This window comes from Arachis hypogaea, chromosome 16 (genome assembly GCF_003086295.3).
Source record: "Arachis hypogaea cultivar Tifrunner chromosome 16, arahy.Tifrunner.gnm2.J5K5, whole genome shotgun sequence".
NCBI classification, from domain to species: domain Eukaryota; kingdom Viridiplantae; phylum Streptophyta; class Magnoliopsida; order Fabales; family Fabaceae; genus Arachis; species Arachis hypogaea.
In genome coordinates, this window is record NC_092051.1 from 98,106,238 (window position 1) to 98,177,503 (window position 71,266).

General features: G+C 35.7%; 4 protein-coding genes and 1 long non-coding RNA gene across 13 annotated transcripts; 4 read left to right on the forward strand and 1 right to left on the reverse strand.

Moving 5' to 3' along the window:
• The first annotated feature begins 13,338 nt into the window (after positions 1-13,338).
• On the forward strand, positions 13,339-16,277 carry LOC112754521 (cytochrome b-c1 complex subunit 9, mitochondrial). Its single transcript, XM_025802187.2, has 4 exons — positions 13,339-13,441; positions 13,576-13,743; positions 14,065-14,112; positions 15,939-16,277. Exons 2-4 carry the CDS (start codon positions 13,624-13,626, stop codon positions 15,987-15,989), a joined length of 219 nt encoding a protein of 72 aa, XP_025657972.1. The 5' UTR covers positions 13,339-13,441; positions 13,576-13,623; the 3' UTR covers positions 15,990-16,277.
• Positions 16,278-18,036: 1,759 nt separating this feature from the next.
• Positions 18,037-21,088, reverse strand: LOC112754522 (iron-sulfur assembly protein IscA-like 2, mitochondrial). 4 transcript variants are annotated; one of them, XM_025802190.3, is made up of 4 exons: positions 20,755-21,088; positions 19,945-20,075; positions 19,740-19,848; positions 18,037-18,352 (listed from the first exon to the last, which is right to left on the reverse strand). In XM_025802190.3, exons 1-4 carry the CDS (start codon positions 20,932-20,934, stop codon positions 18,287-18,289), a joined length of 486 nt encoding a protein of 161 aa, XP_025657975.1. In that variant the 5' UTR covers positions 20,935-21,088; the 3' UTR covers positions 18,037-18,286. The 4 variants fall into 4 exon arrangements, with proteins under 4 accessions (XP_025657975.1, XP_025657976.1, XP_025657973.1 ...); XM_025802191.3 differs by having other exon boundaries at positions 19,987-20,075; positions 20,755-21,045; XM_025802188.3 differs by lacking the exon at positions 18,037-18,352 and adding an exon at positions 19,242-19,643 and having other exon boundaries at positions 20,755-21,052.
• A 110-nt stretch (positions 21,089-21,198) lies between these two features.
• Positions 21,199-24,190, forward strand: LOC112754524 (glucosamine 6-phosphate N-acetyltransferase). 3 transcript variants are annotated; one of them, XM_025802192.2, is made up of 2 exons: positions 21,199-21,495; positions 23,500-24,190. In XM_025802192.2, exon 2 carries the CDS (start codon positions 23,500-23,502, stop codon positions 23,959-23,961), a length of 462 nt encoding a protein of 153 aa, XP_025657977.1. In that variant the 5' UTR covers positions 21,199-21,495; the 3' UTR covers positions 23,962-24,190. The 3 variants fall into 3 exon arrangements, with proteins under 3 accessions (XP_025657977.1, XP_072076970.1, XP_025657981.1); XM_072220869.1 differs by lacking the exon at positions 21,199-21,495 and adding an exon at positions 23,079-23,197; XM_025802196.3 differs by lacking the exon at positions 21,199-21,495 and adding an exon at positions 23,222-23,385.
• An 11,429-nt stretch (positions 24,191-35,619) lies between these two features.
• LOC112754525 (heme-binding-like protein At3g10130, chloroplastic) lies at positions 35,620-44,237 on the forward strand. Of its 4 annotated transcripts, none has more exons than XM_025802198.3 (8): positions 35,620-36,229; positions 36,338-36,424; positions 36,545-36,615; positions 37,096-37,197; positions 37,323-37,427; positions 37,836-37,971; positions 43,769-43,878; positions 43,988-44,237. In XM_025802198.3, the coding sequence occupies exons 1-8, from the start codon at positions 36,022-36,024 to the stop codon at positions 44,060-44,062; spliced, it is 894 nt and encodes a 297-aa protein (XP_025657983.1). In that variant the 5' UTR covers positions 35,620-36,021; the 3' UTR covers positions 44,063-44,237. The 4 variants fall into 4 exon arrangements, with proteins under 4 accessions (XP_025657983.1, XP_072076972.1, XP_025657982.1 ...); XM_025802197.2 differs by having other exon boundaries at positions 35,861-36,235; XM_072220871.1 differs by lacking the exons at positions 43,769-43,878; positions 43,988-44,237 and adding an exon at positions 38,059-38,305.
• A 4,297-nt stretch (positions 44,238-48,534) lies between these two features.
• On the forward strand, positions 48,535-50,551 carry LOC112758661 (uncharacterized). The gene is made up of 2 exons (XR_011873645.1): positions 48,535-48,876; positions 50,176-50,551. It is a non-coding gene; the product is annotated as an uncharacterized lncRNA (long non-coding RNA).
• Positions 50,552-71,266: the final 20,715 nt, after the last annotated feature.

Genomic DNA, 71,266 nt, shown 5'->3' on the forward strand with positions numbered 1-71,266 from the left:
CACCTAAAAATTTGTTCGTTATTTCCAATTTTATGAATCCTGCTTGATTTCCTTTGAATTGAGTTCCTTTCTTGCAAGCAAGTTGACCTTCCTTTCTAGTGCATTCTGGATATCCTTATTAGGGTACAATTTTAAGATTACATATGGAATTTTTAATTTAAACCTTTTGAAAAGAAGTTTAGGATTCTTTTAAAAGAAATTTCAAAAGCTAGTCTTTCTCTTACTTGACTATATTTACAATCATTGTTCTTGAAGCCCTTATAAAATTGTTTTTGATTCGATATAACTTTCTTTATATGAAATTTTGAAAAATTGTTTAAAAACTAATTACTCCTAATACCTCGCTAGTTCTTTTACTGGTTTATGAAAATATACTTATTTTAAAATATATGTATGCAACTTGATTTTCTAACAACTATATTACAATTTTTATGAATATTTTTTCTTGATTATGTATTTAGATACTCTTCAAAGGAAGATTTTGTCTCTTTCTAGTTGATTTTCGTTTAATAAACTTTACCTGATCTATTTTTAATTTGAATTTGGTTTAGCATAACACATTAATTAAGCATTCTTTGCTCTTTTAAAAATGTTGGGTTCATATCTTCCCTTTCAAGAACGGACCAATTCCTTTTTGAGCCTTTCACTTTTATGGATGTCATATTTGACTCTGTATTTAATTACTCTCTTACTTTTGTGAACGTCACTGTTAGTCTTAATTTTCCTTCTCTTATGAATCTCACATTCATCCGAGTCAGCTTGAATTTGTTTCTATCTAATGCACCGTTTACCCTCTTAACTGTCTTTCTTTAGTCAAAGGTTCTTTCTTGAGAATTTTCTATTGATTGAATTGTCTTTCCTTGCGCGTTTTTATTCCTTTGGATCAATTGAAAACTTGTTTGATATTCCAAGCCTAGTGAATTTTGTTTAAATTCCCTTGATTTAAAGATCCTTTCTCATATGGGCTGAATTCTTTTTAAGTGCACCTTAATCTCTTGGATATTCTTGTGAAGGTGGTAATTTCAAGTATACTTTTGGAGTCTTGTTTTGAACTATTTTAAAGAAGTTTTGAATTCTTTTTGAAGAAGTTTCAAACTAAATTTTTCTTGCTTGATTGTAACTGAAAACCATTTATTAAATCTTCATAAGGTTGTTTTGACTTAGCGTACACTTCTTTATGTAAAATTCTAAAAACCTTATCGTGCATACGCGGAACCCTGCTTTCGCCGAAAATGTGTTTACAGAAATTTTTACCTCAAATTTTCTTTTCTAGAGTTTAAATTTTCTTCTATCTTCGTTGTAACCCATATTCCCGTTTGGCTTAAATGAGGACCAAAATAACTTTAAAATTTTTTGAGAAAATTGCCTTTGGCCCTTAGCCTTATTGAAATTCATTTCCGAACTTCACATATTCTATCTATAACTTGGAAAATTGTTTTAAAGTAATACAACTTAATTCTCTTCCAAGTTTTATTGTATGCAACTCAAAAAGTTTTTTGTTCTTCATAAACAACGCATTCAAAAAGTATTTTTAATCCTACTATTGAGTCCTGTGAGCTTTATCTTTTGTTTTAGGCATTTTTTTTCTGTAAACCTTATATTCCCTTACTCGACTTGATTTTATTTCAAACTAATGCACTACTTTTCTTTTTATTATTCCTATCAGATTTCATTAATTCGAGAGTCATTCTTGAGATTGCCGAACTAATCTTCTTTTTGGCACTCTTCATTCCTTATGCATACCTGCTTATTTATGATCTCAACAATTCTTTCAAGCTCTTGCGGATTTTGTCCTTGTTGCTTGTCTTTTTCCAAGGTGTTATATCCTTCAAATAAACTCGGAGATAGCTTTAGAGTCACGTATGACCTTTAGGCGTAATAAGCAAAGCGTTAGTTTCTTTAGAATGCAGTTCGTAAACGTGAAAAGGGAAAGCGGTAAGTATGCAACGTTATGAGGAGTGTGGTAGTTTTGTTCCTCGTAAAAGTTTGCAAATGATTATGCCTGTGGCGGTTAAGAGGTTGTGAAGTGACTGATAGAATTGGAAAGTTGAAATTTTGAAGTTGGTACGAAATCTATGTGCAAACGTTATCCTGTTTGTTCACGTCAACCTGTTTTTAAACTTTTGCCACCTAGTTACCCCCTTTGTTTTTTTAAACACCTAACTTGAACACTTACACCCTCTTGTGCTCCAAGTTTTAGTAAAATAATAACTCCCTGTAACATTTTTATTTTGGACCATCTCTTGACTTTTGCTTTAGACCATGCTTTTCCCTTACATCTAAGTTTTACGAGTCATCCAATATTTGGAAAATTATATTTATATATGTGGCAAGACTTCTACTTTTCTAAAGTATACAAAAGTAAAGTATTCAAAACTATTTTAGTATTTTGTGTATTAAGTTAATTTTCGAGAACGAAAATTTTTATAAGTGGGGTAGGATAGATGTAAGACCCAAGATTTTTGAAAATGCCTATTTTGAATCAATCTCAAATTATATATTTATTTATGGATTTAATTTCAGAAATTATTTTTTTATTGAAAATAATTAAAGACAATTAATTGGACTTGAAATAAATTAAGGTTTTTATCCAAACTCTATACCTATAGATTATTTTCCTATTTATGATTTAAAGTTCTGGAAATTTAAAAATAATGAGGTTTGGCTATTTAAATTATAATTTTGTCTAATTTTATAATTATTTTCTATATTTAAATTATAAAATTGGTAGTTATGAAATAATAAAAATTTTATATGATTTGATTTTAAATAATTTAATTTATATCATTTGATACTTTAAGTTAAAGATAAAGAGAAATTAATTATATTATCATGAATTTTCAATTAGAGTAATTTATTGAAAATCAATTAGAATTTTTATACTACAAATAATATTTTAAATTAACTTTAAATGTTAAATTAGTTTTCCAAATATTAGTACTTTATGCTCCAATTTTATTAAAATTACCAAATTATTTCTATATCTAATTTTTATCAAAATCATAAATCCCCAAAATATCACTCTAATCCTAATCTCTCCTTTTCCCTTTAGCCGCCACACCCCTTTCAACTTTCCCTTCCTTCCTCAAACATAAACCCGGGACATAGCAGCAGAAAAAAAAAAAAGAAAACGTTGAGGGAGAGAGAGAGAAACAAAGTTAAGGAAGAGAGGGGAGGGGGACGGCCAGCGCTGGTGGCCCGGGCTGCTCGCCGCCATCGCTGTTAGCACCTACGCGGAGGAGGGAGCCAGAGAAAAAAAACACAATGCTGTTCTGCCGTTCCTCGCCGCGGATGAAGCTCGCCGCCGCTGCACCACGCCTCACAAACCACTACTGTGTCGCACCTGTAGTCGTCTTCGCGGGTTCTGGTCATCATCGTCGTCTCTGCCATGAAGCCCGTCGCCGCCGTCTTTCTCCCCATGAAGTCAGCGCCGCCATCGTCATCATCATGGATTGCTGCTGCGCGTGACGCCGCCGCCGCCGTCTCGGAGTCTGTCACCGTTAAGCAGAGCGACAGGCAGAGAGAGGATCCCCAGGTGAGAAAGAGAGAGAAACCAGGGAGGACCGAGACCTGTCCAGCCGCCGTGCCCAGTCGCCGCTCATGTCGTCGGCACCGTCTTCGTCTGAACCGTCGCCAGATCCACCGCTGCTGAAGCTTCTGGCTACGCCTCTACGTCGCCGGAGCTCCACGCCACCGCTACCGCCGCCGAAAACTGTCTCTGAAGCCTGTTTGCTTGGTAAACTCTAAACCTTGCTTCAGCTTCTTTGTCTATTAAGTCGATTTTAACCGTTAGAGTGGTTGCTAAGGTTGTCTGTGTCAGGATATATGGTCACCGCGAGTTTCTCTGCCGCCGTCCAAGCTGCCACCAGAAGGATCCCCCACAGCCTCCTCTGTTCTTGTCTTCGAATCAGAACTGCCCTTTTCCAATTTCAATCTTAATTCTGTTATTTCTGAATATGTAACTCCTTTATCCTTGCTCTGCTGCCATTTTATTCCTCTGCTATAATCTTTTAATTATGACCGCGTATGTCTCTGTTTTAGTTCTGCTAAGGTATGTTTGAAAAATTAAAATTGGTGCTGCTGCCACCGTTTCGGTCACATTGGAATCACTGCTGCTACCATAAAACAAAAAAGGAAGGGAGTTACTATGTTTAACCTATGTGAATTCAGCTAGTTGATGTAGGGACGTCTTTCTTAAACTTGTTTTTCTTTCCAAAGTTGTTATAAATCGATATTAATGCGTGAAATACATTTATGTGATTTCGTAAGTCTTATGAATTGGATTGAGTTATTTTGGATGAACGAGGTTATTAGTTTGATTGACAAATTGATCGATTGAGAAAGTTGGGTGTTTTGATTAGTTAAATAATATTGTTAAAGTGGTTTTTCTTGAATTATCGGAGAAGATTTATTATTGGCATTTAGTTTAACTTTAGAAATGGTTTGATTTTAGAAAAGATTTAATATTGAAATTTGATTTGATGTCAGAATCCGATTTTAAAACAAATTTGGAAAGGATTTGATATTTGAAAACGGTTCGTTTACTGAAAATAATTTACTATTTTGAAAATGGTTCGAACAGGGTTTGAGGAATGGTTTGGTTTGAAATTGTTTGAGAAAACCGAGAGTTCTTAATCATTGACTGGATTCTGGATTTTATAGTTTCCTTGGATTGAGTATGGTTGTTGTGAAAATGGTTATTAGAAATGATTTGAATGATTAACAGGCACTTGGTTTGGTTTGGTTGGGACCCGGAAAGGGTGGCAGAGTCCGAGTTTTGGAGGAGATGCTACCAAAATTTTATAAAATTGGAAGTTTCATTTGAAGTAATTATTTAAAAAAGGGTTGTTTTTTTAAACTTTATATGTTTTAAGATTGATTTATAATGAACGGAATGGAAAGAAAGATGATGAGGATTTTCTTTGAAATATAGTTTTTGAATGAATTTGGAAATGAGATTTGGATTGAAGAATGATTATGATGTTGAGAATGTTGAGAATGTTGAGATATGAACTTTGAATTATTCACATGGCTTATGAATTTGAAATATCTGAGATACGAGGTTCCCTAGATTAAGTGCCGTGGCTTGCCACCACGTGTACCAGGTTGAAAACTCGATACTCTGTTGACCCTACGACGTAAGTGTGACCGGGCACTATATAAATTCCCGAGAATGTTACCCCCATTGAGCAATATTGATTATTTGAGAAAAAACTATGCATAGACTCTTGGGGATGCACGTCGGGGGACAGTCTAAGGACAATTCATACTTTTCGGGTTGGCTGGATAACTGACAGATGAGCCTCATCAGCCATAGGACAGGCATGCATCATATGCATTTGTATGCTTTGCTTGGGTTTGAACTTGTTTTGGTTTGCCTAATTGCTAAACTGTTCTTAACTGTTACTTGAACTACTTGCTGTAACTGCTTCCTACTTATGCTTTCCTTGTCTGTCTTGCCTGTGTTTGTCCTGGCGTGTTACATTTGAGAATGGACTTTGGTGCTGAATTAATGATTGTGTTGTTTGATTGCGTGGTTGGTTTCTGATTGAGATTTGCTTATGAGAAAAGAAAGACTTTGGATTTCTTTAAATACTAAACGTTGGTTCTTTGAAAAGGTTTTGAACGATTAGCTATTAGATTTTAAAAGGATTCATAAGGCAATGATAATCACTGAATTTGAAAACAGTTCTCTTATTGAATATCTTCTTATGACAACTTTGAAACTCTGTGGTGAGACCGTGTGGTTAGGTTCTCACCCCCTATAGCTTTACCTTTTCAGGAACCGGATGAAGAAGCATTAAGAAGAGTTATACTGCGTTTGGTTTATATGTTGTTGTATTAATTAGTTTTTTTTCTTCTCTCGTCTTTGTTATTACAAGTTTGTAAGAGGGATAGGAATTGTATGTTTTATATGTATATTATATTATGAGTTATTATGTAAGGAGTCTTGTATATGAATCTATGCCTGCTTATATTTTTCTTAAAATAAAGTATTTATTTCCGATTTTCAAAGAAATCAGCGATACAGTATCGAGTCACCGACTCCTATTCTAGTATTTAGTATGTAATGTAGTCGTAATACTTCTTACTATCAGAGTAGCACAGCCGGAAGCGTGACTTCTGATAGTGAGGGTGTTACATTTGTATCATGAATATGAACCAAATTCTCTCTAACACAAAGCCAACACGTTAGCCACAGAGAGAACAAAAATTAAAAATAAAAGATAAAAAAAATGCTCACGCTATATCATTATCAGCAGCAAAGATGTACATAGCCATATTGACCAAATCCTCACTCAACCTCATATCTTGTGGTGGTTTGAATGAACAGTTAAGATTCTGCACAAACATAAAGGTTATCCACAATATACGTATTTGAATACTATGCCAATAAATTATTTTTAACTAAATCAAATACCTTTGTGATAGAAGTGTTCTTGAAAGCCATTTTTTTTGTTTTGCAGAGGTCGTTAACCATGCTTTATCTATGGTGAAAGTTAAAGGCCCTTTGCGTACTCTAATTTCCGCCATCTTGCTTGATAGTTGACCTTTGTGCTCAATTTTTGGCATTTTAGCTGGTCGTGCAAACACCATGTTTTGGATAGATGGTGGATTATTGACACTTGCCAATTTGTCCTTTTGCCTTACAAACGTACTCGGAAGTTCTTGCACAATTCTATTAGTTTTTCTATTTCTTTGAATACCGAACCTTGACTTTGGCTTCGATTTTTCTTCTCCATCCAGGCATGTTTGTGTCCCTTTGTAGAACGATGGTGGCAGATTGTGTAAAATCTCAACGTCCTTATTCTCGTCGGATAAATCCGTAAACACATAATGTTCGGACTTTATTTGCAAGGGGCAAGAGTTTTTTTTTTTGTTACATCATCACATGATTTATTCTTCATCTCATATAGGTTCGTATTGTCGAATTTTTCATGCTTCTCATCATTTTTACATTGAAGGGCGTTTAATTTATCAAGTGAGTTCTTCGCCATCTACATTGCCTTCTCCATCTCATCAACTCTCTTGGATAAAGACTACATTATAAAAAAGAAAATTTGCATTGGTATATATAATTAACATTGTAATTTATCATGAGTTAGATATATTACCTCTATTGCATGTAGTATTTGTTTCAACGGAGAATTTTCATTAATTTCCATCGAAGAAGATCCAATGTGATCGTCTACTACTTTTTCTTCTATTGCTCTACTAGATTGTAATTTTAGTTTTAGTAAAAATAGTTAATAGTGTTCTATGCTTGAGTGTTTATATATAGGAATTAGATTATGTTTCACACAACTAATTCTCTTTTAATAATTTAAATATGATAACCAATAATTGGTCATTTAACTTTAAATTAAAAATAAAAATATATCCAAAATTTAACAAGTTTCCACAGCATAAATTACTATCCCTTTATCTTGTATTAAAATAATAATAAATTTGATATTATATTTTAAATATTATCTTTTTAAAAAATATAAAATTAGATTATTTTATATAATCTTATTATTCTTAACTTCTTATCTTCTTATTCTAATTAGATAATTTTTTTAAAAAAAAGATAGAAATAAAATATCTTAAAATTTGTATTATTTTTATCTTATCTTATCTTTTATAACCGAATTTGCTATATATTCATCTTAAAGGGGTTATATGGTACCGTACAAGACAAAATACTATCTGAGTGAGTAGTAGAAGATTATTCCAATGAAAAATATGTAGGTCAAGAGTATGTTTAACGATATAACAAAAAGGATAGAAAACTTAGAATCGGTCATTGATGTTCTACACCAAAAAATTGATGTGATCATGGCACAACAGAAAACTTCCACAAATAGTAGTTCGATATTGGATCCTACTGTAGTTATGCATTCTTCGGAAAGTACAAAAACTAGTGATCTTACTAGTATCATGCCAATTCAATCCAAAAAGTTATTCCACTCAGATATTACTCGTGAAGCTACAACTCCACCTAATGGACAACCACATGTTAGAGTAGGAGCTGTACTGCCAAAGGTAACCTTATTTTTTTTGTCTTCTTTCTTTTACTTTTTTTTCTTTATTTTTTAGTGTAAGCTTGAAACTATTTTTTTAACTGCAGTGGTGGACACTTATTGCATTTGAACCTACTCCTTCGATGATGTTAACCGATTCTCAAGCTACTGTTGCAACCTATATTTTTTCGGATACATTAGATCCGTACGTGTGATTTATGATTATGTTTAATATGTAATGGTTTAAAAATTCTATGATTCTCCCAACTAACCATTTTATGACTTTGGCAGTTCTGAAGAGTTGGTAATCTTAGATGAAAAAGGTTATAGAAGTACATTTAGATGTCTTGTGCCGGAGAGATGTGTCGAATCACGAGTAAGTATAGAGATCAATGCACATTATACAATTTCTTGTAATTATATTTTTAAGCCTCTATTTACCTATAAACATGTTTTACATATAATTTTAACATATTGTAGGTTATAAACCTGGTGGCACTTATGATGACACGTGTATTTCGACGTAGGAATGAAGATCCAATTTGCTGGTTCATGCCTGAACATTTTGCAGTAAAGTTATCCCTATAATATTTTTAAATTATTAGTTAATATTTTTGTCTAATAGTTTAAGTGGATATACTAATTTATAAGGAAGTTCTTTTTTCTAGACTAAACCATGCTATGTACTCACACGAGTAAAGTGTATAATTAAATTATCAATTCAAAAATAGTTGTTAAATTGAAGGCATATTTTCATTTAATAATTTTTTTTGTATGCAGCGATATGCTTTAAGCGACAAATAAACACCAGCTGAGGTTATCTTTGATTTCCTTGGAACATATATGTCACTGAAAATTAGCCACGTCGTTAGGGTACAAGTGACTAATTTGTTTTCCATTAATATGCTGTTATATTTTTTCAGTGTTTATAATGGTTTAAGGTTTATTGCAGGTTTTTATCCCTATCTGTGAGGAACTACATTGGTATTTGGTTATTGTTGACTTTACAAGTCGTCGTCTAATCATATTGGATTGAATGTCTTGTGTCGGAAAACATCAACAACACAAAAGGACGCAATTAAAGTGGTAATTATTTGTTCTAAATCAGTACTTAATCTTCTGGAATCACTTAACAATTTAAATAACCATTTGTTGTAACTAGTACTCTTAGTCAATTTAAATCATTTACAATTCACTCTTCTTGTTTATTTTTTTGTCATGAATTCACTCTTGTACAGGCAACTTATTTAGAAGCGATGTTAGATGATCATATTTTTTATGATGATAAGTCTAAAGTTGTAGATTGCTCCACTTTTTGGCCTATGACACCTTTTGGCCTACCACTCAAAAAAATAGATCTTTAGTCTAATATTAATTTTTTTTAAATATCATAACTCGTTCAATAGATTATATCTTATATGTATATAATAACTATTTGTTGAATACTTTTTATCATAGGAATGATAGCGGAGTTTGGGTGACCGGTTGGATGAGAGAATGTACTTTACAAGATGACTTCAATATTCATGTCATATTTATAAGAAAGTATTTTTAAAATAATTTTTTCAACACACTTCTAATTAGAATTATATTGTTGGTGCTCTAAGCAGATTAACGACTCCACACGAATGAGACTTGCCGTGGATATGGTTTTAGAGGAGTACAACGATTTATGTCTTGTAATACAAGAAAATACTTGGCAATATAGGACCAAGTGGAAGCAGAGCATGAAGACATCTGGGAATGAGGAATTATCTTTTTAGATATTTTTAATATTTTTTTTTGAAAGACAAATTACTAAGCTATGTTTCATTTGTTTTTACACTAATTTATCCTTCGATATATTACAATTCTATATTACTAATTTCCTTTACTTTATCGATTAATATAAATTATTCATAACCTATATATTCCCGTAAATAACGATGAAACCAGTCACATGACCCAGGAGACTTCGGTTTTGAATATTATGGTAGCCTTATGTATTGGAATTATTATTATGGTCCATAAAATATAGGTCAGTGGTAACTCCGCACAATTAATTCTTTACCAATATAAATATAGATGCCTAAAAGATAGTTCATTTTGAAACATCTGCCAAATGCAACATATGAATTTGACGCATCTAGAAAAAATATTATCTTTCATTCAATCAATATAACAATCTACGAAGTTACAATGTCAAAGACATGATGACATCACAATAATAATTTGGTGTAAAGGCTATTAAATGTTACATCTTTTTCCTTTTTCATTTGTGTCGTGTGTGTGTGTGTGTGTGTGTGTGTGTGTGTTGTGTGAGGGGGAAGGGGACAATGAAGGAAGGAAAGGAACCATGATGGGGATGGAACTCTGAAATCAGTTCAAGCACACATGGCAGATAAAGTAAAATGGTAAAAATCCTAACAAGTCACTGGATATTGCCAACTTTCAACTAATTCTAAATCCTTACCATGACTATCCGTATAATCTACTCACCAAATCCTAACAAGTCACTGGATATTGCCAACTCGCCACTCCAATTCACTTCTCTGTACAATATCAACACACGCTCAATATTCAACCTAGTGCATTGTGTTGTCAGAATCCAGAACTACTTAAAACTCTGAAAAATTCAACGTATGAACAAAAAATCATCTACAGTAACAAAAGAGTGTAGAGCACAAGAACAACTAATTCAAAGAAGATACCTTGCAGTACCAGGAAGTAAAAGATCAACTTCTTTGTCCCCAATGGAGTATGCCCTCAACGTATTTCCTCTAATGTGGGGTCTAGGTGCAGTGTTCATAGAGCCCGGTTCATGGGCAACCAACAGCAACCCTTTAGGAAGAATCAACTCATCCCCTTCCTTGACTGAATCTAGTGTACGTAAAGCAGGCCCAAATTCTCTCAATAAAAGACAAAAGAATTTTTCAAAAAGAAAAAGCAGGAAAAAGAACTTTGTAGCGAATTTGTAAAACAACTCAAAACAGAAATCATGAGTTTATGTTTCATCAGATCTGTCAAAGTCTCACTTTGTTTAAGGATATGACTGAGATAGCCTTTATAAACGTTCGAGGGATCCTGCCCAATGAGCTTAGGCTCACCTAATTCTTAAGAGCGATATTTACATGCTATAAAATATATCAAAAAACTGTAGATGTAAAAGATGTTATAGGTTCATTAGAAATATGACCAGCAAAACTTTTTTCCACTAGATGGAGTTATATATGTTCACTAGATATGCGACCAACAAAACACTTTTTCCCCCTGGATATGGTTGGCTATATAGATTAAATGAAACATTTGTCCTATCTGTAGAAAAATTTAATCAATAATTTCTAAAAGAAACTTCTTATGTCACATTTTAGAAAATTGGCATTAGAAATAAAAAGTGTATTTAATAATTACCTTCTCCAGAAGATAAGCTATCCTGTTGCTATAAAGATCCAGGATATTCCGCTAAGGCCCTTAGATTCTCTGGAGCTCTGAAATGTAATCCTAGCAAAAAGCTATAATCAATTATGTGTTGAGACTCTAAGAAAGTGCAGTCTAGAGAAATTTGAGAAAGCTATAATCAATTATGTGCAGAACATATTCCCCATGACCACAAAACGCACCTAATTGAGAAAATAAAGAAATTTCTATAGCTTTGCCATTTAACAAACAAGGAAGAAAAAAGAGCTAGAGAAAGATATTTGGTGTACCTTTTTCCCATCCCTTAGTTTTATTCGATGTACCCCAAAAAAATTTTGTAATAAGAGTATTCTCATGATACCCTACATGGTAATAGTATTTAGGAAGCATATTGAGATAAACCTACAAGAAGAGAACCAAAAGTACATTATCATGGACATTTAAATTCGCAAATCAATTCATTATTGATTGCCATAGAGATAATAACATAAATGTATCATCTACTTCTCTCTCTTTAACATAAAAGGAACTTCTGATGTTGGACTTCATGAACCTTGCCTTAAAAATTGTCAACAGATTAGTGCATCTTTCAAGAAAATAGCGGCCCACCTAAATAGGAACTTATGCAATCAATTATTTCTCCCTAAAAATGCATGTTTATTAAAATCATAAAATAAATGTATTTCTCCTGAAAATCACCATTCAATTGGGGTCCTAGTTAGCCACTTGGCATTAGATTTCATGTAGTTTGTCCCTCAAATTTGTCACACTCTATTATATCACTCTGCAGTCTATGTGCTATCAATATGATTAGTACACAGGGAAGTGCTGAAATAATCTGAAAGGGTAAGTCATGAGGATGTATAATGGGAAGTGTTGGACAAATTCATTCCACAATATATTGAAAAGATATCCTGAAGTTATGGTATCTATTAAATTCCAGGGATAGCCTAAAATACTACAAATTTTAAGGACATCCTATCAGACTAGCCACAAAAAAATTTAAATAAATAAAATACCAAAAACAGCAATAAAGATTCAGCAGTCGATCATCCATATTTTAAACAAGAGCTAATTGGAAAAGGTTGCAAAAGTAAGGAGACAGGAAAACAGATTATCAGCAAAGCATTTGCTATGCAGCCGAAAAACTGGAGAACATACAGAGTTAGAATTGCTGTCATCCTTGAGAATGTCTATCAGCATTCTTGCGCGGCGGGGGCAGCGTCTTGTGCGGCGGGGCAGCGTCTTGCACGGCGGCGGCAGTCGCAGGTTGCGGCGTATTGCGGCGACAAGAATATGCTAGTGAGATGTGCAGCAGAGGAAGAGGAAGAGAGAAATGCAGGAATTGAAATTGTATGAAAATCCTATTGGGCCTTTTCTTCTCTGAATGCTTCTAATGTGAGAATGAAAAGAAGCAGGGCGCGGCGGCGGCGGAGGCGTGTTGCGGCGACGGCGGAGGCGTACGAAATTTGCAGCAGAGGAAGAGGATGAGAATGGCAGGGATTGAAGTTGGATGAAAACCCTAGCTGCTTCTCTTTTCTGAATGCCTCTGTATCTGAAATAAAAAAGAAAGGGGAGGACATAGTTAGGGTTTTTCAATCCGCACTCTATTTCGAAAGGAAATTACTTCAATCTCGTTGATGCTCTCCAAAAACTCTAATTTCTCGTACTCAAAAAAAGAGAAAGGAAAAAACGTTAAAAACCAATAATTTGAGGGGTTAAAATCTAATTAGTAAATTTTTCAAAAAAAAAAAAACAGAGTATATTTTGTAATTATTTTTATGAAGGTTAATCATACTCCTACAAAAATGTGAGAGTAAAGAATCTATGGCCTTAATTTTAACAAGTAAAAAATATTTAAAATAATTTATTATCGTATCTTATGCACTATGATACTAAACATTGTAAATAATTAAAATTTTAATAAATCTTATACAATTATTGAATTTTATCCTATCATATTAACCAAACCATCCCTGTGTCACTGAGTTGACTAGGGTTTGTGAGTACTCCAACACTCCAACACCAAACCTGGCAATAAGGTACTTTACCCCTATTATTATTATTATTATTATTATTAAATCAAATCAAAAGTTGTCTTCAAAACATTCACTCACCTCCCTTGGTTCTTGGATCTTCGCTTTTTCCTTTCCATCGCTATTGCTGAACGAGGCAGAGAAGCAGAGAGAAAATCGTAACCCTAATCCGATTTCAAACAAGAGCAATGGAATCTGCGTCTCGAAGAAGTGGAGGAGGCATCTTTGAAGCCCTTTACAAGGTCCTCATGCGCCGCAATTCTGTCTATGTCACCTTCGTCATCGCCGGCGCTTTCGTTGGTGAACGGGTATCTCTTTCATTTCCTTCGCTTCAGTTGCAGTATCCGATGCTTTATAGTAATTGTTGAAATCCAGCTTTGTAGGAGGGTGAATTTTATCTTGCGGTTAAGGGAATCCATCTTTCAATTGCCACTTTATATAATTTATTGTTGTGATAATTCAGTTCTTTTTTTTTTGTTTTTTTTTTTCTTCTGAATGAATTTATGACTTTTATTGTGCAAGTTTATTCACATTTGAAGCTCCGATTTTTGTTTTTGGTTTCTTCCATGTTTATTTAAGATCTGTTTCTTCGGTTGGAATTGCTGAGTGATTCTGTTATTGGGTTGCAGGCTGTGGATTATGGAGTTCACAAGCTCTGGGAGCACAATAATATTGGGGTAATATGCCTGCCTCATGTTATGTCTTGTGGTTTATCTGTTGATTTTACTTGGATGCCTTGTCATGTGCTGCTTGCTTATTTGTGACGATGATATATTGGATCTACGATGAAACTTGGACGGGGTATTTTTTTTGTAGGTCATGTTTACATATCTTGTTAATAGTTTTGGCTTTATTAAGATAACAAGTTCTTTGTATGGTATATCCGTTAAAATGGATTAAGCTTATGCAACATCTACTGTCTATTCTATACCAATGCTCTACACAGTGGAATAAAACTTGATTGTCCTTGTACTATGGTTATTAAGTTATTAGTATCTCCTGATTCTGCAAATACACTTCATAGGCCAGTAATTCATAAATACTAATTGGAATTAGCTAGTATTGCTTCAAAGTTTTTTGGGAAAATATTAAATGCCTTTAAGTTGATTCTGCAGCATCTAAACAGACAAGGAGCATCAAAACTGGTAGGATGTTTTAGGGTGTGTTTGGCTTGCGTTTTTACCTCCTGTTTTCTTTTTTTTTCCTTCACAAAATTCTGAAAACAGAAATAACTGAAAATTACAATAGAAAATGGAAACACAAACCAAACAGACAGATTTCCTTTATTATGAAGTCTGGAAGCATAAGGAGACTACGCATTTGTTGGCTTAATTCGTCAGTTTTTTGCTGTGTTTCCTATCAGTACAAAGATATTGCCATTGAATTCTAAATTATATAATTGGTCTGTTTTTGTGTGAAACAGAACTTATTAATTGTTCTTTGTTGCTTTTGTGGTTCTTCAATTCTCTTGTCTTACTAATATCTTGGCATATTTATCATTTGGGATTTGAGTTATCTACCTTCCAGTTTCCTACTTTATTATCCTACTTTATCATGTCACCTGATGGCGTTTGCACATTGCCATTGAATTCAATTTATACAAATATTGATTAATTGTGTACAGTTTTACTGTCACTTTTGCAATTGATTCATCATGTTGTTTGGAGATGATGCAATCTTGACACGTGTATCTTGCATTGAACAGTATCAAATTGTATTATGTAAGTTTTGTTAATAACTTTATCCATATGTATTGCTTAGTGTATTGGTAGGCATTAGCCATCGCCTCAAACATGTGCTCAATCATGCCCCATATACACTCCTCACCTAATCTCTTTCTCTATATCTGTGGCGGCCCTTTGGCCTTACATTTTCTTTGTCTTGAGAACACAGAAACTCATCATTTGCTATGTCTTTCGCACATGATTGACCTTGCTATCATAATTTACCTCTTTCTTAAAAGAGGATAAATAAAATGGTCACATAATCCATTATTATATTTTTAGGCAGACCATTTTTTCATAATTAATGATCAACTAAGGTTCTTTTGTAAACGGAGTAACTTTTATTTTCAAGATGATCAAATACCGAGTAGAAATGCCATTGTTGATGAGTCAAAAGTGGCTATCATAAAATTTTGCCTTGGTTTACGTGCTGTTGATGGGGCTTGTTAGTTGAGAGGGAAGAAGGAGAATGAAATGAATGAGGGAGATCATTGTGTAGTGCACTTATTGCGGGCTAACTATTTGGGTTGCATGTTTGGAGCATGTGCCCATTTCGTATTTTCATTTGTTTTCCTTTATTCTATGTTTTCACAGAAGTTTAGCGGTAGTATGTATGTGAGCGATAATTATGGAAAATTTGTTCCATCAATTCCATCCATGCCAGTGAATATCTAATTATCAAGCATTGTTTAAGAGTTGTGGTTTTCATGATAGAGTGATGGCTACTTTTACTGTCAAACTTTTTCAGTATTTTTAACCAATTATATTTTCTTATGCAGAAACGATATGAAGATATTTCTGTGCTAGGGCAAAGGCAATCCGAAGAGTGAATTGTTGGACCATCTTTTAGCTATTTTGAGGTTTATTATTCATGGAATTTGAATTGAACATCATGAGCTGGAAGTAGCTTCTTTTTTTGCTAATAAGTATCTAATAGTCTTGTGCTTTGCTAAAACTGCTCACTGGAAATATAGAACATTGAACCAGTTCAAAGCTATGTATTTTTTTTTTTTCTACAATTTGGAAAGAAAACATTGTGTTATTGAAATCTTTGGCTTCAGTGTTGAGTTATCTTAATTTTTGAAGATTTAGGAATAAGAAAGTACTTTCTGTCTAAATATGTCAGTATGTCACCCTTTCCTTACTTTTCATTGCACTCAAATATTTATTACAAAAAAAAAAAAAAAAACCCCTCTTTTAGGGGAAGCTTGAATGTTCGGGATTTACCATTTGACAATTGGGTTTGCTAATCATACTGAATGCATTGTGTGTGTGTATATATATATATATAATATGGTTAATATATATATATATATAATATGGTTACTACATTATCCAATCATTATATAACGAATATCAGTTATTACTATATAATATCAATTAAATACGTTTAATTTGATATACCAATGGTTTAAGTTTAGTTAAAAATTGTTTTTTTTTATGCATATGTAAATGTAATTAAAGGACTAATGGAAAAGCAAAGATATAGAGAACACCTAACTTGTACTTTGTTGTCATTTGTCATATCTTCACAAGTTTCTTTGCCTATATTAAGTCAATTACAGCTTTAACATCATCATCACTACCAACACAACAACAATTAATCACAGTAATTGAAGAAAAAGAGAGAGAAAAGAGAAGGAAAAAAAAAGAGGGGGGGGGGGGGGGACCTAAAAGATTTGTGATTCTAAGACATATAGGAAAAACAGGGCGACGGAGAGGGGAGGAGTTGCTTCTCTCATCATCACCTTTTGCTCAGCTTTCTAATTTAGTTCTGTCCCAACTCTATTGTTGTCGTGTTCTATACCGCTATTGGAGCTTCAATCCCACCTCTGCTCAACGTTGTTGTTGTTCTTCCACGGTCTTTCATCTGTCATGATGAGAGTATGAGACAGACACGGAGAGAGTCCATGGAAGTCAAACGGAATATGTATATTTAGGAGTTATTGTCATTTATATATTTTGAGATTTTTTTTGTTAAAATAGTAATGTATTAAGAGTTAAAATGACTATTCAATCTTTATGAACTAAATCCTCATGATGGTATCTGAGATTCACAACTTATACTATTCTAGTCTCTCAAATTCAAAATTAACTATACTAATTAACGAAATCTAATTCAAACACCATATTAGTCTTTGGACTATTTCCAGCGTTTAAGTAAACGAATAAAATGTGGAGTTAGCTCTAATTTACTATGCTAGACACAATATTAAATGATGTTTGTTTGTTTTAACAGTTAACACTTAAATAAGATAAAAACGAGGTTGTTTTGGAAAATAAAATAAAATAAAACCATTGCACATTATATAAAGTTATAAACTCTTCTAGGGTGATAAGTCAACGTTAGTCCAGCACTTCCTAGTTCCTTCTTTGACTCAATGCTAAAAAAAGTCCAAAAATAATATAATGCGAACTAAAAGACTAGTTTGGGAATTTAGTCATTTTTACGATAACCGAAGAAAGAAATACACGCTGAAACATTCTCTCTCCCCCACCCCTCGGGTCTTTTTTTTTTTTTTTTACTTTTGGCCCAAACCATTTTTTGTTCCTGGTTTTAGAGATGAAATTGCTTTGCTGTAAATACTGGACTCCATAGTTGTTTATTAGAAGATATATCTTACATGTCTTTAGTAGCATTCTGTAAATGTAACGATTTAATAAATCTAATTTCGAGCCCTCCGAAATGAGATTGGTAATTTGGCAGAGTAGAAGTTCATATTCGTATTCACTGCAAATAAATTTACTAAAATACGATTGCTCAGTTATCTCCTGCATCATATCACTCTACGAAACTATACATGTTGCACGGCATTTTGCATAGCATCTCAAGTGTTGAATTTATTAATTTTTGGATGAAAACTTCAGTCATCAAGATTTTGGAATGAAAAATCTATACAAGCCAATAAGCCTCATTAACAAATCCACATTGTTGACAGGCTAAGAAAATGCCTTATTACTAATACAGTTCCATGTTACATTGATATAATTATACAAACAATAAATTTAATCTATAGTTCGACCAATCGATATTTGAGGTACAAAAGTAATGATTCATAGTGTAATATAATTTGCGAGAAATTGAGTATCTTAGCAGTTATGAAGATTCGGAAGCAATCATCAGGAATTACTGTTTCACCATGAATGAAGCTTTACAACTACAACCACCAACGGCACTGGGGTTCTCAGTCACCTGCAAATGAAACCAGACATTGATATTTTTTCTAAAGAAAAAAGTCATCAATGATCTTTATCCAAAATTAAAAAAAAAAAAAATGGAGGGGTTGTGATATCATAAGTCGATGACTCAAGTATCCTGAATTCATCATAGAAGAAGGTGATGGAAAACAAATACAGATGTAAATCACACAATTCAAATCCCGTGGATGAAACAAAGGAGTGTTTGCAGTGTTATTTATGACTAAAAAAGGTACCATGAAAAAGCCTATGGAAAGATTTTGCCACGCATCTACCAAGAGCAACAATGTTCTGTGGGGAAAAAGACCAAATATGTCTATACAGAGACTGAACGTGAATATTGGTCATTAATAGAACCAACAAAATAAAAAAGCTTAATATTGTATTTGTATAGATGATCATTTTACATTGGAAGTGTCAACACACTGGACAATCGGGTGATGAACAAATACATTAGAAAAGTTAGTATAGCACCTATTGTGCAGAAGAAGGTGAATTATCACCATGAGTTATTTAGGAATCAATGGATTAAGGTTGTAGAAGTTCTAACAGGGAGATTATCTTATACGGAGGACAGTTCAATAGCTAAAGATAAAAACTCAGAAAACTTTATGTGAAAAAATTGAAAAAGATTTGGATGTAAGTGGTCTAATTGCAAACATGATTAAATTCTAATCCACTTGGTGTAACCCCACACACAGAACTTATCTTCAAAGAAAAAAATAATACCATGAAACTTATAAGATAAACCATGTTTGGGACATTTTGCTGCAGTTTACAGACAAATTTCGTCTCAAGACTTGAATTGCCATATGAACATTATAACAAAGTTCCATTTGTAATAAGAAAGCAACTGGTACTGGGATTAAAAGTAGAATAGAAAATTAACGAGGAAAACTCTTACTATATAAAAATACTGCTTAGGACATTCTAGAGTAGATACTGGAAATTGGAAGGAACTGATAATAGAGAAATGCAGAAATAAAGTTGAAATTTAGTGCTGCTAGACAAGCTATCCTCCCAGCCCTAAGCCCCAATTCTTTCCTAAATTCCACTCTCCCCCCTTTACTACACTCATCCTTCCCTTCATTCATTTTATCTCCATGACAAGGTTTACGCTTAATTGGTAATTGCAGCATCATTTTTCACTCTCCATTGTCCTGCTAATAAACTATCATGCTCATTTCCGACCCCAGATGCTTAGCCACTGGCCCAATTCCTTTGAAGTTCGAACCCTTCTCTATTCTTTTATAACTCCTCTTATACATGTGGGTTAAAGGCCCATCCTAATTCGTGTGGAGGGCGAAAAAGGAATGTAAGTGAAGATATAATTTTGAATAATACAACAGTTTATACATGGCTTTCAAGTGTGCTTGACTTACCACAAAGGCTGAACGGATTAGCTCCTCAACGTAATCAACAGTTGCACCTTTGACAAAATCGTATGAGATATTGTCAACAACCAGTTTAATCCCTTCTTTCTCAAAAACTCTGTAAATACAGCAAGAAAGCCAGTTGTAAAAGAACCCAAGACAAAATAGCTACATATCTCAGAGGTGAAACTTGTGACTGGTGAAAAGGTAATACTTGTCATCTAAGTTGATTCTGTCATCCAGATTAAAAACGTACTGAAATCCAGAACATCCACCGGTTTCTACACTCAGACGAAGCAGTTTTCCATCAGATGATGACTCAGTTGCTTCTAGTTCTTTCATTCTCTGTTCCATATTCAAAAGTTGCAGAAAGGGGTTATTATTCACTACTTTAATCATATATTGCTCCTGACGACATCCAATGTAAGCAAAAGCAAAGAGGAACCAAATAGAATGAACAATTAATGAACTGAAGAAAGAACACTCAATGCAACATAATGGGCCACTCTAGCAAGATTTTGGGATGCAAAAAATGCAAACTTTTAGAAAAAGCGAGAATTTGTGAACAGCATCAAAATTTTTAGAAAAGAGAAGGAGCCTCCCCCTAATTTGGAGCAGTAGCAGTGCTTCAGTTTATTCCAAAGGGGATAAATTTAGAAGTTGAGTTAGTTATTATGGTAGTTGATACATGAAATTGCAGAACAATCCAGAATTCCTGATTACACTAACTAACCAATAAATAGGAAACACATAGCAAGGTAAAATTGAAACAAAGTCGCATTTTCAACATACTAAGATGTGATTATGCACATCAATTGCATAGATAAGAGCGCTGGTAGAATCATTGTTTTTCTTTATATGTTGAGAGAAATATAGCTGAATTCCTAACTTTATTTATCTATTTGAAAAATAAAAGGAAAGGAGGAATTATTAGTAAGAAGCTGGAAATGTTAGAAAGTAACGAGAGAGAGAGAGAGAGAGAGAGAGAGAGAGAGAGAGAGAGAGAGAGAGAGAGAGAGAATACTCGGACGCAGCTTTCGGTCATGTGAACGGGCTCAGGAGAAGAAGAGGAAGTCGGAGTTGAACGGTGAAGAATAGAAGCCGAAGAAGAAGAAGAAGCAGGAACGGAGTTGATGAACCTCTCGTTCTGTCGGAATCGCGCTGCCAGGTACGGTGCCAGCCGCCGAATCAGTGGTGTCGACATCGCTCTCTGTATCTCTCTCTATAAAACCATCGGTGAAGATATCTCCGCTCGCTCGCTCGCTCTCTCTCTCTCTCCCTCTAATTCTGCAGTTGCGTTTTTGAAACACAGAACAGAACATTGCCCTTTAGGTCCCCACCCCCCACTCAACCAATTCACGATCCAGATTCAGCCACGTCAACTAATGTATAATCCAACTGTCTGTAACTCTTCCACCCTTCCATCCATTTTCAATTAAAAAAGAAAAAAAAAAAAAAAAAAACCTAAAATCAGAGACACGATGCATCAAACCTCCCTCAGACCTCAACTCAATGCCTCATTCTTCTTCTTCCTCAACCCTCAATCCTCTGCCCTCACCCTCTTCTCCACTGTCTCGCGCTCACTGCCCGGACTCATCTCCTCCCAGCCACGCGCGATTCGCCAGCGTCACCTCCTCCTTGCTGCTTCGCCGGTTCGTCCTCGCCCATCTCCACCAGTCCTCCTCCATCCGCGAATCGCCGGCGTGACCAGAAGCTCCAGGCTCCTCCTCCTCTGCAGTCTGCTTCGCGCCTCCATTGCTCCTCGGTGAGCTTCTTTATTTTAATTTTTCAATCTTCAATTTTTGATAGATTAACGAGAAATGCTCAAGGCAATCAGAATTTATTATTTTTTGCTCACTTTTAGCCATCAACTCAATTCTTTTTAGTTTAGTAATACAGCAATATAGTTACCCACACATTGATGGCTAACTAACCGATGGCCAAACACCATAAATTTTGATGGTCTTCTAGCATTTCTCTGGATTAATTATCAATTTTTTTTTTCTTTGCATTTCATTGTTCACCCGAATCACCCCTATCTCTTCTCGTTTGCTATTTCTCTTGTTTTGATGGCTGTTTCTTTTTTTACTTAGTGTTGAATTCCCGAAGAAAGAAAATTTTAAATACCTGTGGTCCTTAGAACTTGCAACCAGTAATGCAGATTCTATCTAATCCTTTTCAATATGTTTCGACTCCGCCCCTCCGCTCTCTCAATTATGAACCCTACGTTGGTTAGGGGTTGTCATGTTAGACACAGTTAAGTAAATTTTAGTGAATCATGCGAGTTAGGGAGTAAAGTATTCCATTTCTGTAATTGTTATGACATAAGAATAATTTTAACTTTTTTAGTTGTGGCTGAATTAACATAATGTAAAGTGCTTTGGGAAAAAAAATTTCATTTTAATTATGAACAATTATTTACTAGATTTTGAAGGCAATTGATTATTAAAACATGTTTGATACTTTCAGAATCATCACAATTTTTATCATACTGATTTCGAAACTCGTGTTCAAATATAAAGAAGGCTCTATAGAAATAAAAAGAATAAAAAAAACAAGAATTATATAATGTGTAGTCTTTCCCATTATACATATATATGACCAGTAAAGTCTTTCCCATGATCGTCAGTTACAAAAGTGTAGGAAGTCAGAAGCATACTAATTTAAGCAAGGTAATTGTATATTTGTGGGTTGTTCTTATTACTCTCTAGATACTCCCTATCTATCAGGCTTTCTACTATTTTCTTTATGTTTGTGGGTTTCATTGGGAATTTGAGTTGTTTCAAAAAAAAGATTGTAATCAGATACGAGTTAAATTTGTTATTCTATTGGACTTTGATATTCATATACGTGTGTATATTCATATACTCATATACTTCGCTATTCTATTGGACTTTGTTATTCTATTAGTTATTCATTTAATGTCCTTTATTTTTGGCAGCCTAGCTACATACTCTTTCTCAAATATATAACCTTATAATTCAGGTTTCAATCTTGACCTTCAAACTATTAATGATGATGAGGAGTTGGAAAGTGACCAAAACTAATGTATTGAAGGCTCATTTATATCTGATGTGATTTATTTATGATTTGTTGTAATGTTGCTACCTTTTTACTATTGTGTTAAATTTGTTTAGTGACTAAACATTAGGTTTTTTTTTTTTTTTTAATGTTATTTGACGTTGTATAAATCTTTGTTTTTAGTTTAGTTTATGTTTGGGTGTGATCATGATTATATAAATTTTGAAATTTCATTTTGTTTGCTGGAGTTTAACGATAATAAGGGCGGATTAGGATTCAGTTTTCTATTACCTGCAGGTAAGGGCGGGGCAGTTTCTATACAAGTTAAAAAAGGGCAGGGCAGGGTTGGGTAGGGCAAAAAGCCACCCCATTGCCACCCCTAGTTCTGTCTCTAGATCTTTTTTTTTCCTTCAGTCTAACAGCAGGATGCGAGATAAGATCAAATAGTAAGGAAGAACCTCAAAATCTCCGAATCTTGTTTTCCCACTCCTTTTTGCTACATTTTCTGTTGAGGCTTTAATCTGTTTTTTCGTCATGAATTGTCATCCACCACCCTCTCAATTTCATACGATTCGAGTTAGCATGATGATGAAGATGCTATTGATCTGTTATTTTGTTTCCTCTCGAGGTGTAGGTAGTGTTGTGTTTCTTGAGAAACGTACTCCTTCTAGTCCTTTATCAATGTTAATTTACACAATTTGGGAAATTCTATTGATATCTTTGCTTCTTGTTTGTATGATGTTTCCAGATGGAAACTAGTGAGGAACAAAAGTATGGAGTGCGAAGACTGGAGATGTCTGACAAGGGCAAAGGTTTCATAGAGCTACTGCAACAACTTAGTGTTTGTGATTCTGTCTCTGACAAGGAGTTTGAGGATAGATTCCGAGAGCTCAGTTCCCTCGGAGACGACCATGTTATCTGCGTCATTGAAGACCATGTTTCCAAGAAGATTATCGCGACGGGGAGCGTGTTCATCGAGAAGAAGTTTCTGAGAAACTGTGGCAAGGTTGGTCACATTGAGGACGTTGTTGTGGATTCCAGCACTCGTGGGAAGCAACTGGGAAAGAAGATAATCAACTTCCTAACGGATCATGCTCGTTCAATGGGCTGCTACAAGGTCATTCTTGATTGCAGCATTGAAAACAAACTCTTCTATGAGAAGTGTGGCTTCAAGCAGAAAGAAATTCAGATGGTTAGGTATTTCGTTTGAGTCGGTAGCTTTTCTAACTATTCAGATAATTATGAGTATGTTTTGTTAACGTGTTGTAACTTAGTACATGACCTTTGTTCCCTTCATTCTTTTTACCTTCTCAGTTCAATTGTGTTTTTAAGATTCCTTTGTTCAATAGAAATTGCACCTTCAAACATCTGTTCAGAAACACAAGCATATCAGCATATGCACATGTTTTAAATTACATTACCAAGACATTCCTTGCCTATATCACTTGATACATTTGTTGTAAACAATTCAAGGTGTTCTATACAAAATGAAGTTATTGAACTTCTAACAAATGAAATTCTAGTAGTTTATAATTATACAACTAATACATAATCTCTGCACTTTTTTTGTTTTTTCTATATATATATATAAAATGTTGAAAACAAATTTGCCTGAGATGACCCCGATCAAGGAGCTTGCTGAATCCGGCTAGAAAGAGAATCACAGCGTATACCTCAAACAATATATCCCCAGTAAAGAAATTACGAAGGCCAAGTAAAGAAGCCAATAACTAAAATTTATCTGAAAATATCACCATTTAAAGTAGGTGATGTCTGTGGTGGGTAAACCAGTTATAACTATGTAATTAAAGTAATTAAAGCAAAGTATGGTAAATAAGTAGTAACTAGTAAGTACTTAAAGCAAAGGTTTGGGTTTTATGTAACAGGGTAAATCCCATCAAATTCCATACGATAGTTACTTATATTAGGAAACATAATCTTATAATATATTCAAATAAGCTAAGAGGAAGCGAGTAGAATCCAAACCATCTTTAGAGTGGACATAGCAGATTAACTTCATTCAAGCTCCAGCTGACTTCACACGAAGGATGACAATCATTAATCATCTGTAGTTTTTTTATGTTGAGCTCTCAGTCATCTCATGAGCCATCCCAATTTCTTCCTTAACCTTCCTCTCCCTAAACATCCCCTTAATCAAAGTGATGGAAGTAACACTAGATTTGGCTCACACCTCATCTTTCTTATCTCCTTGAACATCTCCAATGCCAACCCAAACTTCAAATTCCTACAATAATCACTGATCAAAATGTTACAAGTTACTCTGTAACCATGTTTTCAACTCTAATTCAAACTTTCAATTAATGCTCTTCATTGCCTTAGCTGATTTTCAGATTGAGATTCTCTTCCTAAACGTGTTAGGTGACTGCTGCACCCAATTTTCATTTTGATATTTCTACGAGCTATGATGAAGTATATCCTCTCACTCATCGATCCAGCCCTCATTAACAATCAGGTAATTTTTTGTTATATTTGATATGTAAATGCTATATAGAACCATTATAGTAGCATCATTCTAGAATTACATGCAATAACCCGTTCTTTTTTTTTTTGGATCTTACGGCGACATAAACTATTTTTTTTTCGGTGAAAAACACAAACTATTTTTTCCCCTTCCAGTTGTAGGCAAGTTTTGACCATTGGCTTTCGTTGATTTCAGTTTTTTTTTTTTTTTTTTGGTTATGAACTGGAATAATAATGGTTCTGTTACGGTGGGTAACCGGAGATTAGTGGGCCGGATGACGTTGGTTGACCCAAACGTGTGAGGGAGGTGGCCAGCTGGTGCACCTGAAACTCGATGTTCCTTCGTTCGACTTGTGCGTCTGGAAGAATGGGGGGTGGTACCTGCAATGACACTCCAATGCCTAAGTTAGCAAGAGTGTGAGCAAGTTGAGAAAGTATTGGGACTTAGTGATACCTGAGGGATGTCAGGGTATTTATAGTGGTGAACCAATAACCACCGCTGAAGTAGTGCCACCTTTTTAGGTGGATAACCGTTCCCATATCTTAGGGAGGTTAAGATATGGCTCTATGAAGTGGTTAGAGAGTTTCTAGGAGCGGTTACTCATTCGAATGAGTGTTATCTGCCAGCTAACCCTCGTATCCGACTTCTTTGGAGTAGGTCGTGTTCAGTACCGACTTCTGGGGATGAAGGCCGGTACTGGGGAGGGCCAACCCCTTTGGGTTGGGCTTCTTTGCTTGGATCCTGGGTCCTATTTATTGGGCCAGGGTATGAACAGTGCCCCTACTCGAGCCCAATTTATTTTTAAGAGTTGGGTTCGAGTATTCAACTCGGGGTCGTAGCCGATTTGTGAGAGGACCGACGTGATGGTTTGAGAACCGACGTGATTTTTCGTGACCTTTTGGTTCTGACAGTTACGTCTAATCAAGCGTCGTGTCCGTTAGGGGTGTGCGTAGGGATTTAATAGCCTTGGTAACGGTGCATCCTCATTAATGATTGCCCCGATTTTACCGTTATGCCCCTAACGTTCTTATAAATATTTTCCCTCTCTTTCGTTGTTTCGTTTCTGCGATCTTTCAAATTTTCCTTGCCTTCGTTCGTGCTGCGTTCTTGCGTCCTCAAAGGCTTTTTGCTTCCAACCCTTATTTCCGGATAAAGGTTAGTTCTTTAATATGCCTTTGTAGATAAATTTGATTTGTAGACTTTAGTTTCGCATCCTCCTCCCTTTAGAGACCGTGTTGGTGACATTTCTTTTCCCCTTGTAGGTTTGTTACCCCCCTTTTTTATAAAAAGAAATGGCTTCTGTAGATGCTCTCTCTCACTGGGTTGATGTCACGGTCTTAGGGGAGGAGCCCTCTGTCGATTCTGAGTTCATTACCAACCTTCGCACTCATCACAGAATTTGTACTTCTGAGGATGACGAACCAAAATACGAATTGGTAGTCCCGGGTCCTGAAGACCGGGTTTGTTTTGGAAGAGTCGATGAGGCGGCCCCTCATTTTTTCTTTATGTATGAGTGCATGATCACCCGTTTGGGTGTTTTTCTTCCTTTTTCGAATTTTGAGATATCTGTTTTGCGTCACTGTCGAGTCGCTCCCACCCAGCTTCACCCCAACTCTTGGGGTTTTTTGAAAATTTATCAATTTGTCAGCCAGGCTTTAGAGTTCCCGACTTCTTTAAAGATTTTCTTCCATCTTTTCCATATGACAAAACCCTTCAGTGGGCTAAACAATAAACAACAGTGGGTGTCGTTCCGAGCCATACAAGGTCGGAGACTTTTTACCCTTTTTGACGAGTCCTTTCATGACTTCAAGAACTACTTTTTCAAAGTGCAAGCTGTAGAGGGTCACCACCCCTTTTTCCTGGATGATCATTCTTCTCCCCGATTTCCTTTATATTGGCTGGAGGCCTCCCCTTGCGAGAAATATGGTCTGGATGATTTAACTGAGGTAGAAGCAGCCATTGTGGGGTTCCTCCGAGAAGCGTGGGGGAGGGCCCCATACTTGGATACTAAAAAATTTCTCCAGGGGTCGCCGTCCTTTGTCCAGTCACAATTAGGTAGCTTTTTGCGTTTCTTGCTTGTTTCCGACTTTCAATTTCTTTTACCGACTTTGTCTGATTTTGGCTACCAATTTGTTTTTTGTAGAGATGGCAAAGAAAAACGCTCAAGAGTCTTACCAGAGGGTTCAGGAAGCCAAGGCAAAGTCTCGAGCCAGGTCTGGAGGTGTTAGGATGGTTGTCTCTCCTCCTCCTCCTCCTCGGAACGTTGGGACTCCTTCTCAGCCTATTGTAATTTCTTCCTCTGCTTCCTCTCTGCCACCCCCTTCCGTCCGACCTACTCCCGAACCAGAGCCAAAGAAGCGCAAGACCTTAGAGTCTGGCGCTTCTGGTGAGGTGGACGCTCTTGCGTTCGTCCGAAAGAACATCTATCCTCATGCTCGTATGAGTATGGATGATGTTTCTGTTCGGCACTACCTCACTACTGTGGTTGAGGAGAGTCTCAAGACGGCGGGGGTTTGTGGCAAACTCTTGGATATATTTGAGAAGACTCCCATCAGCTCTTTAGGGACGACCTCGAAGGTCGAGGAGCTGGAGGGTAGGCTTCGTATATATCAGGAGCATGAGAAGGAGTTGGAGGGGAAAGTCGCCAAACTGGAGGGGGAGAGGAACAGCCTCCGAGAGAAGGGGCAGAAGTTGCAAGCCCAATGCAACATGGAGGTGGAGTTGAGGAAGGCAGCGCAAGCCAGCTACAATAGTTTATTTGCTGATCTTGTGTCTGTAAAGAACGACTTACTGAACGCTCGGAAGGCCTACACTGAGTTGGAGGACTCTATTGCGGATGGTGCTGATGAGGCCTGGAGGATTTTCAAGGAACAGGTCGGAGTTATTGCTCCTGACTTGGACCTTTCTCCTTTGGACCCTGATAAGATTGTTATTGATGGTGCCATCGTGGATCCTCCTGCCCCCATAGTGGAATCTGAGTCTGATTTAAAGACTCGGGGGCAGAGGATCGTAGAGTCCCCTCCTCGCTCTAAGGACGCTCCGAGTTCTTCTACCGTTCCTCCGACTTCCTCTTCAACTCCTACTCCTGGCGTTCCCCCTGATCCTGCTGGTGGTGATCTAAAAAAGTGATTTTTAGCTATCGGGGCCCGGTTTGTGGGCCCCTCTTTTTTGAACTCTTTATATTTATTTGTTGGTGTTTTGAACAATTTTTTGGCCTTTTAAGGTCGTAAACAAAACAGTAATGCCCCTTTTTAATAGGGGTTTAATTTATCGTTAGATAAATACCCTTTTTGGATAAGGGTTTTGAGTTACCTTATGCGCGCATGCTTTTCGTGGTTCCTTTGACTCTTTGATCTTTTCTGGAAAAAATCTTTTCTTTGGGATTTGCCTGCTTTTCTGAATTTCCTTGATTCTCAAGGCAGCCTTTTTCTTAGTTTTTCCTTATCTCTTTTGGTATTCCTAGTACTCAATTTTGTTTTATTGAGTTTTTCGTGACTTAGGCTACTTTTGCGATTCATTTTAATTGTACTTGGTTTCGCATTCCGTCCTGTGAGTCGGACCGATCCCGAGTTTATCATGATCGACTTCTATAGCCTCTTTACACCGACTTGTACCTCGTCGTTTTATCCTGACGACCATCTAGGTCGGTTCATGGGATTTTTACGTTTTGTCGAGCTTAAATCGGCGCGTTTCGTAGAAAGAAAATTTAAAAGGGAATTTTGAAAGAGATATTTAAAATGAAAGAGTTCTTTATTAATTGAGGAGGTACCTTATTGTTACTAAGGGCTTTTGCTAATTTATTTCCCTTAGCCCCTACTGTGATGCCTCGTTAAAAACCCTTCTTCAGAAAAAACCCTTTGATTCTGGGAAAAAATCATGAAGCTGGGAAAAGAGTACATCAGGGAGTAGGGTTTGCTTTTAACTGTAGTACCTTTTCATATTACAAGCATGCCATGACCTTGGTAACTCGGTGCCGCCTAAGTCGGTCACCTTATAATAGCCTTTTCCTAAGACCTCCTTGATTTTGTATGGTCCTTTCCAATTGGCGGCGAGCTTTCCCTCCCCAGATTTGTTGACCCCAATGTCGTTTCTGATTAAGACTAAGTCATCTGGGGTGAAACTCCTTCGAATGACTTTTTTGTTGTACCTTGTAGTCATCCTTTGTTTCAATGCTGCTTCTCTTATCTGAGCTTCTTCTCGGACTTCCGGGAGCAAGTCGAGTTCTTCTTTATGTCCCTGTATATTCCTGATCTCATCGTGGAAAATCACTCTTGGGCTTTGCTCATTGACCTCTATTGGGATCATGGCTTCTACGCCATAGACTAGTCGGAAGGGTGTTTCTCCAGTGGCGGATTGGGGAGTTGTTCTGTAAGCCCATAGTACTTGTTGGAGCTCTTCAGCCCAAGCCCCTTTCGCGTCTTGTAACCTTTTCTTCAGCCCTGCCAGAATGACTTTGTTGGCTGCTTCGGCTTGCCCATTGGCTTGTGGGTGTTCCACCGAGGTGAACTGGTGTTTAATTTTCATACTGGCTACCAGGCTTCTAAAGGTGGAGTCGGTGAACTGGGTTCCGTTATCTGTGGTAATGGAATAAGGTATCCCATACCTTGTGATTATATTTTTGTAGAGGAACCTCCGACTCCTCTGTGCAGTGATGGTGGCCAGTGGTTCTGCTTCTATCCACTTTGTGAAGTAATCTATTCCCACTATTAGGTATTTAACTTGTCCTGGCGCTTGGGGAAAAGGACCTAACAAATTCATTCCCCATTTTGCAAAGGGCCATGGAGAAGTGATACTAATGAGCTCTTCTGGGGGAGCCACGTGGAAATTTGCATGCATTTGGCATGGCTGGCACTTTTTCACAAATTCTGTGGCATCTTTCTGTAAGGTTGGCCAGTAAAATCCAGCTCGGATTACTTTCCTGGCCAATGACCTGGCTCCGAGATGGTTCCCGCAGATTCCGCTATGTACCTCCTCCAACACCTCGGTGGTTTTTAAGGTCGGTACACACTTTAACAATGGTGTTGATATCCCCCTTCTGTAGAGAACATTTTTCACCAAAGTATAATGTTGTGCTTCCCTTCGGATTTTCTGGGCTTCTTTTTCCTCCTTAGGGAGGATGTCGAATTTTAGGTATTCGACTAAGGGGTTCATCCATCCGAGGTTTAATCCGACCACTTCAAAGACTTCTAGTGTGTCTTCCGTTTTTACCACTGAAGGTTCTTGGAGGGTCTCTTGAATCAAGCTTCTGTTATTTCCTCCTGGCTTGGTACTTGCTAGCTTGGATAGGGCGTCTGCTCTGCTGTTTAGATCCCGAGTTATGTGCTTCACCTCGGTTTCTGCAAAGCGCCCCAAGAGTTCCGAGGCTTTCTCCAAGTACCTTTTCATAGTTGGGTCTTTTGCCTGGTACTCCCCACTTATTTGAGAGGTCACCACCTGGGAGTCGCTGTATACCATCACTTTCGTAGCACCGACTTCTTCAGCCAGCTTCAATCCTGCGATCAAGGCTTCGTATTCTGCCTGATTATTTGAAGCTGGGAATTCGAACTTGAGGGAAACTTCTATCTGGGTTCCCCTTTCATCTACCAATATTATGCCTGCGCCGCTTCCTGTTTTATTGGAGGATCCATCCACATAGAGTTCCCAGGTAGTCGGTTTGTCCTCTTGATCCCCTGCATATTCAGCAACGAAGTCGGCGAGGCACTGGGCTTTAATCGCCGTCCGAGTTTCATACTTTAAGTCGAACTTGGAGAGCTCTATTGCCCATTGTACCATTCTTCCTGCAATATCCATTTTTTGGAGGATCTGCTTCATGGGTTGGTTCGTGCGGACTCTTATTGTGTGAGCCTGAAAGTAAGGCCGTAGCCTTCGAGAGGCTATTACTAAGGAGTAGGCGAACTTTTCTAATTTGTGGTACCTTAGCTCAGGGCCCTGTAGAACTTTACTGATGAAGTAGATTGGGTGTTGCCTGACCTCCTCTTCTCTTATCAAGGCTGCTGAGACAGCCCTGTCTGCCACGGAGAGGTATAGGATGAGGTCTTTTCCGGCTATAGGTCGGGTCAAGATAGGAGGTTGGCTCAAAAACTTTTTGAACTCCTGGAACGCCTCCTCGCATTCGGGAGTCCACTCAAAATGGTGCCCCTTTTTCAGTAGGGAGAACAGTGGAAGGGATCTTAATGCTGATCCTGCCAAAAATCTGGAGAGAGCTGCTAGTCGGCCATTCAGCTGTTGGACTTCTCTCAAACAAGTCGGGCTTTTCATCTCTAGGATAGCTCTACACTTGTCGGGATTGGCTTCGATCCCTCTTTGTGTTAGCATGAATCCTAGAAATTTTCCTGCCTCCACTGCGAAGGTGCACTTTGCAGGGTTTAGTCTCATCCCGTGCAACCTTATGGTATCAAAGACTTGTGAGAGGTCGGATAGGAGGTCCACTTCTTCCTTGGTTTTTACCAGCATATCGTCGACATAGGCTTCCATTAAGCTCCCTAAGTGGGGGGGCAAACACCTTATTCATCAGCCTCTGATATGTGGCCCCTGCATTTTTCAATCCAAATGGCATGACCACGTAGCAATAGTTGGCTCTGGGCGTGATGAATGATGTTTTTTCCTGGTCTGGTTCGTACATCGGGATTTGGTTATACCCTGAGTAGGCGTCCATGAATGACAGGTATTGATACCCCGAGCTAGAGTCCACTAGGGCGTCAATGCTTGGTAGTGGATAGGGGTCCTTGGGACATGCCTTATTTAAGTCGGTGTAGTCGACGCACATTCTCCATTTACCATTTTGTTTTTTGACTAGCACTACATTGGCTAGCCATGTTGGGTATTTGACTTCTCTGATGAAGCCGGCTTCTAGGAGCGCCTGCACTTGTTCTTCTACTACTAGGGCTCGCTCTGGGCCGAGCTTGCGTCTTCTTTGTTGTACAGGTCGAGACCCTGAGTAGACCGAGAGCTTGTGAGACATGAGCTCGGGATTTATCCCAGGCATGTCGGAGGCCTTCCAGGCGAAGAGATCGGAGTTATCTCTTAGGAGCCTAGTCAACCCTTATCTTAGGGTTTCCCCTAGGTTGGCTCCTATGTGAGTGTTTTTTCCTTCCTCTTCGCTGACCTGAATTTCCTCAGTTTTTCCCCCGGGCTGTGGTCGTAGCTCTTCTTTAACCCTTGCTCCCCCGAGTTCTATTGTGTGGACTTCTCTGCCTTTTCCTCTCAGGTTTAGGCTTTCATTGTAGCACTTCCTTGCCAGCTTCTGATCTCCCCTCACCGTCGCTATTCCCGACGAGGTCGGGAACTTCATGCATAGGTGGGGTGTCGATACCACCGCTCCAAGTCGATTAAGGGTAGCCCTGCCGATTAAAGCATTATAAGCCGACCCCACATCGATGACTATGAAGTCTATACTCAGAGTCTTTGATTTTTCCCCCTTTCCAAAGGTGGTGTGGAGGGGTAAAAATCCTAGTGGCTTTATCGGCGTGTCACCTAATCCGTATAAGTGTCGGGGTAGGCTCTTAACTCTTTCTCATCTAAACCTAGCTTGTCGAAAGCGGGCTTAAAGAGGATGTCTGCTGAGCTTCCTTGGTCTACTAGGGTTCTGTGTAGATGGGCATTTGCCAGGATCATAGTAATTACCACTGGGTCATCGTGCCCAGGGATTACTCCTCGCCCATCTTCCTTTGTGAATGAAATGGTCGGAAGATCGGGGGACCCCTCTTCGACCTGGTAGACTCTCTTGAGATGTCTTTTTCGGGAGGATTTTGTGAGTCCCCCTCCCGCAAATCCTCCTGAGATCATATGGATATGTCTCTCCGGAGTTTGTGGTGGTGGATCTCTTCTATCCGCATCTTCTCGCTTTCTTTTTCCATGACCGTCCGACCTTTCTATGAGATATCTGTCAAGCCGACCTTCTCTGGCTAGCTTTTCTATCACATTTTTAAGGTCGTAACAGTCGTTTGTGGAGTGTCCATATATCTTATGGTACTCGCAGTAATCACTGCGGCTCCCCCCTTTTTTATTCTTGATGGGTCTGGGGGGAGGCAGCCTTTCAGTATTGCAAATTTCTCTGTATACGTCCACTACAGGAACTTTCAATGGAGTATAAGAGTGATATTTTCTTGGCCTATCAAGGCCGAGCTCTTCCTTCTTCTTCGCTTCCCTCTCCCTTTCTTTCGTTGAGGGAGGGGGCCCGATTCGCAAACTCGGGTCTCTTAGCCTAGCGTTTTCTTCCATATTGATGTACTTTTCAGCTCTTTCCTGTACATCATTTAAAGAGGCGGGGTGTCTTTTTGATATGGACTGTGAGAAGGGACCTTCTCTAAGACCATTGACTAGCCCCATGATGACCGCTTCGGTGGGCAGGTCTTGAATCTCCAAACATGCTTTGTTGAATCTTTCCATATAGGCCCGTAAGGACTCCCCGACCTCCTGTTTTATTCCCAGGAGGCTTGGTGCATGTTTTACTTTGTCCTTCTGGATGGAGAACCTCATCAAGAATTTTCTTGAGAGGTCTTCAAAACTGGTAATTGACCTCGGAGGGAGACTGTCGAACCACTTCATCGCTGCTTTGGACAAGGTTGTCGGGAAAGCTTTGCATCGCGTAGCGTCTGAAGCGTCGGTCAGATACATCCGACTTTTAAAGTTGCTCAGATGATGCTTTGGATCGGTGGTTCCATCGTAGAGGTCCATATCGGGGCTTCTAAAGTTTCTCGGAACTTTTGCCCTCATTATGTCCTCGCTAAACGGATCTTTCTCTCCTAAGGGAGAATCTTCTCTATCGCCTTGGGAATTCCGACCCTTGAGGGAGGATTCTAACTTTAAGAGTTTTCTTTCTAACTCTTTTCGTCGCTCCATCTCCTCTTTTAGGTTCTTTTCAGCTTCCCTTTGTCGTTCCCGCTCCTGCTCTAGCTGCTCGAGGCGGCTATGAATTAGCCCCATAAGCTCACTAGCGAGAGGGGGTCCTTCTTTTTCTGACTCGCGCCCCTCCGAGGAGTTTGCCTTCGGATTTTTGATTCCGGAAGTACCTTCCTTATTTTGATCATTAGCTTCCTGGTGGAGGTTCTGATCTGCTTCATTGTTTCCGGTGTTCAAATTCTCTTGATCAGAATCTGTCTCCACATGACCTTCTTTAGGGGATCTTTCCGCCATCACTGGTCAATCTCTCGGGTCCCCGGCAACGGCGCCAATGTTACGGTGGGTAACCGGAGATTAGTGGGCCGGATGACGTTGGTTGACCCAAACGTGTGAGGGAGGTGGCCAGCTGGTGCACCTGAAACTCGATGTTCCTTCGTTCGACTTGTGCGTCTGGAAGAATGGGGGGTGGTACCTGCAATGACACTCCAATGCCTAAGTTAGCAAGAGTGTGAGCAAGTTGAGAAAGTATTGGGACTTAGTGATACCTGAGGGATGTCAGGGTATTTATAGTGGTGAACCAATAACCACCGCTGAAGTAGTGCCACCTTTTTAGGTGGATAACCGTTCCCATATCTTAGGGAGGTTAAGATATGGCTCTATGAAGTGGTTAGAGAGTTTCTAGGGGCGGTTACTCATTCGAATGAGTGTTATCTGCCAGCTAACCCTCGTATCCGACTTCTTTGGAGTAGGTCGTGTTCAGTACCGACTTCTGGGGATGAAGGCCGGTACTGGGGGAGGGCCAACCCCTTTGGGTTGGGCTTCTTTGCTTGGATCCTGGGTCCTATTTATTGGGCCAGGGTATGAACAGGTTCTATATAACTTTACTCGTCAAATAAACATGAAAAATTTACATGATTGTTAATGAGGCTGGATCAATGAGGAGAGAATTATCCTCGGTGTAGCTCATATATACAAACAGCACAATGAAAAGTGAACATAGCAACCACCTCAAAGTGAACGTAGCAATCACCTAAAATTGGAAATGAGAATCAGTATTATGTTTGAAATTTCAATTCTAAAATACAAAATTTTAGTGACTTCAATACTTTTAAAAAATGAAAATATAAGTGATTAAAATTTTTTAAGATAGAAACGAAAATTTTAATAATCCATTTTTTTTGAAAAACGTTCTCATTTCACTTTTTAAATTTATTTTTCAATTTTTATATATTTTTTTTAAAGATAGAAGGCTGAAATATAATATTAAAATATAATTTAATATATTTTATATCAAATATAATATAAAAATTTAATTTAATCTCTCTCCCAATATCATTTAACGTAGTTTATGAGCCTGAGACAATGATATTAATTGAAAGTTTGAAATTTGGAACTAGAGTTAAAAAATATAGTTACGGAATAACTGTTACGATGGATGGAAGTGGTTAAACGATAATTAATATTATAAAACAGTGATGAGTAAATAAACCAAATCACTAGAGCTGGACACATAAGAAAGGATGACGTTCATACGATATAAGCTTCAAATAGATGGGGTGCTAGAGAATTCACCGTAAATAAAATAGGGCTCTTTTATTAGTCAAATTATAAGTAATATTATTTGCTTTCATTTGCGAATTACCAATAAATAATACAGTTAATTCCAGATTTCCAGCTAATATTATAGTTAATTACTAAACAAAGTTTAGTATGTTCTGTGATAACTGATAAATTCATATTGAATTTGAATTTCGAATATTTTAGAAAACTAATTTTTTTTTCCTTTGCTGCAATATTAATCGTGAATATATCTGTCAAAGATGCGGAATACGTGTAATTGTGCCGGGAAAAATAAACAACCTGAGGACCAAAATTATCTGAGCTGTGTCAGTGTGTCGCTGAACAACAGAAATTCAAAATAGAAGAAGCTGTGTCTGGAAAAGCACCATGGTTCCCCTTTGCAACCCTACGGTTTCTCTGCCCCTCCCGATTCCGACGAAAGCCAAGAACCGCTCCTCGAATTCAATTATAACCAACTCTGCTTCTTCCAGCAAGAGGCAGCGAACAACTACAACTACTTCCTTTTCGCCCTTCGAAACACGAGTCTCACTCATTTTCGCCCTTGCTTCTCAAGCTACCTCTCTCTCCCAGCGACGTAAATGTTCAAACAAATTCCTAACAACTCTTCTACTCTTCCTTTTCTCCTTCACTCTCCGATCCCAATATTATTGCTTTTTTCTTATTTATTTAATATGTGGCGCAGTTATAGCTGACGTGGCTTCTGAGACTGCAAAGTACGTGTTTCCTAAAAGATTTGAAAGCCGCACGCTCGAGGAGGCCTTCATGGCAGGTAATTGAACGGTTACTACTTACTACTACTCTTGTGTTGTGTTTTTGTGTGAATTCTGCTTAAACTTCATTCTCGATTCAATTCACTTCTTGATTTTAATTGATTGTTATTTCGGTGTAGTTCCCGACCTTGAGACTCTCAACTTCAAAGTTCTTAGTAGAACGGACTTCTATGAGATCCGGGAAGTTGAGGTATACTATACACACTAGTATTTTCTTATGTTTTGTTCTTGTTCTGGTTCTGGTTCTGGTTCTACGCCGTGTGCTTTCTTTGTCTAAGGCTTCTAGGCTATTACATGTGGTATGCGGTGTGTGATTGGGTAATATCCATAGTTACATGAACTCACCAATTAGGTGACTTACCGCGTACCAATTCATGAAAACTAATTCATAATTCTTCTGCGTACCAGAGTGCTATAAATATATTTTTCACATAAAATATTTTAAATGTGTCGAACAGCATCCTGCTTACCCATTTCCATATCAAAAAGTATTGCAGTCCATGTAACTATTTCAACTGGTCTGAAAATGCTCTTCTTCACGCTTGCAATTACATTGAAATGACAAACTATTTCAACTTGTCTAAACATGCTCTCCTTCACGCTTGCAATTACATTGCAATGACATTATTTTGACATTATTTTTTGCATCACTGACAATGCATCTTTGCAGCATTATTTTGTGGCAGAGACTACAATGCCTGGGAAGACTGGCTTTGATTTCAATGGTTCTTCTCAATCCTTTAATGTCCTAGCTGAGTACCTCTTCGGTAAGGTAATTATACATTTTACAACTCTACTACTATATTCTTGCATTAATTTTATAGTTGCATTTGATTACTTGTGCTTCTTTTGAGAGGAGCTAAGTGATAGATGTGAGCTGTTTCGTTCTGATGGTAGAATACAAGAAAGGAAAAAATGGAGATGACTACACCAGTGATTACAACTAAGAATCCGTCGGATGGGGTTAAAATGGAGATGACTACCCCTGTGCTAACAACAAAGGTATATACAATAATACATTGTCTTAAATTTTGTGAAATATCTCATTTGAAGCCTTCATCTTTGGTTAATGATTGCTGTTTGCATTCCAGCAAGGTTAGTTCATAGTATAATAAAGCATAAGTCAAACATTGATCAGCAATTTGGATAAGTTTATCCTGTTTTTGTCTTAGAAATTGACTATAACTATCCCGTTTGGACACCATCTTTTTAGCTTTATCTTTCCTTTAGGTCATGGGTTCAATGTTGTTCTTTCCATTGTAGTAGTGTACTAGTATTTCCTCACAGTTAACAACGTGGATTTTTGTTATATTATCTTCTAGAAAGTTTAAACTTAATGCTGTTATATTAGTATTTATTGAATATAGTTTTATTTTATGATGTTTCATTGTAACAATGGAATTATTTTAGTCAGAAGATCCAGATAAATGGAAAATGTCTTTTGTCATGCCATCAAAATATGGTGCTGATCTGCCACTGCCTAGAGACTCCTCTGTGATGATTAAAGAGATCCCCAGAAAAATAGTTGCTGTAGTTTCATTTTCAGGTGTGTTATTGCTTAATTGCCTCTTTTATGTATTTTTTTTATAAATAGTATGTTTTGAAACATTAGATTAATGAGCTGTAATTACAGTTCATAGCTCACTTACATGCACTACATCTACTTGCACATACAAGGAGCTGTAAATCACAACTTAAGTCACCCACTTGCCCCACTCGCACAACTAACTCAGCACACTTTCAAACAACTCAATGAGTTGTAATGAACTGTTTTTTGTTTCTAAATTGTGCCTATAAATAAGGCTATGTATTGTATAATTTAAACATAACAGAAAATAGTTTTCTTCTTTCATCTATATGTATGCAACTTTTTTTCTTCTTGTTGGCGAGTCTTTGGATTTTAGATGCTGGAAGTTATTAACACTGCAGATAATTAACTTTAGGAGAAACCCCAAATCTGCAATTTGGTTTACTAGAGCACATGCATATTTTTATGCGTGTATGATGTGTGTATTTTCATCTGATTGTGCTCCATTTGTATTTCAATGAAATGTTTGAATGCTTGGGCACGACGACTCTTCGTTTTCTCTAATCACTGAGTTATAATAATTAAGTAAATCATTGTTAGTTTTATGAAATAGTTTGATGTTGGTTTAGTGTATTATGGAATTGAATATTGTAGTAAGGATAGTTTTGATGAATAAGTAGTTTGGACAAATGGTTTGAGAAATTTGATAGTTATATTATTGATGGGTTAAAGAGAGAGGAGAAAGGCTAGTGAAATTTGATATGTTTGTTAGTTAGTTACAATGAACTCCATGATGACCTATTTATAGGCTCCATAAGTTGATTCTAGATAATTCCAAATCTTAGATAATTCTAGATATTAGCCTAAATATTTTTAGATACTAATCTTAGACATTTTTAGTACTTGATTTATTTACTTAACTTCTAGACTTCTCCATTATAATATCTAGATATTTATTTTTATGAAACAAGATTATAAAAATTCTAGAAAATTCTACAATTGTGTAGCATTATTAATACTCCTCCGTAATGTACATTTGTGTAACTCCAAGTATCTCTTGAAATAGTTTGAACTTTGATCTTGGTAGTACCTTAGTGAAGATGTCTGCCAGTTACTCATCTGTGTTGCAATACTCGAGCTTTATCTTTTTCTCCAATATAGCTTCTCGTATAAAATGATACTTGATAGCTATATGCTTGGTCCTATAATGATGGATTGGATTGTTTGCCACTGCTATTGTTGACTTGCTGTCGCACAACATAGTTGTTGGTTCTTTTTGGTGCTCTCCTATGTCTTCGAATATTTTCCTTAGCCATATTGCTTGACTAATAGCATTTGCGGCTGCAATATACTCAACTTCAGCAGATGATTGAGCCACAATTTCTTGTTTCTTTGATGCCCAAGAGAATCCAGATCCTAGTATAAATGCATATCGAGAAGCGCTTTTCATGTCGTCAATTGATCCTCCCAATCACTATCGATATATCCAAGTAGTTTTGGATCTTCGGTAGATTAGTGAATGCCATAATACTTTGTGTCTTTAGATATTTTAAGATTCTTCTTGTAGCCCCATAGTGTTTCTGACTTGGCTTTTGCATGAATTTTGATAGTAAACTTGTTGCATACATAATGTTAGGTCTTGCGGTAGTTAGATAAAGGAAATTTTCAATGAGACTTCTGTATTGCGAAACATCTGCCTCTCTAGATCCATCTTGTTTTTGTAATTTCTCATTATAGACTAGAAGAGTAGATAGTGCTTTGCAATTATTTATCTTGAACTTTTGTAACAAATTTTGAGTGTATTTCTTTTGCGAGATGAAAATTCCATCTTCATTTTGGTTTACCTCAATGCCAAGAAAATAGTGCATCAATCTTAAACCAGTCATCTTAAATGTCTGCTTCATTTTTTTTTTGAATTCTCTGATCATAGTCTCATTGTTTCCTATTTAGATAAGATCGTCCACGTACAAAGAAATTATGAAAGTGTTTGAATTACCTTGCACCTTGATGTAGAGTGTAGGCTCACTTTTACTTTTAAATTCATGATCAGTGAAATATTTGTCAATTCAACTGTACTATACTTGCGGAGCTTACTTGAGTTCATAGAGTGCTTTCTTTAGTCTTAGCACCTTGTCTTCATATCCTTCTATAATGAACCCTTGTGGTTGATCAACATATACTTCTTCCACCAGTTCTCCATTCAGAAAGGCAGATTTCACGTCCAGTTGATAGATCTTCCATAGCTTTTGTACGACTAGTGCAATGAGCGCCCTTATTGTATCTAAACGAGATAAAGGTGTAAATGTCTCTATGTAATCTATTCCAGAAATTTGTGCATATCTTTTAGCTACGAGCCTTGCTTTATGCTTTTGAATAGATCCATCGAGTTTGAGCTTAGTCTTGTATACCTACTTGACTCCAATGTTATCTTTATTTGAAGGGCAATTTACCAGTTTTCATGTGTTATTCTTCTCAATCATCTTGATTTCTTCTACCATAGCATTTCTCTATTCTTCTTGCTTTTCTGCTTCTTCAAAGCTTTTAGACTCGATCTTAGCAAAATTACATGTTTCATATACATCTTGTAGAGGCTTAGTTTTTTTTAGGAGAATCCGTGGTTGCTTCTACTGTTGGAGTAGTTGTGCTTGCTTCTTCACGTTTTTGTTCCTCTAGTCTTGTAGGTGATTGTTGTGATATTTCAATGCTTTCTTTCTCGACTTTTTCATCTTCTCAGTTCCATGAAACACTTTCGTCAAACTTCACGTCTCGACTGATTATGAGTTTCTTCGTTTGCAAGTTATACACACGATATCCTTTTGATTGTGTACTATACCCAAGAAAGATTTCTTTCTCTGTCTTCTCATCAAGCTTGCTTTTTTTTTTTGTGTGAAAATGTGGACATAGCATATGTATTCAAAGACTCTTAGATGCTTTGCAGAAGATTTTTGTCTACTCCATGCTCTGATTGGAGTTTTATTGTCTACTGCGCTAGTGGGACAACGATTTAGTAGGTATACTGCTATGTAAATAGCTTCTACCTAAAAGATGTTTGACAGATTTTTCTCCTTGAGGATGAAGCGTGACATCTCCATCACAGTTCTATTTTTTTCTCTCATATACTCCATTTTGCTCAAGAGCATATCCCACTGTGAGTTGACGCTCGACACCCTCTTCTTTGTAGAATTTATTAAATTCTTTGAAAGTGTATTCAGTTCCTTTGTCGCTACAAAATACCTTGATGCTACGACCACTTTGCTTCTCCACATGTTGCTTGAACTTCTTGAAAATGCTAAAAACCTCTTATCTTTCACGTAGGAAATATACCCACGTCATTCTAGTATAATCATCGATGAAGAGAATGAAGTACCTGTTGTTATTGAGTGATGGAGTCTTCATCGGACCACAAATGTCAGTGTGAACTAATTCAAGCATCTCCTTGGCTCGCCAAGCTCTTCTAGAAGGAAATGGTTGACGATATTTTCCAAGTAAGCATCCTTCGCAAGGTTGATTAATCTATGTGATACTTGGTAGATCTTTCATTAGTTGCTTTTGATGTAGCAACTTTAATCCATGAAAATGAAAATGACTAAATTTTCGATGCCACAGCCATGAATTATCTTCTTGTGACTTTAATGCAGTTTCTATGATATAACTCCATTTGAGTGGAAAGCACGTATTTTTCATTTTGACGATTGTTAGAAGTCTTTTAGTTTTTCTTTCACTTATGGTGCATGAGTCTTCTTCAAAGTGTAATATGTAACCTTTCTCCATCATTTGGCCAATACTAAGTAGATTCTGTACTAGTTTAGGAACTAATAAAACATCATGAATATTCTTAGTTTCTATCTAGTGTGGACGACGATTGTACCTTTATCATTCGCTTGCATGATCGTTCTGTCTCTAAGTCTAATGCCAGATCGAACAGATTTATTGATGTCACTGAATAGGCTTTGATCACCTGTCATGTGATTACTGCAACCACTATCGAGATACCATATGTCATCTTTCTTCTTGCACTTTTCTTGTGATGATGCATAGAATAAGCATTCTTCTCCCTCCTTTTCTTTAGAGAATTTTGCATGATGATTGATCTTCATCCTACCGTCTTTCTCCATATGTCCAAACCTATTACAATTGCAGCACTGTGATTTTCTACAGTGCCAACAATCCTTCTCTAGGTGGTTGGTTTTTTTGTATATGCCACAAGAAGAATATTATTTCCTATTTTCAGTTTTATTTTCTATTTTTCTAGAAGTGTCAGAACTTCTAGAATTTGCTTGTCTTTTTTCTCCTCTTTTTTATTTAGATTTTGAGATTTTATATTGAGCTTAGGTCATGTTTCTAATCCTCCAATTTACCAACAAAAGAAAACTATACCATTTGATCCCAACTCCTCCATTCCGTTATAAAAAAAAATTGTAATAAAAAAATATATTTTGGGATTTTATCATGAATCTATTGATTTTATATGACGTATTACCTACCCCTTTCTTTTTAGGCATGGATCGAAGGTTTGTTTTTATTTCAGAAAAAGACATGCTGGATCATGCATCTTCTATTGAATCTTCATCATCTCAACTTGCTAGTCTTTGTTCAAAAGCATATAGTGAGCTTATTAGCATTGAATTGATAAATCCTTAGTTTCCTCAATTGTAGACACTTTAAGATTGAATTTGGAAGGCAAATTAATGAGTATTTTTTCACTATCTTTTTATCGGACAAGTCATCTCCATAATCTTTCATTTCACTTACTAAGCTCATTAATCTTGTATAATAACTTTTTATTTTCTCAGAATCTTTCATTTTCATATTTGCATATTGCTTCCTGAAAGATTGGAGGAGGATTATGTGTACTTTTGTATCGCCTCTGAACTCTTGCTCCAAATTTTTTCACACTTCCTTAACTGATGATATTCCTCTTATCCTTGAGAAGATTGTCTTCATTACAGCTTGTTGGAAGAAGTATATAGCAAAATAATTTCTTTGTTGCTCTTCCTTCAATTTTTTCTTTTAAGCAGCAAAAAGTGTTGCTTAAGTCTCTAGCATAATGAACCCTTCGTGGAAAACATCCCACAAGTCTTGTGCTTATAGAAAAGTTTTTATTTGAGAATGACAGTCCTCATAATTATCTTCTGACAATATGGACACAGGAATATTGATGGTTGAGATAGTCATGATTATGGAGAATTTTTTTTGAATGAGTTATAATGTGGTGGATATGTATAGTTGATGGGTTAGGAAGAGAGATTCTATATCTAATAGATGATTGAACGTAGCTTTGATGTCACTGTTAGTTTTATGAAATAGTTTGATGTTGGTTTAGTGTATTATGGACTTAAATATTGTAGCAAGGATAGTTTTGATGAATAAGTAGTTTAGATAAATGGTTTGAGAAATTTGATAGTTATATTATTGATGGGTTAAACCGTTAAAGAGAGAGTACAAAGACTAGTGAAATTTGATATGTTTGTTAGTTAGTTACAATGAACTTCATGATGGCCTATAACTCCATAAGTTAATTCTAGATAATTCCAAATCTTAGATATTTCCATATATTAACCTAGATATTTCTAGATACTAATCTTAAATATTTCTAGTACTTAATTTATTTACTTAACTTTTAGACTTCTCCATCATAATATCTAGATATTTATTTTTATGAAACAAAATCATGAAAATTCTATAAAGTTTTACAAATATGTAGCATTATTAATATCATACTCTACATATTTATATGCAACATAAATGGATATCATGTCTGCATTTCATTTAATATCCTCAAATATATAACTTTCTTTCCGTTGCTTTGAATAAGGTTTTGTGAATGATGAAGAAGTCAAGCATCGTGAACTGAAATTACGCGAAGCCTTGAAAAGTGACAGACAGTTCAAAATTAAAGAGGGAAGTTCAGTAGAAGTTGGACAAGTGAGATGCTTATTGCAAACCTTAGGCTAAAGGTTTCTGATATGGCTTACCTGAATATCTGTTATCCCCATTTTTTTCTAATGTCGTTTATTCTTTCATTTGGTTGCAGTACAATCCACCATTTACCCTACCATTTCAACGGCGCAATGAAGTGGCATTGGAGGTGGAACGGAAAGATGAGTAGGAATAAACTTGAATATTTACCATTCCTATTATAAGTTGTAAAATTTAACACAGTTAGCATCATGAGGGAACAAGATCTTTGAAGTCATGTTGATGCTTGCCTTTTTGTAAATATACTGAGATTGAAAATTTTAGAATCAAATATATGGAGAATATACCAATTTCATATGCTTTAACATTCTGTTATGCTTTATCACAAACCATACAGAAGGAACATGGATGGATTTTCTTTGGAAGGGGATTCCAAAACCATATCCTAACCTTTCTTTTTAAATTTCCTATTCACAGAAGCTTTTGTTTTAATAATATTTATATTTATACGGATATAATTGTGATTCGCCTACTCTATCTGCATTTTCGTATGCAATTTTATATCCCAAATACTGTGAAGCAGTTACGTATTAAGTATGACTGCAAAATTGATTTTACACCTTTTGCCCTGTAGATATTCTTAATTACACGTGATGATTGTAGTAATTCACAATCTCTAAGTGGTGTAGAAGTTGAACATTCTAAGTAGGTTGGGACGTTTATTTTTGTGTGACTAAGTGTGTGTTTAGATTAAAATTTGTAAATGAGAGTTTGTATAGAATTGATACTGTAAAATTGATTTTGATCAAGAGTGAGTTGGTATTTTTTTTTTTCAAAAGACACATTTTATTGGTGTAATAAAATAAAAGGCCCATTTTGGGCTTACAGCAACAGAGAAATGAGAATTTCCCAACTAAGTAAAAGTATTAAATGTTATCTCCTCGTTAAGATATAGAACGTGAAAAAGGGTAAAGTGAAAAAGGAAGAGTTTTTGGAGAAGGAGTGTCGTTCTTGGAGCTTCATCAATGGAGGTGAGTCACTGCTTCCAAAGTTCCGGATCTTGCAATAGCTACTACTTCTTGAGGAGAAATGACTTTGGCTTCAAAAATTCTCAAGTTCCTCATCTTCCAAATCTGGTTAGTATTGCTGCCAAATGAGTCTCTTTTTGCATCTGCCTACGCTCTTTGAGTTGTTCTTGGAGCCATAACCACCATCTCCATATTTCTGTTTCTTGGTTTGTCTAGGGAAGGCTTGCTATTTTCCAAGCATTCTCTGATTCCGGACACTGGGTGAGACAGTGGAGAATTGATTCTACTGTAGCATCACAACGATTACAGATTGGGTTCACCATTTGGATTCTAGAGTGCAATCTTTCTTTAACTGGTAAGCCTTCATGCATTACTTTCCATAGAAAAATTTTAATTTTGGGCTGGCATTTTAACTTCCAAATTGAACTCCAGACTATTCTTCTTCTGCATTGTTCCGGCAAAAATTTAACTGGTGCATGGTAGAACTGAAAGGCCAACGTATATCCAGAGGCAACCGAGTAGCATTCATTCTTCTCTTTACTCCAGGTAACGATATCTTCTGTTGTTCTGATGCCTGTGTTCATGATTTCCTGCGCTACTTTTTGTGTGAATGTTGAGGTAATTAGCTCTTGATTCTAATTTTGATATGGTAGGAGTAGGTCAGAAACCCAAATCGGGTGATTGTGTGAATGGTTGATAATTTGAATTTGCTTTATCTAATTTTGAGTGAGTTGGTATTTTTGTGGTTTATGTTTAACAATTTTTATATTAAAATAGATTATGTAAACTAAATGTTGTTTGGATTATATTATTTAAAATTATTTATAGATAAAAAATTATTGAAAGGAATATAAATTTAAATAATTATTTTATATTATCTTATAATTTATTTAAGATATTTAAATAAATTTTAATACTCTTTTTTTCAATACTCTCAGTATTCTTTAGTATTCTAATAGAATTAATAGAATTATAATTAAAAAAAATATTCTAGACAAAAAAATAACAAGTAAAAAATCATATAAACAAAAAATAATAAAAATTTTATAAAAAATAATAATATACATGAAAGAGTATTAGAAAAAATAAATTATAAAATAAAAGCAACAACATTAATCATATAAATAATGAAAGACAAAATTGATAAATAGAAAATAAATTTTAATCTAATATAAATCTGGGTAAATCTGGGTTGGAGGGTAAAATTGCGTTTGTATTTATAGAAGAAGAAAAAATAGCCAAATAAAAAAGTAAAGCTTTCAAGAAAACTAAACTTACTGAACGCTAAGCCAAATACCCTTAAGCAGGTTAGGATTAAATATGAATAATAGTAGAAGTTCAACATTTATATGGTAGAAATTGAAAGATTATAGGCGCTTTAATATTACGTTTAGAAGACAACGACTGACAGAAAAAGACTGAATTAAGTCTGTATTATATTTGGTATAAAATGTACTGAACTAAGTTATGTCTTAATATCATATTTTGTTAAGATAAATATAAAAATTGAAGGGTAGATTTAAAACTTAAAAAATTAAATGAGAATATTTAAAAAAAAAGAAGCATAAACGTTTTCTTCATCATCTCTAAAAATTTTAATCTCCTATGTCCTTATTTTTGGAGACACTGGAGAAACCAAAATTTTAATTTTAAATCACCAAACATAATATTTAATTTGAATTCTCCAAAAAAACCATACTTAGTTTGAGTCTACAAAAAACAAAGGCAGCCTATAAGAAATTAACCTGACCTACTTTGTTACACTACATATATACTGGTACCTGGTACCTGTAGTAATGCGAAATTGATTAATACAACAACAGTGAAAGCAATATTGCAGCTCCATTATGATTACATTTTATTTTTTCCATAAACTCTAGTGTGTGAATGGCAAACATCATCATACTATCTCCATTAATTTTCTTTTAAAATGGGAGAGTTGTATTAGCATTTGAATATATTTCTGGGGAAGACTTTACCTTCGGTGTTGGGTGGTAGTAGTTAAAGGAGTAACGCCAAAAGACTAAAAATGTGATTTTTCTTCTGATAATATATTCGTGTGCATGAATTTATAAAAGTAATAAGGTTTAGTTAACAATTATTAATTATAACTTCTCTCTAATCCTTATCCTTTCACTTTTTCTACTCTCAATCTTTCCTTTCCTTCGGATTTTCAGTTGCATTCATTTTCGTATTTAAAGTAATTAATAATTAGATCTTTAAAAATTTTGATTTTAGATAAATTAATTTTCAAAAAAAAATTAAACATTTTATGATAATAAACGATAGACACATTATGTTTTTTTTTTTAATTTATCATGTAAAATTTAATTGTGGTACTTATGTATATTGTTAATTATGGTGATGTGTTAATTTAAGGAAAATCATCATAGAAATAACAAAATTTTGAGTGAAACTTCAACTGTTTTGTTAGGATTAGCAAAATTCCTAGTTCGAAAACTAGCTATCGTGAAGAACTTAATTGGTACTTTTTTTCCAAGGCTAATTAATTAGTTTGAGATCGAAATCTTTAAAAACTTATTGCTTTACTGTTATACTTATCTTTGGATGAAAAGATCAAACAAAAACCCTTTTGAAATGATATTACCATAAAAATAATGACGGATCTAAAAAATTTTAATAGTAGGAATAAAATATATATAATATAATAATTTTTATAGTAAAAATATTATGTGTACATAAAAATTAACTATCAAAATATTCATTAATTATTATATATTTGTATATAAATATATGTATTGTTTAATTTATTTTTAATGTGTATTTTTTGTTCAATATATATACTGGTGGTTATTTTCTATGTACATATAACATGATTAGTCTTTAAAATATCTAATTTATAAATTAAAATAGTAAAATAATAATTTAAATAATAATACATAATTTAGAATTTTATTATTTAGATTTTATATTTAAAAAAAAGTGAGTAATCTTTTTCTTAACAATACAATTGAAATATCTCTCTTTTTATATAGAATAATGCTACACATTCAAGTTTTTTTTTTGTTAAACAAGTCCAACTAAATTAATTTAAGATAACAAAAATCAGTTATGACTAGCATTATTCTACATCTTATTGTTTAACTTGGTTAGACTTAGTTCATAAAAAGACTTGAATGTGTAGTATTACTCTTATATATATATATATATATATATATAGTTGAGAAAGTTCTTTCAATTAATGCAGTTGTTACGAAAAAAAATTAAAACTAATATAAAAAAAGATAAATAATACTCTTTCGAGTCGATTTCTAAGAAGAAAATAAATTTTATTTAAATTGAGAATTGATCATTCTAATAACATCTAATATGAAATATTTAAAGGTTTAATTACTCTGCAGGTCCTTATAGTTTCATCGAATTTTCAATTAAGTCCCTATACTTTTTTTCTTTTTAATTAGGTCCTTATACATTAATTTTGTTTTTCAATTAAGTCCCAACTGTGAGAATATCGTTTAAGATAATAGAATATTCTATTTAAAAAATAAATATTCTCCTGTTTCAATTAAATATGCTAATTGGGCATGTCTCTATTTTTTTAAAATACCCAAAATACTCTTGACATTTTGTCCCAAAAGAAAAAGAAAACCCTAACCAGCTCCTAATTTGCTCTCTGAGAATAGTGTGCAATGCATTTTTCCTCCGTCGGTCCTGTCCGCCACTCGGCGTGCCTCGCCTCACCTCGCCGTCGAAGCCCTATCTGCCACTCGGCGTGCGCTTCTTCTTCTCCTTCTTCTTCTTGTTGTTGTTGTTGTGTTAAAATTTGAAAAAAAGAAAAAATTGGTGATTGGAGATGATGGGTTCAGGTACCAATTTGGTTACCACGGTCATTGGGTTTGGGATGAGTGCCACTTTCATTGTGTTTATGTGCACGAGAATCAATTGTAGGAGGATAAGAGGGAGTGTTGAATCTCGCATGATGTATAAGATTGAATCCAGGATTGACATAGAACAGGTAAAAATTTCACCTCTTCAAATCTCCCTCCTTTTCTGAGCTGATTTATTAAGCTTTTTTCTGGGTTGTGATTTGTGAACATGAGTTTGAGTTTTTAATATTCTGTTCAATTTTTTGAAAATTAGTTCTATACTATGTATTATTTGGTCATGGTTCTTAGATTGTTGTTCTGATCCAATCCTCCTTGAGGCATATAAGGAATGAAGACAGCTATAATTTTGGCTCTTTTGTAAGCTTCTATATCAAATGATGCAAATGCTGCATCCTTTTTCTAGAATAAATCTGTGACTTGGCTATAAATTTCAATCAGATGTAGAATTGGTATATAGGTATTGAACAATGTATATCCTGCCCTTTCATTTGATTCTTTTGTAAGATGAGTATGTGGTTGAGAAGTATTTCATATATCATATACTTCGAGTTCATGAATCTGCATATATCATATAATTCAAGTTGATGATATTATTTTTTGCCTAATTAGTAGTTTAGTTTATACCTAAGTTGTGGTTTTGCATATATCATATAATTCAAGTTGATGATATTATTTTTTGCCTAATTAGTAGTTTAGTTTATACCTAAGTTGTGGTTTTGTTTATTTTACTTATTTATCTGTTGGTGATTTAAATTTAAATTTTTTATTGTTTATAATAGCCAGAACATCGTGCTAATGACCCTGAACCCGAACCTATTATGCTTGATGCAATCCCCATTTTAAAGTTCAACCAAGAGGCTTTCAGTGCTATTTTGATACAATCCCCTATTATGTTTGATGCAATCCCCATGTTCAGAGGTCTCCCATTTTTTGAATTGATTTTTAAATTTTTTTTATATAATGGTTTAAGATTTATAATATAAATATTTATATACAGAAATTTTGTTAATTGGTGAATTGACATATAAATTAGTTTGCTGTGAACATCGTTAGTTGTGTGCATCTAGATCATTTTGTATATACAAGCTGAAACTAAGTTGTTGCAGATTGAATGAATCAGGGATTTTGTACAAAGATTTTGTTCCTAGAAAAGACTTTCTCAAACGTGAAGACTTGCAAAGTGCAAGTCTTTATGTTCATGTGAAGTCGACACTTGGTAGAATTTTCACAGACATTGCAATGTGGATTTTCTGTCCATTCAATGGACCAGCCACTCTTAAAATTGGAATGAAAAATATACCTTCTGAGAATTGACTTTTAATTAAGGTTTAGTGCTATTTATTTGATATTATTTGTTGTTGTTGATTTGGATTTTCATTAAAAATCTTAGTGTGTTTTCTCATGTTACAATTTATCATATCTTCTAGGAAAATATTTTGTTGTGGCAAAGACGGTGTGAGGATGCATTGTATTCCCTGCTCACTTTTGGTGCTCGACGGCCTATGCGTCACTTGGCATTAGTTGCAGTGGCAAAGATCATATCCAAGGGAGATGGAATATCTGTTTATGCTAGAGCAAACAGCCTTTAAGAATTTTTTTCTGATGGTTCTTGTTACCATAAGGAAAATTCATTTCTTCAATATACTTGCTTTTGAGTTTTTGTCATCCAAATTGGTTCGCTTGTTCAATATACTTGCTTTTGAGTTTTTGTCATCCAAATTAGTTCTCTTGTTTGAATAACTATATAGAACTCAATTTTTGTAAACGATTTGTTATTATTCTATCAATGATTCTTGTTACCATATACCATATGCAAGTTCTTTCATTATGTTGGTCATAATAAATACTTGAGTGATGGAAATTGAATTTTATATTATACTTATTACTATTATTTCTGTTTCATTTTATCTATTACCTTTTTTTTTGTATATTCTTAAGATAAGGTATTTTGAAAGTTAAAAAATAAAGAGAAGGTATTTTTGGTACAATTTGTATATAAATAAGAAAAAAAATGATAGTGATAAAATAAAAGGGATTATAGGAATATTTTTTATGTCGTAGAATCATTAAATAGGGATTATAGGAATATCTTTCATTGAATATTTATAATTTCTTTGAATTTTCAATTAGGTCCTTGTACTTTTTTTTTCTTTTCAATTAGGTCCTTAGGGGTATACAAGTAATTTCACAATTCACTAACATTTTTTTAACGTTTAACGTTAACAAGGACTAAATTAAAAAAAATAATGTATAAGGACCTAATTGAAAAGAAAAAAAGTATAAGGACTTAATTAAAAATTCGGTGAAACTATAGGGACCTGCAGAGTAATTAAACCATATTTAAATTAATTATGAAGTACCAAAAATTGAATAAACAATTATTGTAGGGTCAAATTTAATAATTTAGTGGAGGCAAATAAAAATTATTATTATCATATACTACTAAAAAAATTTTAAATTGTAGTAGAGGCGCTTGCCCCATATACAACCACACATGTACATCCGTCCTTGCATAAAAAACAATCATCATGTTAGATATATAATAAAAACCAATAACCAAATCAGTTATTTATATAAAGTATATGTTAAAATATAAAATATATATATAAGTTAAATAATATATATATTTATATATAAATACATAGAGTTGATTTGGTGATTACTTTTATATGTACACATAATATTTTTATATAACAAATTATCTTAATTAATAATAAAATATTATAAAGAGAAATAGACATAAAATCTTAGTCCATCTTTTATAACTAGACATTATATATCCTTTGCATAAAATCCTAGTCCATCTATAATTAGCGATCTGTATTCTGTATCATAATTTATTACTATTTTTTTTTCATGCATTAGTACTAAGGGTGGCAATGGATAGAATAGAATTTGAAATTAACCCTAATCTTATTTGCATGTTGAGATTTTTATATAAATTCAACCATATTTTATTTGCGGGTTGATAATATCCCAACCCTAATTCTACACGTTCTTAATTCGCGAGTATTCAACCTTACTCATGGGTTCCAAAAAAGATGCACCGTTATTATATAACTTGATAATAATTTAAAATAGAACTGACTTTTACGTAAAAAAAAAAGTATTAAATTTTTAATTAATGATATTTTTTTAGTGGCTAATGATTTTTTAGATTTAGTGAGAAGTCTTTGGTCTAACATTCACTTGAAACATATTTTTATATAAATATATAACATATTGTTGACTTTGGAAAACTTGAAATATGATGATGATCAAACATTATTAAAAAAATATTAATTACAAAGTTATTAATTTGATTTTTGATTTCAATTGGTTGTTTAATAATTTTATTGAGTGTGCATATTTTTATTGGGCCAAAAGTCACATGAGTCTAATATGATGAGAAAGTATTAAACCTTGGTGCAAAAATAATTCCAAGTAAAGTGGCTAAATTCTTTATGCATAAGCAAATGTTTATTGGGCAGGAAACTAATGTGAAAGCCAAAACAATGCTTCCTTTTGATCCAACAATTTGTTAGTCCGAAATTGAAGAAGAAAAGAAAGGAAATGGAGCATGCTTGGTTCGGTTACCTACTTTCCCTTGTTGAATGGAATTCAAAATTAAATTGGTTTAAATGCATGTATTGGTAACTGAAAGAAAATTTAAATTGATTTGATGGCATTTACTGCTCCACATGTTACTATGCATAAGGGAATGGAAGTGGGATTTAATTTGTTTTAATTTCATTCATTGCTTCCAAAGTTTCTTCTTTCTTCTCTCTTCTCTCTCTTCTTCGGTCATATCAACAGGAAAGAAGAAGGTAGAAGTTATCAGAGAAATTATCAGAGGAGCTAGGAAGAAGCAAAAGGCTAGGGTGATGGCCTTTGCAAAAGGAAGATCTAAAGCTTGACGTGGCTAAAATTTTTGCCACTAGAGGCAAGATGTGAAGAATAAGTTTCAAGATCTTCATACCAAAAGTAGAAGCAATCGACCTTAGTCAAAGAAGAAGATCTCTGTGGTGAAACTCGTTTTCACTTTTGTTCATCCAAGATAGAAGGTGGCTACTGTAGCTACATGGAGGAAAAAGCAATAATGAAATAGATGGAGCTGTCAAGGATCAAGAGTTCATTAAGGGTCAGAATTCTTTCTTGGGGACAAAGCCAAGATGGAAGGCTCAGATTGATGAAGGTTGATGAGAAGGGATGAGAGAGAGGTACATGTATGTTGATTTGCTTTTGGTTTTCCCTCTCTCTTCTCTCTATCTGAACCGGTTGTGTGTGATGGAGAAGATATTGGTGGCTTGGTTGAACTGGTTTCAACTTTGGAAGCTTCCCCTTCTATAATAAGGGTGAACAGCCAAGGGTTGAAGAAAGGAGAGTAAGTACAGAGTTCTCATAGCTTCCCTAAGCTAACAGAAGTTCTTCTCCTTCAATGTGTTACATTTTATTTTCTTTTCTTTAGTTTTGTCTATCTGAGCCTTATGGTGAAAAAGGCAAATAGAGTGAGGTTTGTAAGAAAAAGCCAGTGAGAGAAAAAAGGCAGATAGTGAAAAATTAAGGAAAAAGCCATAGATGTCTAAGAGTTCTTTTGTACATCTGTGTTGTGTTTCATGATCTTGTGGGAATTTCCTTGTAAGTTGGGTTAGCACTTTGAGGTTGAAAGCTTGGTAGGTGACCAAGTCAAGTTCAGTTTTGGGGATAGATTCTGGACTTGTCCCCGATAGGAATGGCTAGTTTCTAGGGAAGAATTTGTGTATGTAATCAGTTGATTATAGTGAAATTCCGTCACTGTTGTGATGGAGACTGGATGTAGGCTGCATTGCACTTGGCAACTGAAGCAGGATACTTCTGGGTGTGATTCTCTCTTTCTCCTCTACTCCATTTCTGATTTTGTTGCGTAGGAGACAAAATTGAAAAATATCTCCTAACCGGTTATGAGACAATAAGCAGAAACGTCTCCTGAAGCTATCTTAAAAGGTAGAAAATTACACAAAAGAAAAAGGGGCTAAGATTCAACCATCCCCTTCTCTTTGCCACTGATTACCATTAATTGGTATCAGAGTTTGGTCTCAAAGAGATCAAGCTTTGCAGCTTGGAGAAAAGATCCTGATGGCAGCTAATAGTGGCTCAAATCTGGTTGCCTATACTCTGATAAAAGGGCAGTCAAGCAACAAACCTCCATTCTTCAATGAAAAGAACTACAATTACTGGACAGAAAGGATGAAGGTATTTGTTCAATCTGTAGATTATAGACAAGATAATCCTGGAAGGACCACAGTTTCCAACAGCTACAGGTGCAGATGGTGTGGTTACACTCAAAGGCGAAGCCGATTGGAATGAGGAAGACAGAAAGAAAGTAGAGCTCAACGCCAAAGCTGTCAACTTGCTCAACTGTGCGGTCAGCTTCGAGGAATACCGACGGGTATCAAGATGCACAACAGCAAAGAAAATCTGGGACAAACTTCAAATCACTCATGAAGGCACAACCCTAGTAAAGAAGACCAGAATAAACATGCTGAACAGAGAATATGAAATGTTCTCAATGAAGGAAGGAGAGATGATAGATGAACTGTTTGAAAGATTCAACATCATCGTCACTGGCTTAGATGCTATGGGGATCACATATTCAGAATCTGTGCTTGTGAGGAGAATATTGAGATGTCTCACAAAAGAGTGAGAAACCAAAGCAATAGTAATAGCTGAGAGTAGTAACATTGATACTATGACCTATGATGATTTGAGAGGAAATTTACTTGCCTTTGAAAACACATATTTGAAAAAAGATACAAAAAAGAAAGGAATTGCTCTCAAATCTGTTTCTGAACCACTGGATGATGAATCTAGTGATAACTCATCTGAAAATAATTTTGTTTTGTTTGCTAAGAAATTCAGGAAAATGGTGAAGCTAAAGGAACGAAACAAAGGAGGCAGCTCAAGGAAGCTAAAAAGGGATCTCAGCAAAGTAATCTATTACAACTGTAAAGAAGCTGGGCACTTCAAGTCTGATTGTCCAAAACTGAAGAAGGAGGACAAACTGAAAAAGGGAAAGAAGAAAGGTCTCATGGCATCTTGGGAAGACTTAGAAAATGACTCAGATGAGGATGAAGAATCAGAAAATAAGTCTCAAACCTGCCTCATGGCCGATCACGTAGAGCAGGTAGTATTTCTTGACCCTTCCACTGAAGACCTTCATCTTATGATAGATCATCTTTCTGCAAAGATTAAATGTTTCCTAAGTGAAAACCAAGATCTTGAGTCTCAAATAGCAATACTGAAAGTTGAAAATAGTTTTCTTAAAGATAAATTAAGGGAAGCCGAAACTGCTGTTGATCTTGTTGAAAAAAAACAAGCGGTTGAAGGCTGGACTTAAGAGCTGTGAATATCACCATTCTGTAACTGCTAATCTAAATTATTTTGAAGAAAATGAGTGGCTTCATAAAGAGATAAAAAGACTTAAAGAGGACTTAGCCAACTTTGCTCAAAGTTCTGAAAATTTAAATCAACTCTTGACTAGTCAAAAACCTCTTTATGATAAAGCTGGGTTGGGTTTTCACAAATCTGAAAAATTCATTGAAAAGTCTTCTTTTATCAACATGGGATCCTCTTCGGGTGACATAAGGTTTCAAAACCCAACTAACTTTAGAAAAATAGTAACTCAAAAATTTTGTAGATTATGCAATCGGAATGGTCATTTTCCTATTCAGTGTTTTATAAGTGAAAGAATGATTGGAGAAAAGGTTTACAAAATTGTTTGTGATTATAATGGCTTGGGACAAAGGAGATAGTTTGATATCAAAGGATCCAAAAAGATTTGGATACCTAAGGTCACTTAAGTTTGTTTTGTAGGTTTGCCTAGCATCCAAAAGAAAGGACAACATGTGGTATATGGACAGTGGTGCTCTAGGCATATGACCGGAAAGGCAATGTTCTTCATCAAGCTTGATGAGTATGATGGAGGCTTTGTTACTTTCGGTGACAATGGAAAAGGAAAAATAGTGGCCATAGGTAAAGTGGGTATGAGTTTTTCTTCTTTTATTAATGATGTTTTGCTTGTTGATGGATTAAAGCACAATCTACTAAACATTAGCCAATTGTGTGATCTTGGTTATGAGGTTATTTTTAGAAAATTGGATTGCTTAGTTATTTGTGAAAAATCCGGTGAAGTCTTGTTTGAAGCAAAAAGATGTAATAATGTGTATGGATTGACTCTTGAGGATTAAAAGATCAAAAAGTAACATGTTTTACTTCTCTTGAATCTGAAAAATGGCTTTGGTATAAGAAATTGGGTCATGCAAGCATGTACCAAATTTCTAATCTTGTTAAGAAAAACTTGGTTAGAAGAATTTCCAATATTAAATTTGACAAAGATATTACTTGTGATGCTTGTCAACTAGGCAAACAAGTAAAATCTTCTTTTGAACCAAAAGATGGAATTTTCACTAAAAGGCCATTAGAAATGTTGTATATTGATCTTTTTGGTCCAACTAGGACTCAAAGTTTGGGAGGTAAACACTATGGTTTGGTAGTGGTGGATGATTACTCTAGATTCAGTTGGGTTCTCTTCTTAGCTCACAAGAATGATGCTTTTCATGCTTTTTCCACTCTTTGTAAAAAGATTCAAAATGAAAAAGATTTGAAAATTGCCCACTTGAAAAGTGATCATGAAAAAGAATTTGAAAATCAAGATTTTGAAAATTTTTGTGATGATTTTGGTATTGCACACAACTTTTCTTGTCCTAGAACTCCTCAAAAAAATGGGGTAGTTGAAAGAAGGAATAAAAGCCTTCAAGAAATGACTAGGGCAATGCTTTGTGAAAATGATGTTCTAAAATTTTTGTTGGCAGAAGCTGTCGATACAGCTTGTTATATTTTAAATAGAACCATCATTCAAAAAGGTTTAAAGAAAACTCCATATGAGCTATGGAAAGGAACCACCTAATCTTAGGTATTTGTATATTTTTGGATGCAAATATTTTGTTCTTAACAATAAAGAAAATATTGGAAAATTTGATCCAAAATCCTATGAAGGAATGTTTGTTGGATACTCCACTATTAGCAAAGCGTTTAGGATTTACCTCAAGGAACATAGAACAATAGAGAAATCTATACATGTGTCCTTTTGTGATTCTAACTCCATTCCAAGTGCTGTGTTAGAAGATGATGCAGGTTGTGATACTGATGTGAACCAAGAAGCCAGTCAAGATAATCCCATCTCTGTCCAGAAACATCTCATCAAAATGAAGGAGACATTTCGATTTTGTCTTCTGAACAAGCCAGAGAAGCTAGAAACAGGATTGACATCTGAAACTCATCAAGGCAGAACCTTACCTCAAAGGCCTCGAGAATGGAAGTTTTTGAAGGGTTACCCACATGAATTCATCATTGGTGATCCTTCCCAACGCAAAACCACTAGATCCTCAAGCAAGAAGCAAGTAGAACCGAGCAATGTTGCCTTCTTGTCCCAATTGGAGCCTCTCAATGTGAAACAAGATCTTGAAGACCCCTCATGGGTTAAAGCCATGGAAAAAGAGCTGGCACAATTTGAAAAGAATGAGGTGTGGACACTTGTACCAAATCCAAATGATAAGAAGGTAACCGGTACAAGGTGGATTTTTAAAAATAAATTGGTTGAGGATGGTAGTGTTGTTCGTAACAAGGCTAGATTAATGGCCCAAGGTTACGATTAAGAAGAAGGAATTGATTTTGATGAGTCATTTTCCCCGGTAGCTAGAATGGAAGCAATTAGGTTGCTTCTTGCCTATGCTGCCCACAAGGGTTTTCAAGATGTTCCAAATGGATGTCAGATGTGCATTCCTTAATGGTTTTATAGATAGGGAAGTATTTGTGACTCAACCCCTCGGTTTTGAAAGTAAAGAATTTCCAAACCATGTTTTTAAATTATCAAAGGCTCTTTATGGCCTTAGGCAAGCTCCAAGAGCTCGGTATGAAAGGCTTAGTGCCTTCTTATTGGAAAATCATTTTCAAAGGGGCACCACCGATACTACTTTATTTATAAAAGTATCTAATGATAATATCTTACTTGTTCAAGTTTATGTGGATGACATTATGTTTGGTTCAACCAATAAAACCTTGTGTGAAGAGTTTGAAAAACTTATGACTAGTGAGTTTGAAATGAGTTTAATGGGTGAATTAATCTTTTTTCTTGGTCTTCAAATTAAACAAACTCCTAGTGGTATTTTCATTCACCAAGGTAAATATGCAAAAAAGTTAATCAAGAAATTTGGCCTTGAAAACTCCAAACCAATGGGAATACCTATGCATCCAAACACAAAACTCGATAAGGATGAAGATGGCAAAGATATGGAAGAAACATGGTATAGAGGAATGATAGGCTAACTTATGTATCTTACATCGTCTAGACCGGATATTATTCAAAGTGTGGGTGTATGTTCAAGATTTCAATCACAGCCAAAAGAATCCTATCTTTCGGCTGTTAAAAGAATGATGAGATACATTAAGGGCACATATGACCTTGGCTTATGGTATCCAAAATCTAATGAATTTTGTGCAGTAGGTTTTTGTGATGCAGATTATGCGGGTGACCGAGTAGATAGAAGAAGCACTTCTGGAATGTATTGCTTCCTTGGAAGCTCACTCAACATGTGGTCTAGCAAAAAATAAGCCACAGTCGCTTTATCCACTGCTGAGGCCGAATATATCTCTGTGGCAACTTGTTGTTCTCAACTTTTATGGCTTAAAACACAGTTAGAGGATTACAAATTGAAAATCAATAGTATACCTTTGTTTTGTGATAATATGAGTGCTATAAACATTTCTAAAAATCCCGTGCTGCACTCTAGAACTAAGCACATTGAAGTAAGATATCATTTTATTGGAGAACATGTGCAAAAAGGTACTATTGATATCCAATTTGTGAAATCCAAAGAGCAACTTGCTGATATCTTCACTAAACCTCTGCGTGAAGATAGGTTTTGTACATTAAGGAACAGTTTGGGGATGAAGGACTTGAGTTTTATTGAGAAAATATGATTTTCATGCTTCTGTTTGTTTTTATCTCGTAGGCAGCAAGGAGACAAATCTGGGCATATAATGAACAAGCTGTGAATCAGGGGGAGACTGAACTTTAGTGCCTTTGAACTCAAGCCCAACCTACTACCTTTGATCCATTCCATGATATTGGCCCGTTTTCATTTTCTTTTCATCATGTTTTTATTAAAATAATTTTAAATATTTTTTGGAAGGTTATCACATCATATCTTCATAAGGGGAGTTCATGTCAAATCAAAATCTTTTCCCTTATTCTCTCCCATGTTTCAAGAAAAAGACATTTCAGTTATTTGTTTTAATTTTAAAATTTCTTTGATTGAAAACCGTTTCCATTAAATGCTTGTTATTTTAAATGATATTCTCTCCACTCAGCATTTAATGCGTTGTAACCTCTCCTCACCTTCCATCCTCTTCGGCCTCTCTTCATCTTCCTATTCTGTAATTCATCTCTTTCATCATGAGAAAGAAGTTAGCCACACGAAAAAGCAACCGAACCCCCTCTATCAAAAATCCTTCATCTTCTTCTGCTCCTCAAACTCACACTCACATTCATATTCACTCTCCCTCATCCTCATCTCCCTCTTCTCACTCAACAGGTTCCATGAGGAAAAAGGTTATTCATCCAAGAAGCTCATCTCACAAGAAGGATGCAAAATAAAAGGAGTCAATGCCCGAGGAGGAAAAAGCGCCGCTGTCTCCACCACCACGTCCCTCTCCACCTCCACGGTGCTCCACACCCCATCCCTCAGGCTATTCTGCACACTCTCATCGATCAAAGCGCTACACTCTTCACAACACCCGAGAACCCCCTAATCTTGATTTCTTGGAATTCAAGAACAAGTATGGTAAGAGTCATTCTCATTTTGACCTTTATCAGTTTATCTCCTGTGCTGCTTATGAGTTCCATTCTAAGGTGTTGGTGAACCGTCCTTTATGTGCTTCGTTTGCTATTAACTTGGAAGCTCTTACTGAAAAGGACATTGATTTTTCACAAAATTTTTAAGATTTGAAATGGACACCAATTTTCAAAATTAGAAAGCCTGTTTATCCCAACTTAGTAAGAGAGTTTTATGCAAACTTAATCTTTTATGACGGTGAACTTCACTCTTACATTAAAAAGGTCCATCTTTCTTTAAATCATGAAACCATAAGCACTGCCTTGGGATATCAAGATGAGGGGGCCCGAGCTTATATGACTAGAAAATGGGATAACCAAGTTGGTGTTTCCCTTCAAGATGCTATGGCTAGGGTGTGTGAAAACTTCTCGTCTCTAGATGGTTCCACCTTGACTCATAAAGCTCTCGGACCTATGAGAGCTCTGTTGCATCGGATCATTACACATGTCATCATGCCACAAGGTGGCTCTTATCAGAGAGTCACATTTTATGATACTCTTGTGTTATTTTTCATTCTGATCTCTTCCTCCATATCATTTGCATATCTCATGATCAGACATATTTGAAACTGTGTTCGGAGTGACAAAAAGTACAATCTGTCTTATGGCATGTTTCTTACATGTATTTTTGAGCACTTTAATATTGATCTTACTAATGAGCCAGTGGAGAATAAGGTTTCCATGATCAAAGGTGGAGGTGTTCCTAAGGCTGCCAAAGGAAAGAAGGGTAAAAATTCTAAGGCATCTGAGGTCTATGAAAGCGAAGAGGAGAGTATTCCTCCTGAAACCTCTCGGTTCTCTGAAACTATTAAGGATGTTCTCACTGAGTTTTCTAATATGTCCAACCTCATGGCAAAGTCATACAAAGAGGCTAGGAAACAAGCCTTTGAAAATGAAAAGGCATGGACGAAATGCCATGAAAGGGTGAATCTGCTCATCAAGCATATGAAGACTGTAGAAAAGGACACGGTCCATACCGATGAGGAAGATGACCTTCTTGATTCGGATGTCAATCTCTCTGATGCCTGAAGATTTATTCTCTGCTGCTCATGGACATAAAATTTGTTTGGTGTTATGGACTTAGTTTATTTTGGACTGTTTTATTTGAACTGTTTATTTTGATTTGGATGACTGTAACCATAACTTAACTACTTGTTCTGTTTAATGATTATGGATTGCATTGCATTACTTCTCACAATATTTTTTGCAGGGTCCCTCCTTGATGACAAAAGGGGGAGGAAAATTAAAAAGAAAAGAAAAAGGGGCTGATTTGTTGAAAATAGAGTTGGGACTGCCAATCCAATTCTTGTGCTATGATTTCTAATTTTTTAGTTTTTTGATGATTATTGCTTCATGCTAATTTTTCTGATGCTCTGTTTTGATGGCTATATGTTTCATTTGCTTGATTTATTGCTTTGATTAGCAAGAAATATTTTTGTTGGCAGGGATTTGTTTGAACATGTTAATATAAGCAGTATGTTGAGTCTTGATCTTTTGTTAAAATGTACTCTGAATGTACTCTGGCATACTCTATTTTACAAGAACATTATTTGAGCAGCATGTTATCTGAAGGATAACAAATTAAGTCTTGATTATTTGCTCAAAAATCATTTTTTAACATGTTTTTGTTTGAAAAGTTCCATATGGTGAATACATAAATTTCTTTTGGAACTACTTGAAGTATGTTACAGGTATTGCTTCCACTAAAAAAAGTGCACACATTAAGGGGAGCTATATGATAAATGGAAAGGGGGAGGATTCAAAATCTTCAAGGGAGTTCTCTTAATCCTTAACCTTTTTCAATTCATTCTTTAATAATGTTTGTCATCAAGGGGGAGATTGTTGAGTTTGAAAAACTTGAAATATGATGATGATCAAACATTATTAAAAAATATTAATTACAAAGTTATTAATTTGATTTTTGATTCCAATTGGTTGTTTAATAATTTTGTTGAGTGTGCAGATTTTTATTGGGACAAAAGTCACATGAGTCCAATCTGATGAGAAAGTATTCAACCTTGGTGCAAAAATAATCCAAGCAAAGTAGCTGAATTATTTTTGCATAAGCAAATGCTTATTGGGCCAGGAAACTAATGTGAAGCCCAAAACAATGCTTCCTTTTGATCCAACAATTTGTTGGTCCAAAATTGAAGAAGAAAAGAAAGAAAATGGAGCATGTTTGGTTCGGTTACCTACTTCCCCTTGTGGAATGGAATTCAAAATTAAATTGGTTTAAATGCATGCATTGGTAACTGAAAGAAAATTTAAATTGATTTGATGGCATTTACTGCTCCACACGTTACTATGCATAAGGGAATGAAAGTGGAATTTAATTTGTTTTAATTTCATTCATTGCTTCCAAAGTTTCTTCTTTCTTCTCTCTCCTCTCTCTCTCTTCTTCGGTCATGTCAACAGGAAAGAAGAAGGTAGAAGTTATCAGAGAAATTTTCAGAGGAGCTAGGAAGAAGCAAAAGGCTAGGGTGATGGCCTTTGCAAAAGGAAGATCTGAAGCTTGGCATGGCTAAGATTTTTTCCACTAAGGGCAAGATGTGAAGAAGAAGCTTCAAGATCTTCATACCAAAAGTAGAAGCAATCGGCCTCGGTCAGAGAAGAAGATCTCTGTGGTGAAGCTCATTTTCACTTTTGTTCATCCAAGACAGAAGGTAGCTACTGTAGTAACGTGGAAGAAGAAGCGAAAATGGAACAGATGAAGCTATCAAGGATCAAGAGTTCATCAAGGGTCAGAATTCTTTCTTGGGGACAAAGTCAAGATGGAAGGCTCAGATTGATGAAGCTTGATGAGAAGGGATGAGTGAGAGGTACATGCATTTTGATTTGCTTTCCATTTTCCCTCTCTCTTCTCTCTATCCGAACTGGTTGTGTGTGATGGACAAGATGTTGGTGGCTTGGTTGAACCGGTTTCAACCTTGGAAGCTTCCCTTTCTATAATAAGGGTGAACGGCCAAGGGTTGAAGCAAGGAGAGTAAGCACAGAGTTCTCATAGCTACCCTAAGCTAACAGAAGTTCTTCTCCTTTAATGTGTTACATTTTATTTTCGTTTCCTTAGTTTTGTCTGTCTGAGTCTCATGGTGAAAAAGGCAAACAGAGTGAGGTTTGTAAGAAAAAGCCAGTGAGAGGAAAAAGGCAAAGAGTGCAAAATTAAAGAAAAAGCCATAGATGTCTAAGAGTTCCTTTGTACATCTGTGTTGTGTTTCATGATCCTGTGGGGATTCCCTTGCAAGTTGGGTTAGCACTTTGCGGTTGAAAGCTTGGTAGGTGACCAAGTCAAGTTTAGTTTTGGGGATAGATTCTGGACTTGTCCCGGATAGGAATGGCTAGTTTCTAGGGAAGAATTTGTGTATGTAATCAGTTGATTATAGTGAAATTCTGTCACTGTTGTGATGGATACTGGATGTAGGTTGCATTGCACTTGGCAGCTGAACCAAGATACTTTTGGGTGTGATTCTCTCTTTCTCTTCTACTCCATTTCTGATTCTGTTGTGTCGGAGACAAAATTGAAAAATATCTCCTAACCGGTTATGAGACAAAAAGAAAATATCTCTTGACTTGTTATGAAATAAAAAGTAGAAATATCTCCTGAAGCTATCTTAAAAGGCAGAAAGTTACACAAAAGAAAAAGAGGCTAAGATTCAACCCCCACTTCTCTTAGCTACTGATTACCATCACATCTAAATATATAGAGTGTAGATTAGTCAGATAGAGTTGAGGCTCAATCCACACCCTATCCGACCCGCACGAGAATCCTACCCGCACCCTATCTGACCCTATTCAAGTAGGGTCGAATTGAGTACCTGTGGATAGGGTGCATGTTGCCACCCCTAATTAATATTAATATAATATTTTGCTATTATGTCAAGTCATGTTGAAATAAGTAATAAAACTATAATAGAAAAAATTTGGAACCGAAAATTCTTTCCTAAATATTATTGGATCTTACCAAAAAAAAAAAAAAACAAATTTCATTCACACTTTCGTAGTCATTCTTTTCTTGAGATACATACCTCGTCTCTGTTACAATTATTGCTGCATGAATCTAAGAAGACATCCTGCCCTCACTGCTCAAGGATTATAACAATGAAAACTAAAATCAGATCAAAATGACCAGCAGCAGTGACATTATGTTTATTTACAGATAACTAGTGTTTATGTCTCTAATAATATTATAGAATAGTTTTATTCATTTAATTATTTTTTAAGATAAAAGATATATCAATTATTTATATTTATGGTGTTATTATATTTGCAAATATTTTTGTAATCAAATCTAACTAAATTGGTACAAGTTTAGTAAAAATAAAAAAAGGTACATATGTGCTATAGGCTTTTCCTTCTCCGTGCTTCTTTAACACAGAAATTTTTGTTGGAGAGCACATAAACTTATTGATATAGGACTAATGAGCGGATAATTTATACCCTTTTGGCATTGTTTTTACATAGTTTTTAGTATGTTTTATTCACTTTTTATTATATTTTTATTAGTTTTTATTCAAAAATCACATTTCTGGACTTTACTATGAGTTTGTGTGTTTTTTTGTAATTTCAGATATTTTCTGGCTGAAATTGAGGGACCTGAGCAAAAATCTGATTCAGAGGCTGGAAAAGGACTGCAGATGCTGTTGGATTCTGACCCTCCTGCACTCGAAATAGATTTTCTCGCGATACAGAAGTCCAATTGGCGCGCTCTCAATTGCGTTCGAAAGTAGACATCCTGGGCTTTTCAGCAATATGTAATAGTCCATACTTTGTCCGAGATTTGATGGCCCAAACTGGCGTCCAAAGTCAGCCTAAAACTTTCTGGCGTAAAACGCCAGAACTGGCACCAAAGCTGGCGTTTAACTCCAGGAACAACCTAAGCACGAAAAAGCTTCAATGCTCAGCCCAAGCACACACCAAGTGGGTCTCGGAAGTAGATTTTTGCACTATCTGTACTTAGTTACTCATTTTCTGTAACCCTAGGTTACTAGTTTAATATAAAAACTACTTTTAGAGATTCATTTTAGTAAATTATGAGATTTTTTCACTTCATTTGTATCTTTGACGGTATGAGTCTCTAATTCTATTCTAAGATACTCACTCGTACTTCAATATGGAGAATATGATGATCTGTGACACTCATCATTATCCTCAACCCTATGAACGCGTGCCTGACAACCACTCCATTCTATCTGAGCTCAACGTAGTCATTGGGCGATAGCTTGAGTGCGTATCTCTTGGGTTTCTAATCCACGGACCGAGTCTGGAGGTTAGAACCTTCGTGGTATAGGCTAGAATCATTGGCAGCATTCCTGGGATCCGAAAAGTCTAAACATTGTCTGTGGTATTCCGAGTAGGATTTGGAAGGGGATGATTGTGACGAGCTTCAAACTCGCGAATGTTGGGCGCAGTGACAGTGTGAAAAAGGATAATGGTCCTATTCTGACGCTAGTGAGAACCGACAGATGATTAGCCGTGTGGTGACAGCGCTTGGTATTTTCCATCCGAGAGGATCATACAGCCTACTATGGAAGGATGCCATGTGTGTTTGGAGAAGAAGACAATAGGATAGTAGAGATTCAGATGATAGAGCATCTCTGGAACCTCAGCCTGTTTCTCATTACTGAATCACAAGTACTGTTTATTTTATGTTATTTATTTTTCATAATATAATTACTCTTATCATTAATCTCCTGACTAAGATTTACAAAATAACAATAGCTTACTTCAAGCCAACAATCTCCGTGGGATTGACCCTTACTCACGTAAGGTATTACTTGGACGACCCAGTGCACTTGCTGGTTAGTTGTGCAGAGTTGTGAGAAGTGTAATCACAATTTCGCCTACCAAGTTTTTGGCGCCGTTGCCGGGGATTGTTCGAGTTTGGACAACTGACGGTTTATTTTGTTGCTTAGATTAGGAAAAAATTGTCTTTTTGGTTTAGAGTCACTAACATTGAGTCTTCTATTATTGTTTTTGGTTAAAATTTTAAAATCCTTATTTTATTTTTCTAAACTATTTTCGAAAATTTTTAAAAACCAATAAATTCATAATTTAGTCTTTTGTTTGAGTTTAGTTTCATATTTTAAGTTTGGTGTCAATTGCATGATTTTATTTTTCTTTCAATTTTCGAATTATATGTTCTTAGTTGTTTATTGATCTTCAATTTGTTCTTGATAATTTTCCTTATTTGATCTTTAAAATTTCTTGTTTGGTGATTGTTGCTATTTATCTTATACATTTTCAAATTATTAGCGTCCAAAATATAAAAATTTTTAAGTTTGGTGTCCTTTGGGCTTCTATTTTCTTAAAAATTTTTAAAATTTGTTCTTGGTGTTCATCTTGACATTCAAAGTTTTCTTGTTTGTTTTCTCTGTTTTGATCTAAAAAAATTCTAAGTTTGGTGTCATTCTATTGTTTTTCTCTTTCCTCATTAAAGTCAAAAATATCTCTTCTCTTCATTTAATTGAATTTTCGAAAATTTCAATTAAAAATTCAGATTTTTATTTTAAAATTTTTATTTTATCTTATCCTAAGCTTTAAAATTTCAAAATTCAAAATCTTCTTCAAAAATCAAATCCAAAGTTTTTCAAATCCTCTTAATTAATTAATTATTTTAGTTTTCGAATTTCTTTTACTTTTCCTTTTAGTTTTCAAAATTTATATTTTATTTTCCAATTATTTTATTTTATCTTTTTTTATTCGGTTTGTTTTTAATTAAATAAAATAAAAATAAAAATATATTTTATTTGCAATCCACATCATCTCCCTTTCTCCATCATGGACCTAAGTGGAAATGAACAGTCCAGAAGGACTCTGGAGTCATATGCTAACCCCATTACTGCTGCATATGGAAGTAGTATCTGTATACCCCCCATCAAGGCCAGCAGTTTTGAGCTAAATCCTCAGCTCATTATCATGGTGCAGCAAAATTGCCAGTATTCCGGTCTTCCACAGGAAGAACCTACTGAGTTTCTGGCACAGTTTTTATAAATTGCTGACACAGTACGTGATAAAGAAGTGGATCGGGATGTCTACAGATTATTACTGTTTCTATTTGCTGTAAAAGATCAAGTTAAGAGGTGGTTAAATAACCAACCCACAACAAGCATAAGAACATGAAAACAGTTATCAGATAAATTTCTGAATCAATATTTTCCTCCAAAAAGGATGACACAGCTAAGACTGGACATCCAAGGCTTTAAACAAGAGGATCATGAATCTCTTTATAATGCCTGGGAGAGGTACAGAGGGATGCTAAGGAAATGCCCCTCTGAAATATTTTTAGAGTGGGTGCAGTTAGACATCTTTTACTATGGGCTTACAGAAAAAGCTCAAATATCTCTAGATCACTCAACTGGTGGATCTATACATATGAGAAAGATAATTGAAGAGGCTCAAGAGCTCATTGATACAGTTGCTAGAAATCAGCATCTGTACTTGAGTAATGAGTCCTCCTTGAAAGAAGAGGCTAAAGCAGTATCCACTGAACTTAGTCCTCAAGAACAAGTTGCTAAACTCAATCAGCAATTGCTTATTATAACAAAACAGTTCATAGAATTCAAAGAGATGCTCCAAGACACTAAAAATGCCAACCAAAATATGGAAGCACAATTGGATCAGACAAGACAGCAGCTATCTAAACAGATAACAGAAGAATGCCAAGCTGTTCAATTAAGGAGTGGAAAAACACTGAATGTATCAATCCAAGATAGCAGGAAGCCAAGAAAGGAACAGCTAATAAAGGATAACCAAACCACTACCCAAAATCCCTCTGAGGACAGTAAGAGCCCAGAGAGGAATGATTCTGATGTTCAAACGCCAGAAAATGGTGAAAAGGTGGCGTTAAACGCCCAAGGGATGGCCAGTTCTGGCGTCCAAATGCCAGAAAAGGGTGGCAATCTGGCATTAAACACCCATGCAGCCCCCAATTCTGGCGTTTAAATGCCACTAAGGGATCAGACACCTGCAAGTGCTGATAACCACCCCCTTAAGCAAGCTTCTCCAACCACTTCTGTAGGAAATAAACCTACAGCAACTAAGGTTGAAGAATACAAAGCCAAGATGCCTTATCCTCAGAAACTCCGCCAAGAAGAACAGGATAAACAATTTGCCCGCTTTGCAGACTGGTGCACGAAATTGTGATGTCCAAGCTCGAACAATCCCTGGCAACGTGAGCAACTTGGTACGCGTAATCGTGATTACACTTTAATTATGTAAAATTCATGGCTCTTTCTTTCCCTGGCAATGGCGCCAAGAACATGGTGCCAATACCATGGTTCACAACTTCGATACAACTAACCAGCAAGTGCACTGGGTCGTCCAAGTAATACCTTACGTGAGTAAGGGTCGAATCCCACGGAGATTGTCGGTATGAAGCAAGCTATGGTCACCTTGCAAATCTCAGTTAGGCAGATATAAAATTGATAATGGTGTTTTCGAATATTAATTAATAGAATAGGGATAGAAATACTTATGTAATTCATTGGTGAGAATTTCAGATAAGTGAATGGAGATGCTTTTCGTTCCTCTGAACCTCTGCTTTCCTGCTATCTTCATCCAATCAGTCTTACTCCTTTCCATGGCTGGCTTTATGCAAGGGCATCACCGTTGTCAGTGGCTACATCCCCTCCTCTCAGTGAAAAATATGCTCACATGCTCTGTCACAGCACGGCTAATCATCTGTCGGTTCTCGATCATGCTGGAATAGGATTCACCCTCCTTTTGCGTCTGTCACTAACGCCCAGCACTCGCGAGTTTGAAGCTCGTCACAGTCATTCAATCATTGAATCCTACTCAGAATACCACAGACAAGGTTTAGACCTTCCGGATTCTCTTGAATGCCGCCATCATTCTAGCTTACGCCACGAAGATTCTGGTTAAGAGATCTAAGAGATACTCATTCTAGCTTATTTCATGTAGAACGGAAGTGTTTGTCAGGCATGTGTTCATAGGGGAGAATGGTGATGAGCATCACACATAATCATCACCTTCATCACGTTCTTGGGTGCGAATGGATATCTTAGAAGCGAAATAAGATGAATTGAATAGAAAACAGTAGTACTTGCATTAATCTTTGAGGAACAGCAGAGCTCCACACCTTAATCTATGGAGTGTAGAAACTCTACCGTTAAAAATACATAAGTGAAAGTCCAGGCATGGCCGAGATGGCCAGCCCCCATGGTCTAAGAACTATGCGTTCCCAGATGGTCAAAAAGATGCTAAGATGATTAAAAGATGTCTAATACAATAGTAAAAGGTCCTATTTATAATAAACTAGTCACTAGGGTTTACAGAAGTAAGTAATTGATGCATAAATCCACTTCTGGGGCCCACTTGGTGTGCGTTTGGGCTGAGCTTAAGTGTTGCACGTGTAGAGGTCCTTCTTGGAGTTGAACGCCAGCTTTTGTGCCAGTTTGGGCGTTCAACTCTGGTTTTGGCTCCTTTTCTGGCGCTGGACGCCAGATTTGGGTAGAAAGCTGGCGTTGAACGCCAGTTTACGTCATTTATTCTTGGCCAAAGTATGGACTATTATATATTGCTGGAAAGCCCTGGATATCTACTTTCCAACGCAATTGGAAGCGTGCCATTTTGAGTTCTGTAGCTCCAGAAAATCCACTTTGAGTGCAGGGAGGTCAGAATCCAACAGCATCAGCAGTCCTTCTTCAACCTCTGAATCTGATTTCTGCTCAAGTCTCTCAATTTCAGTCAGAAAATACCTGAAATTACAGAAAAACACACAAACTCATAGTAAAGTCCAGAAATGTGAATTTAACATAAAAACTAATGAAAACGTCCCTAAAAGTAACTAGATCCTACTAAAAACATACTAAAAACAATGTCAAAAAGCGTATAAATTATCCGCTCATCACAACACCAAACTTAAATTGTTGCTTGTCCCCAAGCAACTGAAAATCAAGTAGGATAAAAAGAAGAGAATATACTATAAATTCCAAACTATCAGTGAAACAGAGCTTCAATCATATGAGCGGGACTTATAACTTTTTGCCTCTTGAATAGTTTTGGCATCTCACTTTATCCATTGAGGTTCAGAATGATTGGCATCTATAGGAACTTCAGATTTCGAATAGTGTTATTGACTCTCCTAGTTCAGTATGATGATTCTTGAACACAGCTTCTTTATGAGTCTTGGCCGTGGCCCTAAGCACTTTGTTTTCCAGTATTACCACCGGATACATAAATGCCACAGACACATAATTGGGTGAACCTTTTCAGATTGTGACTCAGCTTTGCTAAAGTCCCCAATTAGAGGTGTCCAGGGTTCTTAAGCAAACTCTTCTTTTGCTATGGACCTTGACTTTAACCGCTCAGTCTCAAGTTTTCACTTGACACCTACACGCCACAAGCACATGGTTAGGGACAGCTTGGTTTAGCCGCTTAGGCCAGGATTTTATTCCTGTAGGCCCTCCTATCCACTGATGCTCAAAGCCTTGGGATCCTTTTTATTTCCCTTGCCTTTTGTTTTTAAGGGTTATTGGCTTTTTGCTCTTGCCTCTTGGTTTTAAGAGCTTTGGCTTTTTCTGCTTGCTTTTTCTTTTTCTTTTTTTTTTCTTTCTATTTTTTTTCTATTTTTTTCTGCAAGCTTTGTTCTTTGCTGCTTTTTCTTGCTTCAAGAATCATTTTTATGATTTTTCAGATTATCAAATAACATGTCTCCTTGTCATCATTCTTTCAAGAGCCAACATATTTAACATTCTTAAACAACAACTTCAAAAGACATATGCACTGTTCAAGCATACATTCAGAAAACAAGAAGCATTGTCACCACATCAATATAATTAAACTAAGTTCAAGGATAAGTTCAAAACTCATGTACTTCTTGTTCTTTTGAATTAAAACATTTTTTCATTTAAGAGAGGTGATGGATTCATAGGACATTCATAACTTTAAGACATAGTTACTAACTACTAATGATCATGTAATGAAGACACAAACATAGATAAGCACATAACATAGAAAACGAAAAACAGAAGAAATAAGAACAAGGAATGAATCCACCTTAGTGATGGTGGTGTTTCCTTCTTGAGGAACCAATGATGTCCTTGAGCTTCTTCTATGTATCTTCCTTGTCTTTGTTGCTCCTCCTTCATTGCTTTTAGATCTTCTCTGATTTCATGAAGGATGATGGAGTGCTCTTGATGTTCCACCCTTAGTTGCTTCCAATAATTGTGTGGAAGAAAATGTATCCCCTGAGGTATCTCAGGGATCTCTTGATTTGCAGTCAAATATTCTACCACTGAGCTATAGACCCTTGATGGAAGCTTTTGTCTTCCCTTTCTTCTTTCTAGAGGTTTCTCTGGCCTTAGGTGCCCTCAATAGTTATGGAAAAAACAAAAAAGCTATGCTTTTACCACACCAAACTTAGAATGTTGCTCGCCCTCGAGCAAAAGAAGAAGGAATAGAAGAATAAGAAGAAGATATGGAGGAGATGGGTGGGAGTGTGTATTCGGCCATATGGGTGGGATTGGGTGGGAGAGAGATGTTGAATTTTGAAGGTAGTGGGTGTATGGATGTGAGTGGTAAATGGAAAACAGAAGGGATGATCATGAATGGAAAGAGAGATGATGAGGTAGGTGGGGATCCTGTGGGGTCCA

Bases quoted from the DNA above. Each gene is read 5' to 3' on its own strand.
- LOC112754522 (XM_025802188.3), bottom strand. From the start codon at position 20,934: ATGTCGACACCACTGATTCGGCGGCTGGCACCGTACCTGGCAGCGCGA. The intron at 20,076-20,754 runs GTATTCTCTCTC...AATATGGAACAG, and splicing joins TGACCGAAAGCTGCGTCCGA to AGAATGAAAGAACTAGAAGC. The intron at 19,644-19,739 runs GTAAGTCAAGCA...CACACGAATTAG, and splicing joins TAATCCGTTCAGCCTTTGTG to GATGGGCCTTTAACCCACAT.
- LOC112754521 (XM_025802187.2), top strand. From the start codon at position 13,624: ATGGAATCTGCGTCTCGAAGAAGTGGAGGAGGCATCTTTGAAGCCCTT. The intron at 13,744-14,064 runs GTATCTCTTTCA...ATTGGGTTGCAG, and splicing joins GCGCTTTCGTTGGTGAACGG to GCTGTGGATTATGGAGTTCA. The intron at 14,113-15,938 runs GTAATATGCCTG...TTTCTTATGCAG, and splicing joins GGGAGCACAATAATATTGGG to AAACGATATGAAGATATTTC.
- LOC112754525 (XM_025802197.2), top strand. From the start codon at position 36,022: ATGGTTCCCCTTTGCAACCCTACGGTTTCTCTGCCCCTCCCGATTCCG. The intron at 36,236-36,337 runs GTTCAAACAAAT...TATGTGGCGCAG, and splicing joins TCTCTCCCAGCGACGTAAAT to TTATAGCTGACGTGGCTTCT. The intron at 37,972-43,768 runs GTGTGTTATTGC...GCTTTGAATAAG, and splicing joins TGCTGTAGTTTCATTTTCAG to GTTTTGTGAATGATGAAGAA.
- LOC112754524 (XM_025802192.2), top strand. From the start codon at position 23,500: ATGGAAACTAGTGAGGAACAAAAGTATGGAGTGCGAAGACTGGAGATG.